Source organism: Arachis hypogaea, chromosome 19 (genome assembly GCF_003086295.3).
Source record: "Arachis hypogaea cultivar Tifrunner chromosome 19, arahy.Tifrunner.gnm2.J5K5, whole genome shotgun sequence".
In the NCBI taxonomy this organism is placed as follows: domain Eukaryota; kingdom Viridiplantae; phylum Streptophyta; class Magnoliopsida; order Fabales; family Fabaceae; genus Arachis; species Arachis hypogaea.
The window spans coordinates 146,071,186-146,143,274 of NC_092054.1; the positions used below are offsets into that span (position 1 = coordinate 146,071,186).

General features: G+C 33.9%; 3 protein-coding genes across 9 annotated transcripts; all 3 read right to left on the bottom strand.

The window, feature by feature from the left end:
• Window positions 1-1,830: 1,830 nt before the first annotated feature.
• Window positions 1,831-2,933, bottom strand: LOC112779188 (lectin). Its single transcript, XM_025823432.3, has one exon. It carries the CDS (start codon window positions 2,857-2,859, stop codon window positions 1,987-1,989), a length of 873 nt encoding a protein of 290 aa, XP_025679217.1. The 5' UTR covers window positions 2,860-2,933; the 3' UTR covers window positions 1,831-1,986.
• A 19,346-nt stretch (window positions 2,934-22,279) lies between these two features.
• On the bottom strand, window positions 22,280-33,332 carry LOC112776811 (uncharacterized). Of its 7 annotated transcripts, XM_072227283.1 has the most exons (12): window positions 31,834-32,113; window positions 31,031-31,121; window positions 30,560-30,665; window positions 25,805-25,818; window positions 25,260-25,689; window positions 24,937-25,169; window positions 24,656-24,859; window positions 24,277-24,369; window positions 24,022-24,123; window positions 23,480-23,875; window positions 23,349-23,402; window positions 22,280-22,525 (listed from the first exon to the last, which is right to left on the bottom strand). In XM_072227283.1, the coding sequence occupies exons 5-11, from the start codon at window positions 25,684-25,686 to the stop codon at window positions 23,355-23,357; spliced, it is 1,503 nt and encodes a 500-aa protein (XP_072083384.1). In that variant the 5' UTR covers window positions 25,687-25,689; window positions 25,805-25,818; window positions 30,560-30,665; window positions 31,031-31,121; window positions 31,834-32,113; the 3' UTR covers window positions 22,280-22,525; window positions 23,349-23,354. The 7 variants fall into 7 exon arrangements, with proteins under 7 accessions (XP_072083384.1, XP_025676858.1, XP_072083385.1 ...); XM_025821073.3 differs by lacking the exon at window positions 25,805-25,818 and having other exon boundaries at window positions 31,834-32,161; XM_072227284.1 differs by lacking the exon at window positions 25,805-25,818 and having other exon boundaries at window positions 31,483-32,112.
• A 7,986-nt stretch (window positions 33,333-41,318) lies between these two features.
• LOC112778978 (uncharacterized) lies at window positions 41,319-42,200 on the bottom strand. Its single transcript, XM_025823238.1, has one exon. The coding sequence runs from the start codon at window positions 42,198-42,200 to the stop codon at window positions 41,319-41,321; it is 882 nt and encodes a 293-aa protein (XP_025679023.1).
• Window positions 42,201-72,089: the final 29,889 nt, after the last annotated feature.

Consider the following 72,089-nt stretch of genomic DNA (forward strand, 5'->3'; position numbering starts at 1 on the left):
TACGTGAACCAAGCTGGCAATCGGGTGGTAGCTCATCTGATCTCACACCCGACAATAGTTCCTCCCTTCTGTATTTCATTCTTTTCACTGCATAGCATCTTCTCTCTCTCTCTCTCTCTCTCTAAGATAGTAGTGGTGTCCTCCATTATCTCCATTTACGCCTTGTCTCTTTTTCTTTCTTTTTTTTCGGTTTGGTCTTTCTCACTTTTGGATCTTTCAACAGCGGCAATGGTAACTATGGTTCCTGTAGCCATTGCCCTCCTCTCTTTTCTCTACCTCAATCTATATTTCATGAAGTTGTTGGAAAAGAGGTTTGCAATTCGCTCTCAGATGAGATAAAGGAGATTTGTGATTTATATGAGAAAGAGGATGGGCTCGTTGGTAGTGATTGGAGGAAAATAAAATAGTATGATAGTGATAGTAAAGAGAAATAGGTGGTAATGGCGGCAGTGATGGTGGTAGTTGGGGACGAGTGATTGTGAGAAAGAATTTGGATGATGGTGGAGTTTGGAATTAGTGTGGTGGAGTAAAATTTGAATTTAAGATTAGGTTAGATTAGAGGGTAGTTTACGAATTTTAAATAATTTTTTAAGGTTTGATAGTTTTGTTAGCGAAATTTCATCTTTCATGCACTACAAGAAAAATGCTGAATACTGTCAGATTTAGCGTCAGACATTAGCAGTGGATTTACTGGCGGATTTAGCAATAAATTCGTCGGATAAAAAGATTATCGTCGGATTCATTTTTTTACTGTAATAATTGGAGGAAGAAAAAAAAAAGATAAAATGGCGTGATCATTACCTTCGGATTATCCGAATTAGTGCAATGCTGCATTTTGGTCATTCGCAAAGTATTACTGCTGAACTACTCTCTCTCTCTCTCTCTCTCTCTCTCTCTCTCTCTCTCTCTCTCTCTCTCTCTCTCTCTCTCTCTCTCTCTCTCTCTCTCTCTCTCTCTCTCTCTCTCTCTCTCTCTCTCTCTCTGCCAGCTTCGGCCACCACCAACAACGTTCAAAGACTGTGTGGACACCATGTGTCGTGTCGATCGTTCTATCACCGCCGTTTTTCGTCGCCGCCGCCACTGCTGCATGAAAATTTTGATGCACAACATAAAAATATTAATGCACAACACATAAATTTGATAAGTAGCACATAAATTTTTGAAAAACCACATGCACATAACATTATTATTGTCCAACTAGCAAACAATTCATGCCTCAAAGACATTTTAAAGCACAACATAAAAATATTGGTCCACAATACGTAAATTTTTAAAAGATCATTTATTCATAATACAAAAAATTTTGGTGCACAATACATAAATTTAAAGACCATATATCCATAACATTGACTCAATCAACCAACAAAATACATATATTATATGCAAAAATTTATATACTCTATGCACAAAATTTTATGTTATATTAATAAATTATGTGCTATGTACAAAACTTTGGTATAATCAATAAATTTCTATACTCTTCAAGAAAAAAATCATCCGCCAAAGAAGAACCAAATGAAAAAGCATGTGATGCATGTGCGCATTTTTTTTTTCTTTGACATTCTGCCAACTTAATTGAATTTAGCTATAAAAAAATTTGTAGGTGTAACATCATTAAAATTTTAAATACTAAATCATAAATATTTAATTCTAAATTCAAAATCATAAATCTAAACATTAAAATTAACAAATATTAGTTAACAAAAAATTAATTCTCTAAACTTTTTTTTTTATATTTCTCCTAAAAAATCGTATATACCTCTATTTTCTTTTCTTTTCTTTTCCTTGACATGTGTCACTTTTTCTAACGAAACGAAAACAACAGAAAAGTACAAAAATCGAAATGCATCTTATTAGGAAGAGTTCATTGTTCATGGATATATTACATAGAAGGCAGAAACACCACAAGCACAGTGCAGTATTCACATACACAATGGACTACATGTACTTGTCCTTATTATTATTATGTAGCGTCATGCCCAATCATTACACAACACTTGCAATACCACCTTTCTCAACCTTGAAGCTTTTCCCTAAAATTGAACCAAAAGACCAAGATATTATGTTATTAATTTGTGAGTACTGTCCAGTGGCACCAGAGAACCCTACCCTAACTTGTTCAGGAAGAACAGTGGTCAAATCTATGTCATGAGTGAAGTCAACGTTGTAACCATTAGGGTAAGAAGCAAAAACTCTAAGAGTCTTGGCATAGGGATCATAGAATATTGTTACCGCCACCGGTTCTCCATTTTGAAAGTCCCATTCAGCGGTAACTTCCGACTTAATAGAGTTCACATCAATTCCGATGTGTTTGTAATCGGGATCCCCGAGATTGAGATTAGGGTACGTATCAAATTCAACAGCAACAACTTTGTCAGATGTGGATTTAAAACCAACGAGCTCTTTGCGCGTGTTGTTGAGCGCATTCGAGGCGCTAAAGAGGCCAAGGTAGCCACCACCGGAGTTAGGAGGGATAGTAGTATCCGGCGAAGCGAGGAAGAAGGTAAGGCCGTCACCCGGGGTATCAGAAGGTGAAGAAATGAGGAAGATAAAGGAGGTGAATATGGACGCTACTGCTCCGGTGGATTTATCGTAGAGCGAAATGGGTTCGGAGTACAAGGCTCGGCCGACGCTACCTCCTTGTGGGACGCCACTGCTGTCAACCCTAGTGAGTTGCAAGGCTCCGTTGCTTGAAACGGAAGCGTCACCTTGGATGATGAGATTCTCGTTATTTTGATCGAACCTGTCGAAGAGGAAAGTGGTGACATCCACTGAGTTCACACTGTGGAGTAGGATGAGGAAGATGGCCATGGAGGCAAGAAGGGGAAGGTATAAGGGTATTTTGGAGTTAGACGCCATGGCTGGTACGTATAAAGTGGAAATGAGTATAACACCGCAGAATAAGTTATGTTTAGTGTGGGTTAAGTTTAGTGCTAATTTATTGGGTATATATAGAGTGGGTGACGGTAGGTTCAAGGCGCATGATGCATGCAAAACTTTACTTCTGTAAATATAAAAAAGGAAAAGTAGGAGGAGAAAATGAGTTTAATGTATAATGAGTATAATAGAGCTAAAAAAATTAAAATAAGATGATAATTAATTTTAAATAATTTTGTCGTTTAAATTAAAAAAAAAAAATTTGTAAATGGTGTGCAGTTACGTATATAGACATACGACGGTAACTTTTTTTTTTTTGTATGTAATTTTCGTTCTGCATCGCCTTTTTACTTTTGCCCATTCTCTTTCTATCACTCTGGTCTGTCGCTACCAGGAACACCAGTTATCACTGTCCAGAACACCAGCCGACGCCGCCTAGTTTTTTGCCGACAACACCCAGTCTCTCTGTGTTCTGCTTGCGCGCGTAGCAATGGGAGATCGCACCGCATAACCCTGTGTGTTCTCGTTACTGTTGCCCACCCGCTGCCGGCCGTGCAGGCCCACCGTAGCCGCCGCTTCCCGTCGCGTCGTTCCAGACGCACGTTATACTCGTACTATATATTCACAATCAATGAATATACAGAATCAAAGATAGAGATGACAAAAAATTTGTTGGTCTATAGCTTTGGTTGCTATATATCTACATATCCACAATCAATGAAGATACAGAATTTTTAACTCTCTTTTCTTTTTTCTTTAACACTTCTGATTTAATTATACTCTCTTTCACAATCTAGTCGCCGTCGACTTTTTCCACCCTACAAATATGCTGGATGCTCAATTCACTAAGTATGTAGATGGTTATTTTAATTCTTAATTGGATGGTTATTTTTGTTCGATTCAATTTAAGTATATACAATTAACAAATGCTGGATGGTCATTTCATTAGGTAGCCAGATAATTATTTTAATAATTACGTGAATGGTTGTTTGATGACGATCCCGCAACGGTGACGGGAGAGGGGCTACAAGGGTGGCTGCCGGATGAAAAAGAAGAGTGATTTGGGGTAAAAACTTTTTGTAATTTAGGATTTGGGTGGTTATTTCTGAAATAATTGAATGGGAGTTTTTAGATTTAGGGTAATTTGTGGAGTGATTTTTATTTTTTATTCCTATTAGGCTAAATAACTAGTTTATTGTACACATTGTCAAGATTTTTCATTGCCTTTCTAGTTGAGTTGGAAAAAAAAATGTTCGGTGGATAGTAAAAATTAATTATTAAATTAATTATTATATATTTATATATGTAATATAATTTATTTTTAATATACATTTTATATTTTAATGTGTATTTTATATTAATAAATAATTTTAATGATTGATTTTAATGTATATTTAATATAATTGTAAATATATAATATTAAAAAATATTGTGTATTTTAGAAATTCTAATAGCCGTTAATATATGCGTGTAAGTGATTGTAGTGAATTTTAGGAATTTTAATAGTCGTTAATAAATTTATTGGTATTTATTATTTTTAAAAAATGAATATAACGTGATTCAACAATAGTTTAATCTATATAATATTCAAAGTATATAAAATATTATTATAATATAAATCAACAAAATTTATTATTAATTATATAAGTGATATATTGGTACTGTTTTGTTGCAATGCATGGTGTCCGATCACATCATATGGATAAGATTTCTTCTTAGCAAAAATTATTGTTGCTCTTGCACATACATGTCAATTAACAATTGAAATTACAAGTCACCCCAGAGCCAATGATTCACCTCTTAATTCCCACATGTTTCACGCAAGGAAGAAGACGGCGGTTGTATAATTTTTCATATGAAATTTTTTATTTTTATATTTTTGGGGGGAGGAGCGGGGGTGTTAATGACCTTCCCAAATTAATAATTTTACATGTGAAATTTTTTATTTTTGTACTTTAGTCCTCTCTTAATTTTTTTTAGCCTCTTAATTTTTATATTTTAGACTTAGATTATGAATGTTTTTATCTACGGTTCCGCTACGTTACCAACAACATATCTATCAACTTCTGCCAACTCTTATTTATAATTGTGTTTTATGGAAGTGTGTTCGTGGATGTGTCTAATAAAAATATCTTTTTTATAACTGTGTTTAATAGAAGTGTCTTTATAGATATATTTTCTAGATGTGTCTCTTTATATATATATTTAAAATATATATATTAATTATTAGACACATCGATGAACACACTTTCATAAAATACAATTATAAATAAGAATTGACAGAAGTTAACAGATAATATATTGGTACCCTATACTTTTCCTTTTATCTATTATCTTATCTTATTATTTATACTAATGTGATAGTATACTAATAAGACCCAATATATATATAATACATAATGAGATTTAAAATCTAAAGTAGATCATCCAATTACTTCATAAACATATTAAATAAATATTATAATTAGATCTAAATATTCAATCTGTATTAAAAAAGGCAAAAATTATCAATAGAATCCCAATACAAGAAATTCTTACATGTTTATCTTGTTGTTCTATGGGCAACAAGTGAGAGTGTATTGAGAATTTAGAAGTTACTCAAATTGATTGGGATGATGAACGAAATTGATTATATTAAAAGGGGCTTTTCATCGTTGATTAATATAATGGACAAATCGTTAGATATATATCATTCTTTTATTTCTATTAACGGTTTAAATTTTAGAATAAATAATTTTATAATACGATATTAAAAAATTTTATAATTAAGATGTCTAAAATTTGATCTTTGTATATAGTAATTTTTGTTAGAGATATAATTTTTTTTGTATTAGTTTAACCTTTTAAAAAAAATAATTTCATGACACGATATCAGAATTTTTATAATAAAAAAGATCTAGATTTCGATCTTTATTATTTCCCTCTAAAAAAATAGCACAAAATGAATAATAAAAAGAAAGTCTATACAAAAATTTAAATAAAACTCAAAAAAATTATTGTTTAAAGAGATATGCTAAAAAATCTAGAATTATTTTCTTATTATTATACCGACTTACATAACATTCAGGTATATTTTTTTTTTCTTTTTCTTTTTTGGACTACATTCGCTGGTATATATCTGGTCCAATTGTTAACAATCAATAATGTATGATTCGATACAATATTTCACTACGAACAATAGACACCACCAATAAAATTTATTATTTTTTTATTAACTTTTGATAAATATTAAAAAATAATTTTTAAATTTTAAATTTTAATAATATAAAAATAAAACATCAACTTAAAATATTGGTTAATATTAAAAAATATTAATTTCTAATAAATTTCTTTCACAAATTATATATAAGTAAAATAAAAAAGATGTGGTTTTTGCTTTGCACGCCACTATTATTTTTGTTTATAAAATTTGGTTTTAATTTATTCATAATTAACTAAACATTTATAATTAATACTTATTTAATCAAAATATTTACTTAATTGAAATATAATAAGCATTATACATGTATTATAATAAAAGTTTTTTATTATTATAAAATATAATTCATTCTCAAATTATTTAAATAATATATCTATTAAATAGAATTTAATAATCTAAAACGATAAAATAATATTTAAAATTTATGTAGTTTTTGTTTTATATTTTAAAAAATATAAGGTAATTTATTGTCAATTCAATTAAACACCTTCATTTAAAAAAATATCTTTTAAAGGAAAAAAAATCTCAATCCCTATTGAATTTATAATTTTCATAACGTACGAATTTGTTATTTTGATTTAAATTAAATTTAAAATTTTTTTATTTTATCATTTTGTTCATTCACTTAAAAAGAGCATAATTTCTCAAATTGTATATGCTGCTAAATAGTCATTAAAAAAAATATTCATCATTCATATAATCACAAATTTGACTCTTTATGATAATATTACTAGTAAAAAAATCTTTCAACTATAATTGTCAAAATCAAAGCGAATTTTAAAAGAAAAAACACTAACTAAACATATCCTTTCTAATTTAAAAAAAAAAAACACACACACACAAATCCAATTTAAGTTTGATTATTGATATTTAGATTGATTAAATATTTTATAAAAAGTTATCAAATTAATTATTAGGTGCCAAAAACTGCACACACAAAAAAAAAAGGAAAAGATAAAATCGAAGTAACTAAATTACCTTTTCATTATCTTGAATACTTCCAATCCGCTTCCACACTTGAAGACTCTGCTGGCTTCACTGCTGCTTTCTACTCCTCACAAAGGAGAGAGCATGATGACGCTATGTTAGACTACAGCTCACCATGCCAGTTGTTGGTGTAGCACGCCTAGCCTCCGCCATCTCCACTACAGCTCACTATGCCAGTCGTTGCCGTATTTTCTGATTCTGCTGATATCTTTGACTGTCGCTACTACTGCTACCGTGCTAAACGTCCGTCGTTCAGTTCTGCAAAGATCTCTCCTTTTCCTCTCCTCTCCTCGGATTCCTGGCTCATTCTTCTGAAGTTTTGCGTGCATAACTCTAGGTTTTTGTGTCAACCCCAACTCTCAGGTTGGTTGATTTTAAAACCCAGATTCTTCTTCTTATTTGTTCTGTTGCCTGAAGAGCGATTACCTTCCTGTAAGTTCTATTGTTAGATTACAAAAGATATATTTGCTGCTTCGCCTCGTTTCAAATTAGCATTCTTTAGGCTCCATTAAAATCAAGGAGAGGATATGTAACTTGAGAGAAGGGGTAGCAGCAACGACAATAACACGTTTTGCAATTAGGATTTGGAGAGAAAGCCTATTTTTGCGTTTATTTATTTAATTTCTTTTTTATTCAGTAATAGTTACCAACAAAGCTCTGCCATAGTGGATACTACCCTCCAGGTGTGTAACAGCATTACCAAAATATTAATCAATTTGATGGTAGGATAATATTGATACAAGTTAGAAATGTTAGAGATATAAATAGAACGTTTTAAACGTTAGGGATAATTTTGAAACTTATCCCAAATGTTGTGGATAAAAATAATACTTTAAATAAAATACCATGTTCAGTTTGGTATTGTGTTTTGGATTGTAGATGTGGAATTTTCAATTGACTCTCATTCAATTCATCCTTTCACCAAATATGCTTAAATTCAATAAGCAAATCTGAAATATTAATTTAAGACAATTATTATTAGTAAAAATTTTAATTTTAATTATTTTTGTGTGTTTTTTTTATTTGTCTTATATTGATATTTTTTTTAGAGTTCACCAAATATCAAATTCTACACTTTTTAGATATAAAATTTTTTATACCATATCATAAAATTATTTCTCTTAAAAGTTTATACTGATAGGATGAGGTATATGGTTAGTTATATTTTTAATATTATTAAATATATTAGGTGTACACTAATATTAGCCACTAGTATAAAACATATATTAAAATATAAATATACATTAAAAATAAACTAAATATGACATGTAGTTATATACAAATATATTGGTGATTGATTTCACTTTAATATATATTATAGGTTAATTGGTAATGTAACTTTTTTATCTTATATTATAGTTTCCACTACAACACTTCCGGTAGTTAGCGGCGGTTAAGTAACCGCTCCAAAATAGGTCGTGGGTAAATAGTTAGTAGCGGTTTCTGTTAATCATTGGAATAATCGCTGCGAAATTAGCGTTCAATTTTGCGTTGGTTTTACCCGTTAGCATAGTTGGTAACAAAAATGCCTTTCATTTTAGCGACGGTTTGTGACTGCTGCTAAATAACACGTACATAAAAAACTAAAAATGACATATATTTTGCGGCGGTTATAAACCGCCGCCAAATTCAATTTTCCAATTTCTTTTTTATTATTTTGCCTCTTTTATTTTGTCTATTTTTTTTACTTTAATTTATTAGAACGTAATTAAAATAAAAAACTTTTAATCAAATAGAAAAACAAAATACCATAAAGAACATAAATATATATACGCAAAAATAATATATATAATAAAATTGTCATAAGTGCATCATTCTTTATAAATTAAAATGAGGTAATGTTAGAAAAATAAACATTAAACACTAAAACAAATTAAATTCAATAGTATCTATTTTAGTTGACTTAAACTCATTATTTTTGTTGGAGATCATGATTGCCAAAAGAAGATGGCCTTGCGCGCGATGAAGTCAGTGTACTCCCCAAAGAATCCAGCTCTGCAGCAACCTCAAGTGGCAAATTGTCTCCTTGTTGTCGGATTAGATATCTCAAAAGATTGTTCATCGTTTGTCTCTTTGCCTTCTCTTCTACTATCTCAACCTTTAATTCTGCAATTGTCCTTTGATACTCTTCAATTTGCACACAAAAATCCGACTGTTGTGTAGTACTGTTACCAAAAACTTGGGTGGGACGACATGGTGCAACACCTAAGGCACGAACTCGTCCTAGGTACTCCTTTTCAAGTATTTGTACAAGCGAATTATTTTATGAAAGCTGCTTGGAGAATTCATCTTGACTCTCATTATTCGCAATTGCTTCCTACAGATATACCAGAATTTGGGTTATAATGATTTAAAATTAGCATGATAATACAGTAAGAAAAGGTGAAAATTTTAAAACATTACTTATACCAACAACACGCACATTGACATGGATATACGAGCCATTTTTTTATGAATCATGGTCCACAACTCTCCTCTACTAATGGGATTTCCTCGTACGTTCTCCTATAACATTGATGTTGACATAATCATATAAATAACAACACTATATTTACGAAAATGAAGCAAAATCTTAAAGCAAATAATTATTTATTATCTCTTCGTCTTTTCGTCTTGCCAATATTTTGGAGCTCCCAAATGTAAATTTGCTTCAAACGATTTAAAGCATTTTGTTTATACTTTTTCTATGAACAAATAAAGAAACTAACACAAGTGAGACTGGGCTGAATATTATAAAATTTAAAGAGACTTTTACGTAGACATACATATGTTTTAGGAGAAATAATACAAAATACCATTTGTTACCTTTGTTTCTTCCTTCAAGCGATATTCAAGGAACCATTTTCAGTGATTTTCTTCTATTTCTGATGGGCATTGCTTTACATTTTCCTCAAGAGTCTTTGTTTTATTGTAAAAATTATGATACAAGTTGTGTCTTGTATCCTTCCAGTTCTTTTCTATCCTTTGCATAATTTTCTGCTTTATTTTTCCTCCAGCGTCGTCCTCATAATGAAAGACCTGCTACAATTATTTGCCATTACCAGTAACCAAAACCAATCAACAAACATAAGACTATGATAATGTAAAGAATATCAACAACAAAAAAAGGGTACTTTAAAATGAAAAAGTATAAGAATATAAGATGTATGTTGTATGCATGTTCCTTATTAGCGTTGTTCACGTTCTTCCAACTCTCTTCACAGATGAAAAACTGGGAATAGTCAGCACCCAAACTCCCTAAGAAACTACTTAATAATCCAGTTGTTTGACCAATTGGTTGCAACTATTTATTAAAAAGGAGTATGATCTTTGTATTTGGAGGAAGTGCTATAGCCTCCTTGATGCTCAGTTTAGACCCTTTTGTGATGCCATCCTCTAAGAAATATATAAAAAAAATTGTAAGATAATCGTTGCACAAAAGAAAAATAGAAATAAAGGACTTTAAAAATAAATATTAACAAAAATAGCAGGAAAAAAGTTTGCCAATGACAATAACTTTCCATCTGTATCTTTGTTTGTTGTCGTTGTTTCGACCTTCGACTTCTTGGGCAGCAAACAAGTCGTCAATGTGGTCATCAAACGACTCAACTTCATCCGCCTCCGGGTCGTAATCTTCAACCTCTGAAGGTTATCGGCCACTTCATCGCGATGTCAAGTCTCTGTGTGTTTTGTGCGAGTTTGAGGGTCATCACTTGTACTTGACAGCGCAAGGCGTCTATCATTGCGCGGTGCACGAATTGGTTCATTAATACGAGATGTTGGAGCACTATATTAGCTGAGGACGAAAATGGAGGAGCTCTATCACGTGGTTGCTCACGTGATATCTGAGCTCTTTTAGGTATTATTCCAACCTTAAGGCAAGATAAAATAATTTAGAATGATATTGAACAAAAAGAACTAATTTAGAATTATAATTGAATTCACAAACTAATAATTTTCCACGAAAAAGTTACAAAATGGCTCAATGATATAATTAAAGGCTACATAATTTTAACATAAGCTTATGTGGAAAAATGTTAACAACGATCACTCACCATAATATTCTCTTCGGCATTAATTCTGACATCTTTTTGGGGTTCTTGTATAATGTTATACCATGATCTTTTAGACATTTTTACAAATCTTGACAGAAAATAATATTATAAGACAAATATTAACAAAACAACAATTAAAAAAATATTAAAATAAATAGAAAATAAAAATTACAAATCAATATAAGGAAGAAAAAACATTCAAAAGCTTAATAATTAGACCCAATGGTTATAAGGAGTGCACATTGCCAACCACATTCTTTTTTTTAGCTTTTACCCTTGGTTCCATTGAGTACAAATTTGTTAATAATATGTATATATATATATATATATATATACCTCATATCAGATCACTTCCTATATACACAAAGACAAGAATCGAGAAGAAACTAAAACATAATTAGTCGTTATTGAGTTTCGTTAAACTAATTCTGTAACAACTCTGAGTATATCTACTGTGTGAACTTTATATTTTTTCGGATGGGACTTGATATACGATTTTATTTCAAATTGTCCCATATACTTATGTTTGTTATTTCTAAGATTTGAAGCTGAAGTTTTTTTGAATAATATATTGACCATCTTAAGTAGTTTTTATGTTTAAATATTATTACTATTATTATTATTTAATAAAAAATGAATAAAAAATTAAAAAGTCTATCAATATATTCATTTCTATAATGTGTTTTTAGATGTTATAAAATATTATTGTGTTTGAGTAATGTTTGATCTAAGTAAGTGTAAATTGTTTTGGGTCCAAAATGTATATAATTTTGGTGTAGGCAAAATCAGTCAATTCATACAGCATCTTTTATTATCTCGTTGGAAAGTTATAAAACATATTGTTAAATACTTGCAAGAAACTAAGAATTTTGGTTGACTCTTCAATAAGTGTGATGATTATAGCTTTATGGATTTTTTAGTGTGGACTAGGCTGCTAATTTTAAAGATTGAAACCTTTTATCTGGTTTTTGTATATTCTTTGACACTAATCTAATTTTTTGGTGCTACAGCAAACAAATCACAATCTTTAGATTCTCTACAGAAGTAGAATTCAGAAGTTTGGCTATGTATGAAGCTAAGTTTGTGTAACTGCAGAATTTTCTCCAAGAACTAAAGATTAATCTGCATATAGCACCTATAATCTTGTTTGATACTATGAATACTATAATATTGATAACAAATTCAGTATTGTATGGAAAGACCAAACAATCTCAATTAGACATGCAGTCAAAACAAAATATAAAAAAAAAACAGCTCAATAGAGTACATATACTAGGAATAGATCCTGATATTCTAACAAAATCATTGAATATAGCTTCTTTTAAAAGATTGGGATGCAAACTCAAAGTGGTTCCAAAACCTCTCTTATGTTTGAGGGGGATAGATATAATGGAAAACAAACTATCACTTTAGTTAGTTGTGTTATAAGTGTACAATTTCTGTTATAGGTAGTTAGAGGGGTTGAAAATTTATCCTTCATCTTTCTTGAGCTTCTCTTGTTTATTCACTACCTATAAATATTGCTCTTTCTTTAGTTGTGAATGGCACTTACTTTGCAGTCTCAAATTCTATATTTTCATTTTTCATTTATTGTCTTCTTTTTTAAGAAACTACAACTTTAGCATTCTATTTTCTCTATAACTTTTAAGATTGTTTCAAACTTAAATTTTTGGTGAAATGTGATTTTGTGATATAATATCAAAATTTCAATAATAGAAAAGTTCAAAATTTGGTTTTTATTAAAACCTTTCAAAATAATAAGATAAAATCAGCACAAATTAAATTAAAAAAGAAAAGAAAGTCAATATATAAATACAAATTCAAAGAAAATTTATTTTCTAATTTTAAAATAGATTAATCTTATCTATTTATAAGTCCCATAAATCTTAACCTTCAAAATTACATAACTTTTTAAATCAAATTCTTATATTCTTACTTATAAATAATAATTATCATGATTAGTAATTAAATTATGTTCTAACTTTAAGTTTAATGTATATATTAAATAAAAAATATTTGAATTTTTATTTACATCAATTTTTGGCTAAATAATTTTAATATGGAATTTAGAGGTGAGCTTTACCTGGAAATGGAGATTTTTGGTGTATATACAGGTGGGTGGATGTTGTACTAGTGCAAGCACAACACGCAAGTAACGTGTTGACTCAGCACGCAGGCAACGAGTTGGACACATGTCCAAATCTTATGCAACACGGATGGTGCGTGTTGCCACGTGTCGCCAATCCCTTCAACACGCATGATGCATGATTCATACGTGTCACCAATGGTATGCAACATGCAACCTGCGTGCTGTACACGTGGCAGACGCTAGTTGGATGGCATTGCAACATGTGACATGCGAGCTGTGTCCTCTGCCTATAAAAATCAAAGCTCGTAACCATTTTGCTTCATTGTGAGAGAAGTTTTTTCCTCCAAGGTCACTACGATGGAGGGCACCGCAAATATAGCGGTTTACCACAACGGTGAGGTCATACGAAATACGTATAAAGGAGTGAGCTTTGCGTGCGAGAATATGTTTTCTTTTGTGGTTCCGTGCACTATAACGTTCGTGGAACTACAGTACGGGTTCTGTCAAAGCATAGAGGATGATACTTTAAAGAGGGTGAACATTCTTTACAGGAGTCTGGTTGTCATATTTGGCGGCCTAATACAGTTTGAGGTTATGCCAATCGTCAACGAAACAAGTATTCAACGGATGTTTCATATTCACCATCAAACTCAGGTGCAACACTCGAGGATTGAGTTATACGTTGAGTTTGAGCATATAGCTGCAGATGAGGTTCAACATGATACAGATGTGCAAGATGACAGAGTTGAGGCATACTTGGGAATGAACAATGATAGCGATGAGGAGTTCAAAGCTACTTACGAAGCCGGTGATGAGGACAAGGACTGCGATGGGGGAGTTGAGGCAGTGCCAGAAACTTTAGTGGCTCTAGCCACAGTTTGTCAACTGATGGACATTCCACCTTTTATGCGTAGCTTAGATCTTGACGCCATGCATACACCAGAATTTCCCGAATATGCAAACATAGGTACGTGAGCAGTGGGTAGTATGTTTACTTGATTTTCTTTTAGCGGATCGATGAGCGACAAATTTGTTTTCTTGTAGGTGTTGCTGATTCTGAGGTTGGAGAGTTTAGAATCAGAATGGAATACGCTTCAAGAAAATCAGTCGTTGCGGCAATTCAGAGTTATACTATCTCCAGAGGAATCGATAACGTTGTTTATGAATCCGAGTCACAGACATTCTATGCAAAGTGCAAGACTTATGGACGTCGGTGCGACTAGCTTATCCAAACCAGCTTGATACAAAAGAAAGCATGTTGAGAGATTCGGAGATACAACAGGAGGCACATGTGTTCCATGGGAACGATCTCACAGGATCACTCCAAGTTAGACCCGGACACAATTGCTGAGGCTATGAAGCCATTGGTTGAATCTAACCCATCTATAAAGGTCAAATCTATAATTGCGGAGGTCCAGGCAAGATTCAACTACACTATTAGTTACTGGAAGGCTTGGCTAGCAAAGCAGAAGTCGATAACTGATATGGCTTATGATGCCAGAGGGGGGACTGTGCATATCCGTACTGGCGCACCACTCGGTCTGCAGAAAGCCATTCGACACACTCAAATGACACTAATGGCCCCACCGTGTCACAGACATTAAGGTGTACGTGTAGTTCGGCAGGAATGATGATGCCGACATACGGCCTCCAGACAAACTGCAAAATATTTCGAGGGGCATTAGATTATTAATAATATCGTAAATTATAACAGAAAATCTCAAAACCCATACTCACCCCTTCCATAAAGCCAATTGCGTGCCTAATAGACTCCTGAGTCATAGCCATCCGTTTTCGGGTCCATGGATGATGACTCCATCTGCAACACAGAACATTATTCACATAGTTTGAATTACATCTTGATTGTAAACCATAAATAACATATAAGTCAAATTCCAATAAAATAATTACGGTTACCTGCATGCCACTAGTATCTCAGCTGACCCAAGCTGGTGTCGGGGAATGGGCGCTAGCCACGGCATACGCTCCCACGCCCAAGCAAACAACAAATCAAGTGGGCCATCTATCTCCTTAAAATCATACCATGATGCACGATACAGTGACCTGTAAAGGTGCGCAAGAGAAGTTGACCCCCAACTGTAACTGCCGATCTGATCAAAATTCTGTAGCAATGGTAGATACTTTGCATGGGCATATGTCGTCGACTTATCCACGAAGGGGGTGGTACCAGCAGACAGAAGATGTGATACCTAACATAGCTTATAACAGACTCCCATGTGTCCAAAGGGTGTGTGTCTCTAATATGGCGGACCCATGAAAGATTTATATAGCTCTTGGAGGAACTGCTCACTTGGGGTTCGCTGCCGAATATCGCGAGGCTCTTGGTGACCAAGAAGTCGTGACTGCTATCGGTCCAACCAGTCACAATCTCTCTGTCAATCGGTAGGCTGAATATGTATAACACGTCCTCAAGTGTCACTGTAACCTCACCTACTGGCATTACAAATGTATGTGTCTCCGGCCGCCACCTTTCAACAAGAGTAGCTAGCATCGCGGAATGCCCTCTGATCACTCCAACTCTCGAGAGCTGGTAGAATCTGGTGGTTCGTAAGGCTTGTTTAATATCCGGATGCCACGTCTCTGGCTGATTAAGCTTACGGAGCAGAAGATTCTTATTAGCCTAGTAAAGTTCAACCACAAAAGAAATTAATTTAATAAATAGCAAAAAAATAAATTAAAAACAGAAAATAAAATAAATAATACTTACAGAAAAATTATTATACTCACATTCATCTTGTTTATTAATTTCATTAATAAAGTCATTTTATTAATTCAAACATAACATAAAGTAAAAATAACATTAATTAAATAAATAATAAAATAATAACAACATACTAAGAACACAAAAATAGAAAAAAAAATAGCCTAACATTAATTTCGAAAAAAAATAACTTAACATTGATTTCGAAAATACCTTATCAATTCACTACAACTGCTCATAATAATATTTATGCAAATAATTACACTAATAATAATACAATTTAAATACAAAATTCTAAATTATTTCGGATTAACAATAGAATTTTCGATTAATAATAACATCATAATAGAATATCCAATAAAAAAATTGACAAATTTATCTTATTAAATAACTTCAATAAAAAAATTTTCTAAATTTATTAAATTACTTCAAATGCTAATAATAATATTAATCAAATAATTACACTAATAATAATACAATTTAAATACAAAATTCTATATTATTTTCGATTAATCATATTATTTTTTATTAATAATAACATCATAATAAAACGGCTAATAACAATATTAATCCAAAATAATTACACTAATAATAATACAACTTAAATACAAAATTTTAAATTAACAAAAATATTAAACTTACATAATTAGGCTGTCCCAAATAACTAACAATGTGATCTTCTGGAGACGTATAATCACGTACCATTTTTTCAATTAACACAATAATTAATCTCGCTCTCAATCTCAGAAAATATCACTCTCTTTCCTCTCAATAACTATCAAAATCCTCCACCCATAAACCCTCTCAACCCTCTCACCAAATCCTCCTTTCATGCAGAGAATGAACACCCCACCACCTTTTTAAAGCCTTCAACGAACCCAATTTTTTGCCTTCCCGAAGTATGATGTCGCGTGCATGGAGACCGCTCTGCCAAGTGGGCAACACGCAACTTCTGTGGTGCTAGGGAAGCGACACGTGGCGTGACGCATGGCTCTGGAATCTCTGCTACTGCAACACGCGGGTTTCGTGTTGGCTACATGCTCGAAACGTGGCTTGGAATTTCTACGACGGGGACATGGGAAACAAGCAAGGAATCCTTGCACAGTCAACACACTGGTTGCCTGGTGCATGGTGGCTCGACAAGTGGCGAATCTCTGCGCATCTTTGTTTCGAATTTCTGCAAAAGCTGAAGCAATTTTTTAAAAAGTTAACACGTTTATTGTGTGTTAAAACTGTGTTTTCTGATACTCCACATTTTTGCAAAGCACCTCCAACCCCAATGTTAAAGAAAAATGCTCATTTCCTTTCCATATATAAAATATTTTTTGTCAATTTTTTTATTTTTTTTAACTTTTTTATAGATACGATGTTATTAAAAATATCAATGCAACACTTTAGAAATTAAAGTATTGGTTGTTTACTTGTTTACAAATGAAATGTGCACTTGTATTTTTTATAAATAAAGTTAAAATATTTATTTATTGTACTATATTTTTTAAAAAAAATTTAAATACCTTGTGAATTTTTTTATTTTATATCATTATTTAATATTCATATAAATACCAAAAAAACATACAAACTTGTGTTATATAAATTAAATATATTCGTAAAAAATATTTAAAAGCATTTTAGACATAAATATTTAAAAATAGTATTTTTTTTTTGTTACACGGTACATAACCCTAATAATAAACATGTAACATGTTTATAGAAGATACTAAAATAGTCTATGATACGGGTGTCACGGTGTCCATGGTACATGCATCATTCACCATCTATGAATTCGCAGTGCAGTTTGGTTCGGTTTTATAGAGAAAAGTCATCCGATCCGATCGTTCAATTAAACTGCGGTTCGATTTGGTTCGATTTTTTTACCAAAACCATATGAATTGTTTGGTTCGGTTCGGTTTGTTCGGTTTTTCAAACATTAGAAAAATGTAAAAAATTATATCCATCTTTACCTAACAAAATTAAGCCATAATACAAACATATGAATCATAGTATGCAAAACTTAAGCTGTAAAGAAATTGACTAAATCATAGCAATAAGAATAAGGGTGGTGGAAAGCAACAACTATTATCAATCAATCACTACTTCTATACGATATTACCATGTATATATATCAGGTGATTTAAAACTCTGTCTTTCAAAAATTAAAACAACATAAATTAGAACACCAAATCACATTCAAATTAGATAATTAACCTGACTTAGAAAAATCAAGAAGCAAAAAGAAAAGCAAAAAGGGACTGAATCAGAAATAGAACCAAAATGAATAAAAAATACAACCAAACTAATTTCAAAAATTTTCATGTGGTGCACCAATTTCACAAATTCTTCCTCTTTCACCTTCTCCTTTCCTGTATTATCATTGAGTAAACAAAAAGTTCAGAATCAACCCTAAGTCAAATTACCCTAAATCAAAACAGAACAAAAAGTTCTAAATTAAAAAACAAAATCAAAATCAACAACTCAACCACAGAATCAAAAACAAGCCAACCAAGTGTTCACTACAAATTAGAATCAATAAGACTGAACTAGGATAAAAACAAATAGAATCAGAAAAAAAAAAACAAAACATGAGGCTTAGGGAAGAGCTTTCTATGTTAAGGACATCATCTAAGCTTGAACACTGAACAATACATTGAATAATGAATAGTTAACAACAGAACAACAATCAAAGCAATTTCAGTAAATCAACAACAAATAAAATAAACAATGAACAATAATCAGAAGTAATTTCAGTAAATCAACAAGAAATAAATTAAACAACGAAGAACAATCAGTAACAAATATACACTAAAATTATACATTGAACAACAAAACAAAATTAATAGCAATTACAAATACTTTGAAGTTAGAACAGAAATTATTCAAACAAAAGCATAAATTCAAACAAAATAAAATTATTAACCATTACCAGAAATTCAAACAAAAATACACTGAACATAAAAGTTAGAATAGAAATTATTCAAACAAAAATACACGTTGCTTCTGGGTGGCTAGTGAGGAGTTGGGTTTGCTGGTTCGCGGTGCTGGGAGGGGCTGAATGTCGCTGTTGGGTGGCTGATTCGGCGCTGCTGGGAGACGCTGATGGGAGGAGCTGGGAGGCGCTGGTTCGGCGGGATTGGGTGGGGCTGCAAGGCATTGGGAGGCAGGGTTGGGAGGAGTTGGGAGGGGCTGGGAGGAGGGATTAGGAGGGGCTGCGAGGTGTTGGGAGGCGGGGTTGGGGGAGGGTTGGGGTAATGGGGCTTCTTTCCTTTGAGAGTGTGGCTGCACTAGGTTAGGAGTTAGGAATGTTAGGGGATTAGGTTATCTGATGGGGGTGGGGTGGGGTAATGGTCTAATAGTTTTTTAAGGTTTTTTATTTGATCGGTTCGGTTCGGTTCAAGTTGTTAGTAGAAAAATCGAAAACCGAACCAAACCACAAAAAAATAGCAAAACATAATTTTTTCGATTTTTTTAATTTTTGATTTTTTCGATTCGGTTGATCGGTTTTGTTCAGTTCGGATTGATTTTGAACACCCCTATACACGGATACATAACCCTAATAATAAACATGTAACATGTTTATAGAAGATGCTAAAATAGTCTATGATACGGGTGTCATGGTGTCCTTGGTACATGCACCAGTCACCATCTACGAATTAAAGAGTCGTATTATTATTATTTACTAGTTTATTTTTTCATGCTTTATAAGGAGAGATTAAATTTAATTTAAATTATAAATATTATTAAATATTTTTATAAATTATATATACAATTATAAAAGTAGATTATATTTTATAATTTTATAATATTTATTTTCACAAATTTTTTGTCATTTTTATTTATAAATTAACTTATTTATTTTAATTATCTAAAATTACTAAAAATTTAGCTATTAAATTTTTTAATTACATAAAAATTACTTAATTTTGATTTTTTTTATATTCACAATAAAATGAATTTTTTTTGGTGACACAATAAAATGAATTAGTTCATATAACTAATTATTTTGAATAAATTATTTTTTTAATTTAAAAAAAATTATTTTAGATATTTAATTTTTCAAAATAAAAATTATAAATATATTTAATTATTTTAAATTAAAATTTAATTTTAGTATTTATTTATTATATTTATTAAAATTAGATCTTTTATATTTTACTTTAAGCTTTTAATTTTATCAAAAGAATTTTATGATTTAAAAAATATAATTATTAAATAAATTAACAAATTATCAATGTGGATACATTAAATTGAGTAGATTTTTCTTTCAAATAAAATATGTTAGTATTATTTATTATTTCAACCCATAATATAACATGTGGTGGTGAATTCAAGTAGAAAAGAAATAGCATATTAACAACTCTTTCATGTGTGTAAAATTTTTAGTTAAAATAAAATGGCAATGTAGTTTGTAACAAAATAAATAAAGTAACCATACATTTTATATCAAAAGTTAGATCCGATGTCAACAGAACAGGAGTAGAGATCGAGGTGAAGATGTCTCCGAACTCTTTGATCCTGAACCTTGACCTTCTTCCTTTCCTCGTCATCAATTTTCGCCATAAAAAATATTATCCTCATTTTTATTCTCTTGTGTTTCTCACAAAACCCTATTCTCTATCTTTTTTTGATCATTTCTATAAAAATTCTAATAAATTAAAAAAAAAATCATAAAAATATTGAAACAACTTACAAATACATATTTTTCAAAATTATAAATTAAGTAAAGTTTAATATCATGTTCAGAAAGGTAAAATAACACATCATAACATTTTAAGGATAATTAAATAAATTCACCTAATAATCCGAAGATGACGGGGATCCTCACTCAAGTCTACAGTTGTCTTTGGAAAAATTTATCTCCATTTCTATCTCTGCGAAAAAAATTCCGTCTTTAAAAATCAATTCCGAGCAATCCCTACAATGATTTTCGTGTCTCGAAAAATTTTGCCACACCTAATAAAAAAGAATAATATATTTTTTGTTTAAATTTTACAAATAATAGATGTTACATAAATCTACAATGCAAATGAATAATAATTAAAATAACCAAAAAATATACTAATAACGATCAATAAAAACATAAAATTTAAGTAAGAGTTGAAGTAAATCATTATGATAAAAGTAAAATAAAAAAAATACTATGTGTACACAAATAATTGGTTATCATGTATTTATGCATAAATACATACATATATTGTTAAATTCATTTTTAATATGTATTTTATATTCTCACATGTATGTATTCTATATGGATGACATAATTTGGTGACTGATTTTTTTATACACATAGCATAGTTGAATAAACAATTATAGAATGGATTTACTTAATTCAAGCAATTTGAATTATAAAAAATTCAATAAATAATAATTTAATTAATATTTTATAATTTTAATTGAACGTAAAAGAAATTATTTAAAAAGAAAATTATTATTATAAAGCTATCAAATATTTAACAATAAAAATATGTAACAAATCAGTTTCATATCAAATAAAAAAATTGAGATTGATGAACAATAAAAATAATAATTCTATTTTTTTAATAATCACATTAAAATATTACATATAATATAATTAGAAATAATTTGTATTCCTATTAATATAATATCTTTTATATTAAATTAAATAATTGTTAGAATTTATTGCTAGAATTAATTATTCAAAATTTGTTAAATTGGATTAATAAAAAAATATTACCAAAAACATGTTATTTTAGTATAAATTAATGGTAAAAATAATCCAATTTTAAGTATATTTAAAATTAATGGTTATTAAACTTGACACAAAATAACATTAGGTTTTATCTACATATAAAAATTATAAACAGAATCTAACTATTTGTAACTATTGCATTCAATTTTAATAACAACAAATTATTCTACACTACAAAAATAATCACTTTTAGCGGCCATTTATTTTGCTTTTAGCGGCAATAAAAATAGCCGCTAATACATTTACCGGCAATTTGACATTAGCCGTCTTATGCTTCGTCGCTAAAAGGTTTTAGTAGCCATTATAACATTTGCCGGTAAAGACTATTTTAATGGCCGCAAAAAGTATATAACTTTTAGCGGCCATTTTCTTGGCAATTTATATGGCCACTAAAAATAATTCTAAGATTGCAACATTGTTCACTTTTAGTTGCCATTACTATTGCCGCTAAAATCCATGTTACCGGCAATTTATATGGCCGCTAAAAAAATTCTAAAATTATAATATTATTCACTTTTAGCTGCCATTACTATTGCCGCTAAAATCTTAAAGACTTTTTTTTTAATTATACTCACTTTATTAGAACTAACAACCTATAATTTTTTTATAATAATAATAATAATAATGATAATGATAATGATAATGATAATGATAATTTGCATTTGAATTTTGATCAAGAAAATTTAAAACAAGCTTTCTATTAAAATGCTCTTTTTAACAAACTAGAGTATTAAAAACAGTATTTATCAATACATAATAGAGGTTTCTTCGTCATTTTATTGACTTTTAATACATTTTGCAAAAAATAAAAAAAAAGCCAAAATATGCTAATTCTTCTAGGCTAACAGTGCAACAAAGCCACCAACTATGAGTCCCACAGCAGTTATAGTGATGCCAATTCCTATAACACCATCTGCATATATAACATTGAAATTTCAGTTCAGTTAATGTTCCAATACTTATTTTAAAATTCATAAAACTATAAATACCATCCAAATATAAATTAAATTTGAAAAACAAGTCATACAATGTCAAAAGAAATATATATATATATATAGGAAGAGGGCGCACACTCAAAACTGAAGCAATGATTGAATTATATCTGAGTGAAGTAAACTAATAGTTAGATCTACTCGACTTTCAAAAGTGAAAACAGTAAACATTCTCTTGAGTATAGTAAGTATATCAACAGCACTCGAAAACAGGGTAGCACTAGAGAAATTGAATGAAATCCACTCATACAAAAACACACTAAAACATGCACTCTTAAACCAAAACTAAGTCACGTATCAATAAATATATAAAACCAAGCTTCACACCCAAATATAAACAGTGATAAAAAAAGCATCCTGTCCAAATTTCATCAATTCGCACCTACTACATAACCTTTAACGCATGGAAATCCTTAGAAAATGTGATACTTATTCTCAACAACATATCCACTTCAAATGGATAACTATGAAGATCTTCCTTGCATCAAACGAACTCATGTTCGGTAAAATACAACATATGTTTGCTAGGAACTAATATTATAAGTAAGCTACTGTTTTAACTAGGAAGTAATCAACTAAGCTATGTTTTAAAAATTAAAAAATCATTGACCCCTTTTTTATGTGTTGCCAAAATACTGAAACAGCATATCTTAATAAGCAGTTGGTATTAGTTAATTAGTGCTAGATTCAAACAATAATAGATAAAGATATAATCTTTTAAAAAAATAACTATTAGCATCGAACCTGATTTTAAGTGCTGGATGGTGCTAACTCATGACCACTATTAGCATCAGGAACCTAATAAATGCAGTAATGTCAAATTAAAAAAAAAAAAAACAGCTCACAAAAAAAAAAGTTCAAATTTCAAAAATTACCTGCATAAAAGAATTTTCATTGAAATTTTGAGTCATAGATGAACCTGTTGAAACAAGCTTACACAAAACTTGTCTCATAAAAGATAATTCAGCAAACATTTTATTTTGATTTTCTTTCATCAACTTCATTTCTTCTTCATGTTTCTCCTTTAGCACCTTTATTTCTTGTTGTAATTTTTGAGCAACCTCATTGGCTAAAGCATCTGAAACAAATTTACCATAAGATGATTTATTACCCCACAATATAGAAGGTGTTGGACCAAGTCCTAAACCACGTACGTAACCACTTCTATCACTTCCCAATACTTGAGAATAAATATCTCCTTCCCAAGCAACACCATTAATAGATTCTTCATTAGATAGCTCGCCATTATTCAACTTCTCTTCAATTAGTTCCTATATAGAAAAAACTAAATGTTACAATTGAGTGAAGCTAAAAAGGAGGATACATGTATGTTTCTATTTTAGAACTAAATTCATGATTTAGTTCCTTTATACTTTTCAATCACAGCAACAAGAAGATACAAATTCATAAATTTTACCACTGCTTTTGCAGACTCCTCATCCAATGGTCTACCATCCTTACGCCTTTTATGAATTTTGAGAAAAATCTCTGCTCGTGAAGGTTCGATTCCATCCTTGGCCTAACAAAATAACAAAGTCAAAAGAGAAGTGCAAAAAAGAAAAATTTTCAGTGTTCTCATATAATATATACTGTGCTGCGTTGCTAATGGTTATAGAAAAAAAAAACAGTGCAGTTTTATAAAATATCTGAAATAAAAATTACGCATAAGTACCAGTTCATCCATCAAAGTTGCAATGCTTTTGGATCCTCCCGTGTGAGGCATTTTTTGCTTTGCCCTATTAATCCTATTTGCTTGGGTACGTTTCTATCATAACACATTATGGATTAGTAAAATACACTACTACACACACGTGCCATTATTTCTCTATTTTTCTATTTTCTATATCTATATAGTTTCAGTAAAATAGTAAGTTCTATTTCTCCATGCATGTTCACGGAATCTACTTTGGCCTAATTAATTTGCTGCAGTTATGGCAGAATTAGAATTAAAAAATAAGGAAATGCTAATAAAACAAAGGAAGACAACCCTTATTAGATTCAGTAATAATATTTATCTTATATTTACATGTTAGTTAAGGCTTTCAAAGTACCTTTGCTTTATCAGAGAACCAATATGAGACAAGACCAATCCATTGATCTCTTGGGATTCGTTCCGGTCTATTCTTCAATAAAACATCTTTGGTTTTGTACTGTCCCAAATATATACCCTTTAAGTCACATTTATAATCTTTCCATTTCTTCCCAATTGATCTTTTTACAAATTCCTCACCACGTACTGGGATTGAAAACTTCTTCTACAAAATGTTCAAGCAATATCTTAATGAATTAAATTAAATTAAATTAGAATCCATTAAGAATAATAAATTCTTACCCTCACAATTTTCAGCAACTTGTTTTTCTCCTCTTTATCATAACATCTCCAGTCATCTATGTTTAAAGGCATTATTGAAGGAGTTCTAGCTAGAATACCAAGAAAACTAGCAAGCTTTCTGCCTTCTTTTCTTATAGCTTGGTTGCGGTTATTAAACTGCACATCAATTGTCTTTCCACGAGGCATGTTCCAAATTTTTTTCAACAATGTAGGTCCTCTAACCCTCTTTGCCTCTAGATGACATAACAAAAAAAATGCAATTATTCAGTGAAAAGAAATATGAAAATATAACAATATCATATTTGAAGCAATAATAATATCACCTAATTCTTCATCTTGCTCAGAATTTATACTATCAGAAATATTGGGAGTTTGAGACAAATCCTCATCATTCAATAGTTGCTCCATAAAAGGCAGCACTTCATCAGCATAATTTTCCTCTTCAACAAATCTGACACGACTCTTTTTAGGCACTCTTAAATCTGTACTTGAGACAGCACTCTCAAGATCATTATCCTTAGTAAATTTGTGTCTTTTGCTTGCCATTGAAGCACTGATTTCTTGCAATCTCTTTCTCTTCTTTTTTCTACTGGTGAAGCCCTCTTCTTCTGAATTCCTTGTAGCTTCTCCATCAATTTCATGCCTTCTCTTTCTCTTCTTATGTTTCTCCTTTTTATTTGACTCTAAATTATTTCCCAAACTGTTTCCTTCAATATTTGACTTTTTATAGTTCTTCTTTGATGCATCCATATCCTACAAAGTCAATAGAAATTAAAGTATAAAACCTTTACATTTAACAAAACAAAATAAAAAACAGATTACAAAAAATAGAAAATATTATCAAAAAACAGAACCCAAGGATTCTAACCTGAGTTTCCAAAGCTTCCATGTAATAGCAGGACAAGGGTAAAGTGAATCAAATTATATTATACCAGCTTTATCAGAGAAATCAGATTCTTACTAACATGAATGTCATTTCACGATGGAGAAAAGAAAAAGATAAAATAACATATAAACTCCCTAGGTCAACATTAATGAACAGAATAAGTAACCAATCTTAAGACATAAAAGATCCTTCAAACTCAAAGGTCAAAATTCAAAACATCAAAGTAAGAGCTATATATCAAAGTAAGGGCTGCATCTGCTTCTCCATGCGTGTACCAACACCTCCCCAAACGAGCATGTGCAGAAAAATGCAAATCACTTGGTACACCTCTCTAAATAAAAAAAATATAAAATTAATAAATAAAAATAAGAAAAATACAGAAAATGAGAATGCAAAATGTAAGAGTTCTCAAAATATTACCTAACTTACTCAGAATTGTCATCAGTTTGATTTGGTGAATGTCCATGATCAATTACTATACCATTAACCCCACTTCTAACCCAATCAGTATTCTCATCCTCAAAGTGACGAATTTCCTCTAACAAAGTTAAGTCACCATTATCATTTTGCATTAATTTCTCAAACTGCATGATTTTCTTTTCTCCCATATTATATATGTCTCGAGGACTAATTAGCCTAGGGATAAACCATTCATGATCATGAGGATCTTTCACAAATATCACTTGTTGAGCTTGGTTTGCAAATACAAAAGGTTCATCACTCTCTTGATCACCGGTATGTATTAAGCGTGAAAAGTTCACTAGTGTGAAACCCAAGTCATCTTTCTTAACTCCTCTACCTTTGGTTATGTCAACCCATTCACATTTAAACAAGACAACCTTAAATTCTTCAAAGTAATTTAACTCTATAATATCAGTCAATCTTCCATAATAATTGATATTTCCCGACTTGGGAGCATTGTCACTTGCACTTGCATAGCTAATCACCTTTGAGACAACCATGACACCAGAATTTTGTGTTGCCTTGGACTCTTCATGCTTTTTTGTTCGAAATCGATACCCATTGTTCAAATCAAAACCTTTGAATCGTCTTGCAATGTAACTTGGACCTCGTGAAAGGGTTCTTATATCACTTTGGGTACCAAATGTGATATCCAACTTGTTAATCTAATCAGAAAATAATATAGAAGCTATAAACTTTTGAGAACGTAACATGATATTAACCAAAAACTAATAATTAAATCCTTTACTTACTTCATCCTTGAACCATTCATGAAATGAATTAAAATGCAAGCGATCAAGTTGATGTGAAGAAAGGCGACGCTTGCGATGTGTTCTCTTGATCTCACTAATATGTTCACTGTACATGTGATCCATATATATGTCACTAATAATGTTATATATGGTAAACAATAAAGAGAGCTAGATGATCACTTACTTTCTATAATCTTCAACCACTTTAGAAGCACAATTGAAGAGCACATATCGATGGGTTTGCAACCATGTTTTATCATCCATTAGAAATGCTTCTTCTTTGCCAAATGGCTTCCCAATAGAAGGAAAAAGGCATCCTTCTTGATCAGCCTCATGCTCAATCTCCATTTTATTTTTTGTTGACCAATAAGATCTTGAATCCCCACCTTCCATATATAGTGAGCAAAATGCCAAACACTCATTTGAAATATATCCCTCTGCTATAGAACCTTCTGGACATGCTTGATTTCGAACATATGATTTTAAAGTGCATAAATACCTATAACATAAGTTAATATTATTCTACTATATATGAAAATGGACTGAACCTGCAATTTAAATCTAATATATATAATTATCCGTACCTTTCTATTGGATACATCCAGCGATATTGGACCGGACCTGCAATTTTAGCTTCAGTTGCTAAATGAATAACCAAATGTACCATAATTGTAAAAAATGATGGGAGGAACAGCTTCTCCATGTCACACAATATTAAGGCAATCTTCTCCTCAAGTAGTGTTAATTTTTCCACTTCAAGATTTTTACTGCATATCCCTCGAAAGAATGTGCACAATTCGATCAAAACAAAGCTCATCTTTTTATCTACTGTTCCTCGTAAAGCAAGTGGAAGAAGTTCTTGCATTATAACATGGCAATCATGAGATTTTAGCCCTGATATTTTCTGTTTCCGAATGCAACGAGAGACATTAGATGCATAGCCATGTGGAAGCTTAACATTTTCTAGTACTTCATAAAATAACTTCTTTTCAGCAGAAGACATTGAGAAATAAGAAGGAGGGAGAAATATCTTTCCATTAGCTCGTTGTTGAGGCCATAAGCTAGGTCTTATATTCATCTCTTTCAAGTCCAACCGAGCCTTCAAGTTATCTTTCGACTTTTTACCCAGACCTAACAGTGTATATATCAAGTTATCACACACATTTTTTTCTATGTGCATCACATCAAGGTTATGTCGCACCAAATTTGTTTTCCAATAAGGGAGATTGAAAAAAATGCTCCTCTTTCTCCATGTATTTTTTATCACCCCACTAACATCTTCACCAAGCTTACCAAGGAAAAAATTTATGCCTCTAGTTTGATTCAAAACTGATGACCCTGATATTGGACAAGGCGCAACTCTTGATTCTTTAGTCCCATCGAAAGACCTTGCGTCATTTCGATATTTATGATTAGACTTCAAGAAGCGTCGATGACCCATGTAGCAATACTTTTGACTTTTTGTGAGCCTTATAGAATGAGTGTTTATATTGCAAGAAGGGCAAGCAAATTCACCATAAGTACACCAACCAGATAAGTTACCATATGCTGGAAAATCATTTATTGTCCACATGAGCGCTGCTTTCATATTAAATGTCTTCTTATCAAAGGCATCATAGGTTTCCACCCCAACATCCCATAATTCCTTTAACTCTTCTATCAAAGGTTGCAAGAAAACATCAATATTATTTCCAGGCGCTGTTGGTCCAGGAATGAGTAACGACAAAATAAAAAACTCTTGCTTCATACACAGCCATGGTGGAAGATTATATGGCATTAAAATCACTGGCCATGTGCTATGTTTACTTTGCATTTTACTATATGGATTAAATCCATCAGCAGCTAATCCTAAACGAACATTGCGAGGATCTTTAGAAAATTCTTCATGAGAATTGTCAAAACTTTTCCACGCTTCAGAATCTGCAGGATGTCGCAAAGTCCCATCTTTATTGCGTTCGTCATGATGCCATCTCATCAATTTAGAAGTTCTTGAAGACATAAACAGCCTCTGCAACCTTGGCTTAAGGGGAAAATACCTTAGAACCTTAGCAGGAATTTTTTTCTTATTGTTTTTCCACCTAGAAGCTCCACAAACTGAGCATTCGTTGATGTTCTTATTAGCCAATTCATTCCTAAAAAGCATACAATCATTGGGACAAGCATGGATCCTTTCATACTTCAAGCGCAATCCCTTAACCATCTTTTTAGTATTATAATAAGAACTAGGTAACTTCTCACCATCGGGTAATACTTCCTTTAATAATCCTAGCAACGCATTAAAAGACTCGTTGCTCCATTTGAATAATTGCTTTAGATGGTAAAGTTGCAATAGAAAAGAAAGCTTGCTGAATTTCTTGCATCCAGGATATAATTCTTCATCTGCATCTTTTAGTAACTTGTCAAACATTTCCACTTCTGGATGAGATTCATTTATTGACGCATGTTTGGCTCCAAAGTTTGGCTCCTCCAAGTTTGGCTCCTCATCACCACTTTCTGAAGGGTCATTATCTATGCTCTGGGTAAAGCCATTATAAACATCCTCTATCATTCCTACCATATCATCACCCCTAAAAGTTTCTTCTATACAATTAGTTTCTCCAATAGGAGTAGGTGATTTTAATAATTCCCCATGACAAAACCAAGTGTCATATGATGGCATAATACCATTAACCACAAGGTGATCATAAGCTATTGTCCGATCCACTAAATAGTGTAACACACATTTCTTACAGGGACAAGCAATTGATTCTCCATTACTATGATGAAAGGCATGGTCTAAAAACTTTTCTAATCCCTCTAGATACTCTTCACTAATTCTATCACATTGCATCCATCTTCTATTTCTAGAATTGTCCATGATCCTTCTATAGATATTTTATATCCTAATTAAAATGAATAAATTAAAAATATATAAGCATAAAAAATTATTATTATAAAATAAATTAGTCTTCTTTATAAAAAAAAATAATCCATTTCAGTTCATCTCAAAAAATTGTAAAATAATAAAATTTATTAAAAATTAAAGTGTCTAGTCTAAGAGTTCAAGATCAATTTATTATTTACTCTACATTATTTAATATTGGGCCTAAGTTTAATATACATGGTGACTTACAAACCCATAATGGATGCGGAAAATCAAGCTTAGATTATCCATTCAACTCAATTTGTTAAATATAGAATTCACTGATTAATGGAAGTCCAAACCCAAAAAGTAATAAGACAATCAAATAGTACATTATATATAGTCGAAAATTAATTTTACTCACCTTATATTTTTTTAAAAAAAAGTCACAACACCAAATCACATGGTTAGGACAAAAGTAAAGGTTCCAATTGGCTCATTAATTCTCAAGCTTACTTCTTATTTTATAGAAAATAAAAACTCAATAGAAACTTATTTAATTTTTATTTATCGTATTAAGGATCATTATCACTAAATATGAACATTATTAAAAGAGATTTGTTTGAAAAATAGTTAAACAAAGAGACTAAATTAGCTTGCTTGGTGAGACAACCAACTAACCTTGTTCAGGGACCGCACACCACTTGTGTTTTCTTTTTTGGTTCGGAAATGGCAGCTAACTAACTTTGTAGGCTGTGGTTGAGATGTTGAGATGTTGTTTATTATTCTGTGACAATTACAACTAAATTAAAAGAAAACAAATACCATTAACAAATAGCTTCTTAAAGACATAAGGTATCTTCTTTTTGCCACGAATAACATTAACAAATTAAAAGATACATATATTCAACCAGGATAATCCCAAGAAGTGGAAAATGCACAAAGCTCTGTGAAGAAAGTTTACCAAATAACCATATGGATAATACAAGATATCAAAATGAGAGGTTCTACATTGTTATTTTTAGTACTGACAATGCTATATATGCAAGAACACAATTTATAAAAATTAGACATGCACCCATTACAAAAGTAGTGCTTATCACAAACTCTACTAATTGAACGGAATCTCATCAGTATTAATTCCAGCCTCACCAATGTTTGGCAGCGTGTCAATATTCTCCAAGACTGTGAGACTATTTAATTCATATATGTATATGCCTTGTCTTGTAAAATGAGAACGAGTCTGCAATGAAAAGAAACAGAAGTGAGATGGGAGTATTCTTCACAAGGAAAGAATTATGCTTATTGGCCCATTCATTATCTAGTACGAATGGTGCTCTTACCATTCCAATTATCTAATATAGTAAATTAGTAATTGGAAAAAATGGAATCATTTTATTTGATGATTGATGTGCAGTTCATACATATACACACGCCAAAGGATAGGAGTGCAACTATTAAGTATAGCTACTATACAGTGACATACAAAATTGCAAAATACACAAGAAACAAAAATAGTGTGATAGTGAATATTGAGAAAATGGCATGATGGTGTAATCAAATATTCATAAAATAGATCGGAGTCCAAGCAACTTCACTAGTACCCAACTTCGTTGAAAACCACCGGCAACCATCTTTGATGAGCACTCCATACCCAAGAATTGTCCAATAACATTTTAGCAACAGTAAATCATGAGCGCACACAAAACAAATCATCACAAAATAGGAGAAAAGTTGGAAAAGTTGAGATTTTTAGCTTTCTGTATTCATACAAACAGCAAGTATTGAAGTTAGAAAGTTTAATTCCCAAAGAGCAACAGAAGTGATTGAATTAAACAAACAGAGGCGTTTTGGGAAAAGAAGATAGCTGTATCACTCGGAACAATGAAGACAATCAGATCATAGAGAAAGCCCAATCAAAACTCACACACAACACAACGAAAAAAAGCAACTACCTTATCACCAACTCCAACAATAGCAAGAAGACTTGAGCTGAACAACATCTCAACAATAATAAACCCAAGTTAATTTAGTTGTAATTGTCACAGAATAATAAACAACACATTTTAAAAGAAAAAATGGCAAGCGACAAATACTCAAATATCAATATGCAAAAAAATACACAGAACGATTCCTAGTCAATGCATAAGAATAAATAAATATAAACTATAAAACAGCAGTAAGAGAAAGCTTGAAAACAACAAGGGAGCAGTTTCTATTTTTCTAAGGTAGAGACAGAGAAAGGAAAGAAAGAGGGGTATTCCAATAAACATAAATAATAGTGTTGTAATAGGGAAAAGGACATGACAAGAACAAGTAATTTACAAAACAAGTGGGTAAATAGCTACAAAATTATAACAAAAAAAAATGAACCACGCCTTCCAATAAAATAGCAAAATAAAACCCCCAACCATTAGCAGTTTCCAGAAAATGGGACCATGCTCCCACTGCCACCGTAACAGAAAACCAACCCAACATCTTCATAACAGTACCTCGGACGAAAGCGAACAACTCTAAACCCAAAATTTAAGAAAACAAAAGCCTAGAACCTAAGATCTTAGTTTACGCGACAATGACAAAAATTAAATTAAAAACAAAGAAGAAAACACAGTTCTTAAGTTCAAGACTAAATTAAAAATAAAGACTAAAACCTGAATCTGGCTTTGGAGTTGACCCAGCTTGAATTCCTGGTAACCAAACTAAATTAGAATGACATATTACAGGACAGTCACTTGAACAAAACCCATTTCTAGATGTTCAGACTTCAGATCCCCTGTTTCTATGAGACAGTCACTTGAACAAAACCCATTTGATCCCAAACGATTGTCTAATTTTAGTTACACACATAAATTTGAAAAATAATAACAAATCAAAGGCACATAAATCAGGCATCATCCAAATTCCAGATTCCTTTATCATCTCACATCTTAAATTGAAAATAAAAATAAACCAAACACAGTTCATTTGACTACACATAGCTTCAGTTGCACGATAACATTAATAGCAGAAAACTAAATTCAAAGTTTAAGAACTGGAACCACAAGATCTAAATCAGTGAAAATAATGCGTAACGCAAACGCGAAGATCTGATTTAGAAGAGAATGAAATGAAGGAGTTGTAAGAGAGAGCACAGTAAATCGAAGCTGCGAATGAGTCAACTCGGCGATACCTGAAGGAGCAGATCGGAGCTGCAAGAAGGATCTGAGTCAGAGCGAGTTCGTGAGCCCTAAATCGAAAATGAGAGAGAAAGATAGAAAGCTATAGGCATGAGTCTTTCTCTTCTCTGAACAACATAGAAAGGGATAGAAGGATCTGAGTCAAAGAGTACAGTTGCTTGATCTGAACTGTAGCAGCGACGGCGGCAGCGACGGCGGCAGCGACGGCGGCAGCGACGGCGGCAGCGACCGCTACGGTGAGCTTGGCGGTGAGGTTAGGCTCTCTTCTCTAACACGTCTTTCTTTGGTTTTTCTGAATCCCTTATTTGAGTCATTTCTTTAGTTTAGATACAAGATTATTTTACTAAAACTAATACTAGCCATAATTTTATGGCCACTAAAAATATTTTATTAAAAAGGTAATGATAGTAATAATAATAATTGTTATTACACTATAATTTTAATAAGAATAATACTGGCCATAATTTTATAGCCACTAAAATTTTTTTACCAAAAAATATTTTAATGATAATAATATTAGTCATAGAATATATTAGTGGCAATAAAGATAATTACCGCAATAAGATATAGTAACAACGGCAAATATATAATTGCCACAAAAGCATAACTTAAATAAAAAAAATAACAGCCATTGTATTATTGCCGCTAAAAGTTTGTCGCTAAAACTAATTATTCTTGTAGTGCTATATTAATTCAATTGATTCATATTATCTATATCTGAATTTTTAAAAAATACATAAATAAACCTAATATAATATGCAAAAAAACCTAAGAATAACTTAATGTAAGATATTGTTTCATCAATATATCTGCAATGTAACATAGTGAGCACCTTATTTCTAATAATTTTTGTGAACATACGAAGCGATCATAACAAGCAAATAAAGTGACAAACTAAAAGACGAGCACAAGATTGTGAACGATATAGTACCAGTTTTTCCATGTCTGCAAGGTGATTTCCGGTAACAGACCAAAAGTTAGGAAGTTTCCAACGCTGATTGGGAATGCAGACAAATATAACTAAAAGATACAATTCAATACAAGCGTTCAATTAATACCAAATAAAACACACATTACCGCTCAAAATACAACATTCCACATCTAATTTGAATAAAACACGTAATTCATTACTCAAAATTCAACCGAATGCACAGTAAGAGGAGAGAAAATTTTTTTGCAATAATTTAGACCATTGCAGCTTTAAATCACTAAATCATAAACCAAGACCAATTAAGAAAAAATTAGTTCCAAGTATCAACTTTTCTTTTTTTTTTCTAACTCAACTAAGTCAGAGGTATAAGAATAGGAAGAAATAAAGTAATTCAACAACAACTTCTATTAATCAAATAGACATCAAAGAACACTGAACGAAACTAAATAAATTCAGTTAGTGATAGCCATACATATAATTTCAACCATGGAACGGTGCATAAAAATTAACTTTGATCAGAAGACATGTAACACCCTACTTTTAGCACCTCATGATCGTACTAAAAGTTCGAGCGATACTTACCTCTATTCCTTTAATTATACACTATATTTATTTAATATTGAGCCTTCGCGAATACGAACCGAAAATCTTATTAAGAAAACGAAAAAAGACTTTATTTTAAATCACTTAATCACAAAAGTATATATATTCACATAGCTTTATATATTTAGACTTATTTCAAAGAATCTCAATTACAAGTCCTACCCCTCTAAAAACCAAAATAATAAACGACGAGGGAAAAATAAATTTTAACAACTCAACTCATAAAAATAATCTTCTATGCTCCTGTAGCTCCGCACTAAACCCTCGCACCTGTAGCTGAAAGGGGTGGAGATAGGGGGTAAGAGCTGGGGAGTTCTTAGTAGGGTCGGAGTTAGAAGTTGAGTTCGTTTTATGATGTTCTTAGTCAATAACAACAGTCAATAAAGTATAATTCAACTCAGCAATTACAGAACATAGAATCCAATCACAAGCACACACAATCATAGAAAACACAATCACAAACAAATATGTGCAATCAAGTATGATGCATGTCTATACAGGCCATGAGCTTATGTGTCGGTTTGTTGTCTGATTCCCAACACTGATCCTGACATAAGCGGTTCGTATCGCCATCCTTATCTCAGCCAACGTCCCCCTCCATGAGCATTACGCATCGCCGTCCTTATGCTTGCTTTCGGTCTCCAATGAGCGTTATGCATAGTCGTCCTCACTAGACACTTTGCACTAAAGCCCAAACAGCACTCAATTTCTTTTCAATCTTCGCTCTCTACTCTACTGCGGTAGAGATCCCTTTAATTAATACCCTCTTTTCTATCTGCTCTACTGGGGCAGACATTCATTAAAATCTTTTCATTCACTGCAGAGATCCTTTTACCTAATACATCCTTCTCTTTTTGTTCTTTTTCTTTTCTTCTCTTTCTCATCTTTCCCTTTTATTTTCTTACTTCTTTTCTTTCTCTTTTCTTTTCTTCAATCCTTTAATTCTTTATCATAATTCAACTTCACATTTTTCCCTCGCCTTTCCCTAATATCTTATCAAAAAAGAATCATAAGATTCTTAAATTAATTGCGTCCTCTAAAGCTTTTAAGAGTTTTTCTATTTGCTCTTCTCTTACTTAAATATTCTTAATAAAATGATAATAATAATAATAATAATAATAATAATAATAATAATAATAATAATAATAATAATAATAATAATAATAATTTGTTATCTATGTTTTAAACCTCAAACTTTTAAATATTTTATTTTTAACTCAATATTTTTACAAAATTATACTTAAAACCCCACTTATCTTAGTATTTACAAAAGTAACCTTGAACTTGTATAAAATACCCATTTTTACCCAAGTACTTTATTTATTACCCAAAATACTCAAAAACTTATATAATTACAAATTGTACCTCGACTTTTATATACAAATACAATATTATCCTTCAAAAATAAATTTTAAGTACTACTCTTCCTCTTATACCAAAACCGAAACCCTTAGCCCTTTCCTTTCAAAATATTACTTGTATTTTAATCAATTTTCGAGTTTTTCGATTACCGATTTTTCACAACTTTTAATTTAATCTTTCAACCACCCAATCTCATCAATATTTTTCAGTATTTTCACATAAACCAGCCCCAAAATTCACTTAAAACAGTTTGGTTCTGGGCTGAATCCACAAAAGCCAAACCATAATCTCAAAAATAACAATAATTCAACCAAATTCAACATAAAACTCAATCAAACTCAACAATAATCAATCAAACTAATATTCACTTATCAAATTCACACTTAATTATTATAAAATGATCAAACCCTATCTCCGTACAAAATCAAAACAACGAAAACGCTGGAGAAGCTTTTTGATCAAGCTACTGAAGAAGAAAACATCAGAAATCGTCTGTGCCTCTTAGAACTCCAATTGGCCGAACTCAAGGGAAAAGAGAACTACGTCACCGTCAACTTCTATCGAACAAAAGTGACATTATCGTGTAGAGGAGGAAGATACGAACACTTTTATCGGATTAGATTTTTTATTAGAGTTACGGAGCTCAAGAAATCAACGCTAAAAGATTTATGTTTCCATGAACACTACAAGAAAACCGGCAGATAGCGGCGGATATTTAGTGGCAGTTTTTTCAACCGCTGCTAAATATTATCTGCCAGCGGCTCTTCTGGCGGATTTGGGAGAGACTACCAAAAGCTCTCATTTTGCAGCGGTTTTGCTGTAACCGCCGCAAAATGTCGACTTGGTGAATATGCTTAGATACTTTTTTGCAGCGGTTTTCTTCCGAACGCTGCAATATTATTTTTAATTTCATTTTTTTGTTTAAACATTGCCTTGTTAAATCTATTCTAGTCCTCGCTATTTTTTTTACGAAAAATATGTTTCAAAACTGCAACTTAATGCATTAAATAAATTTTTGATTTTGTGTTACGTAAAAAATAATTCATTAATTAAAAAAATATTTATAAATTAATAATGTGCACAAATTTACGAATCAGGTTTTCTCTTGTACTATCAGCGCATTTTGAGTTTGTATTCAAGCATAAATGGTAAAGAAAAAATCAAGTGAACGTCTGTATTCATAAAGTCAAAACAAAGTTCAATAGAGCATAAAAATCAAAATTACTAAAGTAGAGAAACAAGTATTGAGTCAAAATTTCTCATCAACATCGTATTGATCTGGCCAAAAATACTCTGTCAAAAATCTACTGCAGTGACGTAATAAAAGATCTGATAAGTCATCTCAACCCCATGGCAACTTGTTCAGATCGAAGCCCCTTTTTGCAGCATGTACGTCATCTTCTCTATGTTGGGTGTATAAAGTTTCATTGTCTTCTTCTGGAACCTTTTGAGTTCAACATTCCTGGAGATGTCATATCTATCGGAGGAGATAGCATCTAAATCGTCTTCTGAATCAGTGTCTGACCCATCTAGAGTGTCATCAACTATTTTGCCTGAATATTCAGCTGACACTGAAAATATGAACATGCAACCAACAACATAAATCTACTTAAACGAAAATGATAACTTCCAGGTCATTACGTAGTAATTAAGAAAAAAATTGCGGAATTATGGGAAGAGGACTTTAAACATTAACAAATACAAAATTAACGATTACCATCTCCTTCGTCGGTAGTTTGGACAGATTTCTAGGAAAGAAGCTCTCTAATAGAACGTTCTATATACTTTAATTCCTCTTTTGAAGCAATCTCCAACTCAACAACATGTGTGTTACTAAAGCGCATCTACATCATAATAAAATGTATAGTTCATGGTCTTTTTTGTAAGGCATATTGTGTCTCCGTGATTCACTTTCTATGCTAGAAATTTATTTCTAACCTTTAATTCAGCAAGTATGTCTTCAGGTGTCCTACCAGCTACAAATATAACAAAAACATACCCAAATTTCTCCTCGTACATTGATCCCCATTCATGAAGTTCTTACAAATTTTAGCATGAACGTAACAACTATCATTGGTTAAATGTTGTAAGCATATATCAACTTAAACTACTTATTATTCAAAGATAGTTTAACTCAAGTTTTTAAGGGTATGGCTAATGAACAAACCTGCACAGTAGCTTTGTTTGTCGTTTCCAAGTATTCATTAGAACAAGATCGTCCTGATATAGCCTCCAACCAAGACCTAACATTCAACTAACAGGACCATATGTCTCTAGCAACCGTAATTGCATGTTCCAATGAAGAGAATGGAGAGGCCATAGCCATTTCATTAGCAAATGTTGTGCCTGCACAGCATTATGAGAAATCCTCCGTTTTCATTTCTCCTGTTACAACACCAAATTATGTTGACTATTTGTGTCAATGATAACAATATTGTAATTCAACGCAATCTACTCGATACCATAATTTTTTTCATTGGAGACTAAGAACAACAACAATGATGGTGACAACAACAAAGCCTTGAAAACTGACTGTTGCTAGCAACAATCGTTGGAAGAAATGAGAAACTGGTGGTATTCATGAAAGTCAACAATAAATGAAAACTTAATTCAAATACGAAAACACAGATAGTAATGTAACCAGCAAACTGCGTACATCATAAACAATGTTAAACTTATTAAACACACACAGATCCTCTATACATGATGTACACGTTTTCCTATTTTCACAATGCCACATCATCGATGTTATCAGAAACATCTTCTATTAAGTCCTCTATATCATCATCCCTTGTAAACTGTAAATCACTGATGTCACCTGCCGCTGACATGTTCAACCTGGGCTGTGGAGAAAAGGCAGCTTCAACTTCTTCATTCTGTCCTCCCATGTCATACAAGTCTCGTGGTTTTACATGAACCACTACACTTCATTCTTGATCTACTTCATCACATACATAGTACACGAAATGAGCTTTTGATGCCAATATGTATGGTTCATCCTCTTCTCGATCACCGGTGTGAATCGGATGAGTGAAATTAACGATGGTAAGGCCTAGATGGTCTTGTTTGATGCCTCTGCTCGTAGTTGTATCAGCCCAAATACATCTGAACAAAACCACTGTGAAATGGCAGCTGTAGTTCAATTCGATTATGTCCACAATTTTTCCATAATATGGAACACTACCAACAACCACTCTATTGTCACGCATGCTTGCATAACTTCTTGTATTGGATGAGATATAAACTCCACTATTTTGGGTTTTCAGCCTATTTTCTTTTGTGATAGTTTTAAACTTGTACCCATTGACGTTGTACACCCCAAAATATCTTGCCTGAAGCATGGGACCACATGCCAGCAACTTCATTTCTTTCGAATGTATAGTACTGTCCATTGGAACCTGGCACCATAAATTAGAGTTCATTCGTATAAACCATTGGAATTTGTAAATTATAATTCTAGGGCACAAATAAGTTGTTCAGGTTAAATTTCTACCAACCTCATGGTTGAACTAGCAAGGAAATTCTGCATGCACAACACGGTCTATCTTAGATTGTGACCTTGTTTGATGCCGTAATTTTTGCTTCGTTTCTGTCCTAAATGTACTTTATGACACAATAAGAAATTAGTCCAACGACTGATTGTTTGAAATGGGTTATAATCGTGCTTAAAAAGTACATCTGCATACTTACTCAATAAATAGAACGATGGCTTCGCAATTGACTAGCACATGACGATGTGCCTGATCTTTTTCCATCGGGGTTAGTCCAAAATGTGAAACAGCCCCTGAAGCTTTTTCAATTTCTGGGAACATAGTTTTTCCTGTATTGTTTGTAATATCAACAGGTTGATCATCAACTCGCGCTGGTCGGTTGATTCTGGTCTCAAAATTATCCAAATATCTGGAACAGAATGTTAAAATCTCCTCGGATAAATAGCCCTCTGCAATTGAGTCTTCTGCTTGTGCCTTGTTACGCATGTATTGTTTCAATCGTCCTAGATACCTTTTACATAAATACGACATAACGCTTATTATATATGTAATGAGACAAAATAAATGTATTAAAGGCGTTTAGTAGCAAGCTAACTTTTCTATTGGATACATCCACCGATAATGTACTGGGCCACCAAGTTTTAGTTCATCAACGAGATGCACTGTAAGGTGAACCATGACAGTGAAGAAGGATGGAGGAAAAATCATTTTCATTTGACACAGAGTTTGCACAACATGATTTAGAAGGCCACCAAGCTGCATAAGGTTTATAGCTTCCCCACAGAGTTCTCGGAAAAATGAAGACAAATTCGCAATCACAGTCGACACCAGACTCGGCAATGCATTCTTTACCAAAATCGGAAGTAATTGTTCCATTAGAATGTGGCAGTCATGACTTTTCAACCCATACAACTTACACTATCAAATGTCAACACAACGAGCAATATTGCTTGAGTAACCATCTGGAAAGACCATGTTCTGTAGAGTCTTCAGGAATACATCCTTCTGTGGATTCGACATTGTGAAAATTGCTGAAGGATATTTACCACCTTTGTCCGGCCACAATTCAGGCCTTATGCCCATGCTTTGTAAATCTTTGCGAGCTTTAAGATTGTCTTTTGATTTGACGCTATCGTTTAAGATAGTGAAGACCACATTCTCACAAATATTTTTCTCTATATGCATCACGTCAAGGTTATGACGCAACATGTGATCCTTCAAGTACGGGAGTTCAAAGAACACACTCCTCTTTTTCCAATACGAGTCATCTTCATCAGCATCTTCACCAATGCGTCTTCTTTTGGCTGTCAAAGTTGAGTTCTTCCCAAATGAAAATTGCATGTTAGACTGTTGTCTTAAGACATCTGTTCCAGAATATTTCTTCAGTGGATCTCTGCTTTCAGCTTGTCCGTCAAATCTATTCCGGTCTAGTCTATATTTATGGCCCTAATTCAAGAAGCAGCGATGGCCCATGTAACACCATTTTTGACTGAATGTTAGTTGCTGAGCCTTAGCGTCCACGTTACAAGTGGGACATGCTAACCCACTGTACGTGTTCTACCCAGATAAATTTCCTAACCCTCGAAAATCACTAATAGTCCACATTAGCGCTGCACGCATCTTGAAAGTGGTCCCCTTATTAGCATCATAAGTTTCAACGCCATCCCAGAGTTGCTTCAACTCACCCACCAAGGGATCCAAATAAACATCTATGTCATTACCCAGCATTTTAGGACCGGGAATAATCATAGATAGTATAAAAGATGCCTGTTTCATGAAAAGCCATGGAGGAAGATTGTACAGAATAAGAATCACAGGCCAAATGGAATACTTCGTACTCATATTGTCGAAAGGATTAAATCCGTCACTAGCTAAAGCTAAACGAACACTGCGCAGATCGTTAGAAAAAATGGATACTTTGCATCAAATTCTTTCCATGCTTCAGCATCCTTTGGATGCCTCAAGTACCCATAATTATAATCAGCCTCTTTATGCCAGAACATCTCAGTTGAAGTTTTGCTACACATGAATAATCGTTGCAGTCGTGGTATAAGAGGAAAGTAACAGAGAGTCTTTGTTGGGAGAGGCTTTCCGTTTTTCTTGACAGGTATTTTAAGTTTTGTAACGGAACCCTTTTGCGTCTTTTGCTTCCATCGTGAAGTCCCACACTGCTTGCATTTGGTCGCGTCCTCATCATCACCCCGATATAACATGCAATCATTTGGGCATGCATTTATCTTTTTGTATCCAATCCCTAACTTTCGGATAGTTTTTTTGGCTTCATACAATGTGGACGGGAGTTTGGCTTGCTCAAATGCATCCTGTAATAAGTCCAGAATCATCGACATAGCCTTGTCACTCATACCGCACATACACTTAATATGATAAAGCTTCACTAGGAAAGACAACTTTGAGTATTTCGAGCAGCCGGGATATAATTCCTCCACTCCATCCGCAAGAAGATCGGTAAAATCCTGTGCCTCGCGACTTGGACCATCGTACAAGTACGACAACTCCAAATCATCGTCTTCTACAGGTTTGCCTGTTGTGGCCTCGTCACTTCCATGAGGCATTGTGAAGTTAAATGCCTCGCGCACCATTTGAAAAGTAGGATTCACCTCGGTTGTAGGTTTCTCAATTATCGGTGTGCAAATAGAGCTCTCCTCAGCTGGTTTCTCACCATGACGCAACCACAAAGTATATCCAGGGGAAAAGGGCTTTATCAACAGGTGTTCACACGCATCCTCTCTTGTTTTCATAAATTGATACCCACATTGAGGACATTGACACTTTATCATGTCATCCGACTATGCATTCGCAAATGCAAAGTTTAGGAACTTATTAAGTCCTCGTCTATATTCTATGCTATCTCGTGGCTTAAGAATCCACGTATTGTCCATATCTATTATACACCAAAGATATAGTTTAATAATTAATATGATATAACTTGTTCAACACTAAAATAATGTTAAGTATCTTAGGGTATTTTATCCGCATAATATAACAAATACAAATCTACTTGGGCTTAAAATGTATGGTTATAATATTAAATTATATTTAATACAAGGAGCTAACTATGTTTCAAATGTGTCAATTAAATTAAAACTAATTGTGTTTCATATGCATCTAATAACTAGTTTGAGTTTAAAACAACAGACATATTAAATTTTTGGTTTTTGTTGCTGCTAAAAAATAACTATAAACAAGAAATGTAGTAAAACGTAAGATGTATGGTAAAATACGTGTGCAACTAAAAATATTAAAATTTATAATAAAATGTATAGTAAAACATAGAATATAAACTAATATTAAAAAAAAAGACGCCACATAATTTCAGTTATAATATCACTCTAAAATTTACACAAAATAATTTTTGTTACAATATATCAGGATTCATTTTACATATAATAGTCATTCATCTAAATTCATTCATGGAGTACCTTACAAAAATTATATTTACGTAATTTTTTTTCTTATAACCTTTTTATAATTTGGGATTCAAAATTTATGTATTTTTATGTTTATTCAATGTTTATTTTTATGTTTTATTTTAGTTATGTTAATAAAAAAGTATTAACATTAGTTTTAATTTTTTTACTTTTAGGTAGGCAACCAATAAATATTGAGACTTTTTTTATAAATTATAAGATTAAAAAACTATTTATTATAGAAGAAATTAAGTCTATTTCTTGACCATAGGAAAACATATAATTCACTCTTGAATGTAATCAAAATAAATATAAATTTATTTAATTTTTTAAATTTTACATTAATTATTAGAATCATGATATAATGGATGTACTCATGTTAAAAAAATTGAAAATGACTTCATAATAATTTTTTTGTTGGACGAAAACATGACTCAATAACTATAAAGTCTAATTTAAACAACTGTTTGTAAGTAAAATAAGTAATAAAAATTGGACATAAGATTTAACCTTCTTGTTATTTGGTACAAAAATAAATATAATAAAAAATAAATAATTGTTCCCAAATATAATAACACAAAATTCAACATTTTTCTTTTCTAGAGCTATCTATTTTTTTAGTTTTCATCTTTATTTTGTTACTTTTTTTTAATTTTGTTAAGCAAAAAAGTACTAATATCATCGAACTTTAATTTTCAACTTCTGTTTTTCACTCGGTTCGAAGGTGCTCCACCACTACTCCTTACCTTGGTCACTCGGTGGCTCTGTCTCCCTTCCATCTCTGTTGACGGCATCTTCGAGTTTCCAGGTAATTTTTTTTAGATATGAAGGTTTGATTAACTTATTGAATAACTGTTGTAGTGTTTCATGTCTCTGTATCCCTAATGAGCTTTATTGAAAAGTTTTTTTATTCTGTAAAGCTCTATGCTGTGAAGTCACTGAAGCTCTGTTGCATGTCTCTGATATACTGATATGTGATTTACTGATATGTTAATTTTCTGAGCTGTGAAGTGTGAACTGATCGAACTGAAATTACTGAACTGAACTGTGAACTTTGTTTACTAATGCTTGTTTACTGAGATGATTTTTTATTGTTTACTGAATTGAATTTTGTTGTTTGTTGAATAATTGGGATTAATTTTGAATAATTTTGGATAAGCATGTGATTCATTGTTATGACAAACTAACAAAAGAGACTAAAAATGTAATAATAACTCATTACTCACCTAATTCATGTAGGTGAAAGATATAAAAAATGAGCAAAAGAGTTAATAAATTAAAAAGAAAAAATAATCTTATAAAAATTTACAGCTTCAAGGAAACATTTTCAAAAATTTTACATTAAAATATAATTTTAAAATATTGTATTCATTACAATAATGGAGGAAAATAATAATAATAATAAAATATATCGTAAACAACACTCAAAATCCAAAAAGAAAAACTCAAAAAGATCAATGATATAAAATCGTTTTAACCTCAATTAATAGTCTCTCCTTAAATAGAACAGAAATAATAAAGAAAAAACAATGACGGAAAATATAGAATAAAACAACCAAAATGGTCATAAAAATGGAAAAAAATCAGTTTACAAATTCTATTAAGAAAATTTTTACTTTGTAGAAAAATTGTGAACAATGAATATTTGAGTGTACACATTGGAGAAAAGATTAGCATCTACCACTGAAAATGGTGGTACCTGGATGAATGTGGAGTTGGAAAATGCTATAAACGAAAATCACAGAAGACTGTTGTTGGTTCCTAACATTTGAAAAGAAGAAGAGTTGCTATTAAGTTTATGATTATACGGGATGAAATAAGTTATTATATAGACTACCAAAAACCTTTAAAATATAACTAATAATCGAGTATGTTTTGAAGATAAGATAAAAAAAACCAATTTGCCATCTATCATCGCATTTACAGTCACTTTTTTAACAGAAGGAATTTCTTCATTTACTATTAATTAAATAAAAGGATAAATTAATTATATAAAAGGATAAACTAATTAGAATGAGAAACGGGCTTCTCAAAACTGATAACTTAAATTCTTAAATTTGAAATCCATAAGCTAGTTAACTAAATGGCGGAAAATCTTATTGAGATGAAATTATTAGGACGGAGTTCAAAAAATCACCCAATATTTTAGCAGTCACTTTTTCTCGTCTTCTTAACCTACTCCGCGCCTCCTTCATCCCAAACGAAAAAACCCTAAGGCAGCTTAAACCCCAGATCACAAACCCTTCTAATTGTAACGTATAGCCTCCAGTTAGCTTCATCCTCCAGAGCACCACCACTCATTAACGCCGGACTGCCTTCTGTTGCCGTCGCTGCACATCGGGCGTGTCGTCAGCCCTTGCTCCTTGGAAGGTCGCCACATCTTTGTCATTTGGAATTCCTGGAGAGATCGGCGTAGCAGCCTCCGTCGTAATATTCATGGCTTCATTTTCTTTTAATTTTCGTCTTCTGTTCAGCTTTTTTTTTTCTCAGAACAATTTTTTTGCTCAAAACAATTTTCGTTCTGGAAACCCTGTACTCTCTCACCAAATCATGTATTCTTCTCTCCTTTGGTTTAAATCACTGAATTGAATTATTATGCAATTTTTGTTTCCTGGTGAAAGTCTTTTAAAATTGTGCTAAAAATTATGTTAACCTGGTCATTTTTTTAATTTTCGCTCTCTGTTCATTTTTTAGCTAGGAACAAATTGTTTGCTCGGAACAGTTTCCTCTCTCCAAACCATGTTCCCTCTCATGAAATGCTGTATTGTTCTCTGCTTTGGATTCAATGAATGACTTGAATGATTAGGTGATTTTAGTTCCCTGGTGAATGGCTGTTAAAATTATGATGAAATTTTTGTTAATGGGTTCATTTTATTATTTATTGTTCTCTATTCATTTTTTTGGATTGAATAATTGATTTCAATGTATGGTTGATTTTCGTTCACTTGATCAATATTGATTAAAATTGAGCTGAAATTTTGTTAATTTTTAAAAATTGTGCTGAAAATTTGGTAAAGGTTTATTAGGGAAGAAGGAAATTATGCTGTAAATTTATTAGAATGACGATCAACCTTTGTTAATAAAGAAGTAAAATTGATCATGACCAGCCTTGTAGTTCAATGAGGAAATATATGAATTGAAGTAGCTCAATTAAAATTAACCAGTCTTTTAGTTTAATGAGTTTCTATTTAAATTGACTGGCTTACAGATTTTTAAAATATTTTATGATTTAAAACAATCGACTCAGTTATAATAATGAATATGTGAATAATAATTTAATTGATGTTCTTAAATTTAATATTTTAAATTTTGAAGAGATTTAAAATTTTATATTAGATAATAATTATATTGTATGGTGTGTTTATTTATAATTTTTTTTTATTTTAAGCCCGTTTTTTTTGTCATTGAACCTTGGTATAATCGGTTAAACCAGTAAACTAGTGACTAACACGGTTCAACGACCGGATTGATTTTCAGAACCAATTTTGATAATTTTTTAAATACTATTTTGGTTACAGAATTCTATTGGTGAGGGTGTTAGTTTTGCGTACTATTGATTTTTACATCGTCGTTCTCTTGCTAATTGTCCAATGATCTTATGTTGTGTAAAGGATTAATCCAATGCCTAGAAAACCTCGCTACACCGTTAGTACTGCAGCCGGAACTTTTGTTGCCCCTGATAGTCAAACCCACGCTACTCTGTTTGATATACTAACTGCTTTGTTTTTAGCACACGGATGGAACGAAGGATACGGGAGCAAATACTTCAAGTGCACAGCGACGTGCTAGAGCGCCTCCACCTCCGCATTCCGGCAACGGTGCTCGACAATCTCGTGTTAACGCTGTACCATTTCGACCACCGTGCAATTCAACACGGCTGGCTTCGTCAAGTGACATGGGGACACTCGAGCTCCTACAACACGCACAGAGCATCCGAATTTACATGAAGTTGTAAGTGACCATTCAGAAAATGAATACTATGACCCGGAGGCGGATGAGGTCGAGTCGTTCGAAGACCATGTCGACGACTTGTTTGCCGCGCATGAAGTTGAACGTCAAGGCAATGCCAACAGCAAAAAAAGGACACTGATTTTTGGGTTATTGATGTCATAGGTTTTTTTTGCTTGTTTCGTAGAAAGTGTAATTACTCTTCTCCGTGCATTCTAATTCTCTTAGTAAACTAACTATTAAAGCTTTTTTCCTCTGTTAGAAAATGGCGTGACTTCTTGTATGGAGCTGACTGTTATGGAGGCATTAGCACTTCCTCCTGGAAAGAAGATCGTACTCTGACATAAAAATTAGTTGCAACAAGTTGGTCAGGCAGCCGGCCTATTGAACGGGTTCCTGGGGACATTGGGGGATGATTTTCAACAGTTACCAATTTGTGAAAAAAGTTGGAAGACAATGAACAAGGCTTTCAAGGAGCATGCGTTTGACCAGGTTAAGGTAATGTTTAAGTTTGTTGATAAAGTAAGGCGTTACCAATGCTTGGTGTAAAAAGCTTTTTTTTTATCTATTAAATAAACAGTACAAGGGAAAGATAAAGACGCACACACATGATATCGACCATACAAATTTTTAGAGAATATCGATAAATATATAAGGACTTTTTTGTTTAATGTAAATTGCACTACGTTATTATATAGTGTAGTCCCCAATTAATCCGGTCCTTCGTGTTTAGCAATGTAACTAATAATTATAGTAATAATAATAACAATAATAATAATAAAACTTATAAACCTAATTAGAATGTTAAAGCTGCTCTGATAGTAAACAATTAGAGAGTGACTAGCTATTATTTATGACTTTTGGTTAAATGAAAATGTCAGAAGAAAATAAATATGGAACACATTTGCACAAGTTAAATCTGTTACCCTCCTAACTTTGAAAATTTGAATGTTTTGTGGTTTTAATTTTTTATTGAGAGATTATTTGATTATTGACTAGCTCTAGTTATGCTGTTTTTCTATGCTGCTATTCTCCATTAGTAGGTGGATTTCTTTGGTTTTCTATTTTTTTGTTTTAGTCTGGTAAATTAGAGAAGGATAGTGCATGTTGGGTTTCTTTTTGTTCACTGCTTTGAATTTTGTTGCCGAGAATTGTTCATGTCCAATGATGTGTCTTTTGATAATATGTAAGTCTGTTTCAGGTGGTTAATTATTATATGTTTTCTTTATGTTAATTTTTAGTCTGCTCCTCCTCAACCCTCCCGACCAAAAACCGCTTCACCTTTCAACTTTGTTATTGTTGTCCCTGCCTGTAGAAAGCTATTGTAGAAGAGATTCAGCCTGATTCCTTTAATAGGATTTGATGGGTTCCTTTACCAAAAAGTTTTAACAGATTTTATTAGTAACTAAAATCATTATTTAATGAAGTGATATATACTTGATCACTACTAAGCTAGTCCAACAAGGGGGATTCTTCTCATATTTTGAAGGTGAATTTTCCATTATCATTATTGGGAACCTTCTGTGGCATGTATGATTTTTGTGGCATGTATGATCAGGTGAGCGGTCCATCAAGATTTGATTTGATCCTGTTACTGATAAGGTGTATGTTAGGAGGGAATATAGACGGTAAGAGTGTCTTTCATGTGCTTGTTCCCAGCTAACTTTGATTATTGAAAAACAAATACTCAATATTGAGCCATCTTTGTCAAGGGTCTCTTTATTCTTGAAGTTCATGATCAAGGTCCACCTCATATGATTTTTTGTCTATATGATAAGCTCTTGTTAATCTTTATGTGGACCAAGTTATGTGGCCTTATGTGATTAGGCATGCTTATATTGGATGTTATTCTTGCTCTTTATATGGTTATATTGGTTGTGAAACTTTCATTTTGAACTTAGCCTTTAGGATAAAGTTTTCATGGTGGAAAGTTCTCAATCATATTTTGCTTGTGTGTTGATTTGATCACTTGTGTATAAAGTTCTGTGATGTAGAATGGACGTGGAGTTAAAGTTAAGTGGTTACAATGACGGTGTGAAAGCACTGATAGAAGATCTTTATCATCTTCATTGTGTTATCTTATGATCTGAATTATTTGTAGCGAGCCTTTCACTATGAGGACGATGGAAGAGGGAGAATAAAGTGGGGAATTGTACAAAGAATAGAAAGATCCTGGAGGAATGCAAGAAATCATTTGTTCCATAAGGTTTATGACAAAGAACTGACTTTTGAGGAAAACCTCAAGCGTAAGCCATCAGGAATAAAAGCAAATCACTGGAAATGGTTTATTGAATATCGGTTAAAGGAGGACACACAGGTAACAAATATTGAGTTGGTATTTCATTGTATTCGATTTTAAACCGTCATGAATTACTACTAAATATGTTGAATTTATTGTGATAGTGGAAAAACTACTACCCAAAATATCTTCCCCTTATCCTTTTTTGTGTTTCCTGAAGTTGTAAATGGCTGACTTATAGACATTAACATTGTAGTAATTTATCCCGATAACATTTATGTTTGTCTTTTTGTTTGTAGGAGAAGTGTAGACAAAATGCCATTAATCGTTCAAAGCAACTGTACACACATACCGGAGGTTCTAAAACAATGGCAAGAAAGAGACACAAAGAAGTAATTAATTTAAATTCAGTTCCAAAATTTTGACTTGTTTTTGGTAATATAGTATTGTCTGTTATATGATTGTGTCTTGATGAATGTTATAGGAGCAACGACAGGGAAGGCCTATTGGTAGAGGAGAGATATGTACCATGAGTCATAAAAAAAAGAATGGTTCGTATATGAACGAAGATGCGCGTGTTGTTGGGGTAAATCATGTTCTTTACTTTTTCAATTTTCTTTTTGCAATTATTACCATTGAATTTAAATTAGTGTAAATCCGAATTTCACATGTCTGCAGGAAGCAATTGAACATATTGAGAGCCAAGACCCCTCCAGTAAGGAATTTTCACAAAATGATTCCCTTGCACAAGTGCTTGGAAAGGAGCACCCAGGAAGAGTTCGTGGACTCGGTTTCGGTCCATGTCCCACTCAGTATTTTCGTAACATTCCACAGCAGTCTGACTTTGGTGTGCAGATTGAGGAGTATCAGATGGAGATTGTAAAACTTAAGGCGGAGGTAGCAGAACTCAAGGCAGCGGCAGCAGAGGAAAAGGCAAAGAGAATAGAGGCAGAGGCAGCAGAGAAGAAGGCAAAAATGCAAACAATGAGAAATTTGTTAATATACATAATCCAGCAACAAGGAGGTAATTTGCCACCTGATATAGCTGCAGATCTGGATTCTTTGAGAAGTGCACCGACCTCATCCCATGCAAGATGATGTGCTGGAACTAATGATCTAAATGATCAATCTTGGAATCTGAATACTTTTTAATTGTTCATTGTCCTAATGACTTTTGAGATATTTATTTGTAGTTTTTTTTGTGGCTATTTATTTGTAGTTTACAGACATCGATGCACTGAAATCAAATTACTATTATAATGATTCACTTTTGCATATATATATTTTTGTTCTGTCTTGTGTGTTTTAGTTTGATTGGCTGTTGGTTGTTTTAATAAATTAAAGTAACTTAGTGGAAGAACGTATAAGGAATAAAAGAATTGACATATATTATTATAAATTTGGATTTTTTTTAAAAAAAAGTGCAACTCTACATTTGGCAGCAGTTTTTAATCTGCCGCTATATCTTAACAGAATTTCTCAACAGATGGCATTTTGCAGCAGTTAACAACCACTGCGATCTCCAAGCCATCCTATTTACGATTTCGTAGCGGATAGAACCACCGCAAAACTATGCCGCTGCAAAATACTATTTAGCAGCGGTTATACCAGCGGTTACTATTAACCGCTGCTAAAGATTTAGCCGCACGCTGTCTTTCAGTGGGTTATGAACCGCTGCTAATTGACTGCATAACCGCTGCTATTTGCCGGATGTGGTGTAGTGAAAATTCACGTTCTCTCTCGATTTTCATTCTTTTTCTTCTCATGGTTCCTTCTCTCTTTTTCCTTTGCTTAGTTCGGTAATGGGGAGAAAGAGAAATAAGTGATGATGATGTGGTGGCAAAGGAAGGGGCATGTGTCACGAAACCAAGCTGCTGAGTCAGCGATTCAGGTTATAAATATCCTAAACGGATAATTATGAAAACTGGATATATTAAAATACAAGTAATAATATATATGAGTTACTAATATAAATGACATTAGTAACATAAAGATAAAAGATATATGATGAAGCGTTAGCAAAGCTAAGTTCACCGAAAAGTACCGATATTACTCATATCGGTAGATATTGAGCTCGATAATAATATTATTAACTAAACTCTTTTTAAATTAAAAATATCAATTACTCAAATTAAAATATACATATAATTTTTATTACTTATAAATTACTAGAATTATAGTTTTAATTATATAAAATATTTCATCATAACAAAAATATATATAAGAATATGAATTTGATTGAATTCAAACAATTATAAAATTAATTCAATTACTTATAATAAAATAATTTATAAAAATAAGGAACTCTAATTTATAAAATAAATTATAACTTATTTATATTTATATTTTCAAAAATGTGAATCATTACAAGACACGCCCATTTTTAGAAAAGTTAAACCATTACACCTGCTAATCGCTAAATTATGAACCAAAATTCAATTTAGCCAAAAAAAATTCCAAGATTCACCTTTTGGTTTTTCTAGAACAACTAAGTCACAGGTACAAGACTCAGAAGACATAAAGTAATTTAATAGCAACCTCTATTAATCAAATGAGCATCAAAGAACACTGCACGTCCTCAAATAAATTTATTTTTTGATAACCATACAAATAATTTGAAACATGGCATGGTGCACGAAGAGTAACTTTGATCAGAAGACACACTAATTTTTAAGAGAATTTAAACCATTGCACCTGTTAATTGTAAGACCCGGTTAATTAATGGTTAATTAACCCATAAATGAGAATTTATTCTAGAAAGCCAAAAATGTTATTTTTATAGCTAAATGTGATAGAGGAAATTGAGACGAGAATTTCGGTACCAATTTTATAGAAATCGGACCAAGATTGGACCGAATGGGCCAAACCGGACCAACCGGACCCAAAGTGGGCCCTTGGCCCAACATAACTAAACCAAAACCCTAGTTTTCAGCACTCTCTCTCCTCACACAACACCAAAACACGCTGAAAATTGAGATGGAAGGGGGAAGAACACTCTCTCAACTTCCTTCTCTCACTTGATCTTCAAACCACCATAACTTTTGATCTAGAGCTCCGATTGCCGCTTCGTTTGCGGCCACGCGTTCACCGCGGAGAGCTCTACAAAACCCATACAATCAATCTTGAGGTAATCCACGTTTTACTGTTCGAAATTCCAGCCCTTGATTTCGAGTTTCATGAGCAAAAATGTTGAGATTTTGGGTTCTTTGATGTTATAGGACCCAACTCTCTTGAAGGAGAAGGTTAATCTTGTCTCCTTGGACCTTGGGTGTGGTAAGATTCTCAACCCTAGTATAATTTGTTGTTCTATGATGTTTGGGTATTGAGATGTTGTGTATGGGTATGATGATTGTGGCTTAGGTTGTGTATATGTGAATATTGGAGCTTGATTGGTGATTTTGGAAAGCTTGGAAGAGGGTTTTGTGTGATAAAATCTGTTCTTGGAGGTGTTGATACCTTGAGAGCTTGTAGACAAGTGGTTTGGAAGTGCTCCGGTTGAGCTTGGGGAATCGGCTAAGGTATGGTTTTGGTTTCCCGTATCTAATATGTAATGTGGTAGGAAATACTTAGGCTAGAGGCCCTAAGATAGGCATTGAATTGTTGGTGTTGTTGAATGGTTGAAATATATGATGTGTTCATATATGTGATTATGAATATTGATGCCTTGATTGTGTGAAATATGAGAAATGCATGTTGTGATATATGCTTGATGGATGATTGAGGTTGAATTGATGGGTGGTACCATGTTGATGGTGAGTATGATATTGATTATGTATAATGATGGTTAATTGGAAATGGTATTATTGGAAATTGGGATGAGGAAGGATGTATGACATGATATTGTGTTTGTCCTTTAGCCATTTGATTGAGAAGTGTTAAAATGGTTGGATGTGGTTTTGGAAACCTTGGTAAAGTGTCAATGTGTGAGTTGAGGATGGCTTGTTGTTGATTTTTGGTACATTTTGAATGATTTCAAAGAGAAGGGTTGAAATTGGCATGTTTGATTGATTTTGAAAAGAGTTGAAAGTGGCTTGTTTTGAAAATGGCACCTTGTGGTTTTGTATGAAAACATGGTTTTTGGGCATACTTTGACGGGACATAACTTGGACTACGGATCTCTGATTTGTGCCAAATCTGTTTAGAAATGAAATTGGATCCGGGATGTCCATGCCGTTCGAAGAACGGGTGAAAAACGATTTAAAATGAGGAAGTTATGTCCGTCGGAAGATTGGGGTTTGAATCTGTAAATTCTGCAGCTTTTAACTTAGAAAATTTTTAGCAGAATGACCCCTCGCGCGTAGGCGCACTTGGTGCGTACGCGCCGTTCTTCGAGAAAGCGCCATCCACGCGTGCGCGTACGCGTGGACCTGTTTTCATCCCAAAGTTGATTTTTGAGTTTTAAAAGCCAAATTTCATACTTCTAAGCCTCCGATCTCACCACTTATGTCTTAAATCATTATGATATGCCTAGCATGAGAAAAAGGGCTAGTGAATGTGGTAACTTGCGAGTGAAGCAAGGGAAAAATGAATGATCATTGAGGATCAAAGATGATTATGTGAGATGCGGAGAATGGCGGTGGAAGTGCTTGTTGTGCCATGGGCCGAAGGGCCGTAAGTGTTAATGAATTGGCTGGTTATGGATTTAACCGTGAGCCGGATGGCTAGATTATTGCCGTGTTACGGCGGAGCCATGTTTATGGCCAAGTATAAATGCATATATGATGTTGATTGAATTGTGAAGGTTTGCACTTCTACCATTGGAGATGAGGGTTTCCCTGGGTAGTAGCAATGGCTAGCCACCATGTGCTCCAGGTTGAGACTCGAAGCTCTTTTGACCCTATGTCGTAAGTGTGGCCGGGCACTGTGAAAGGCCCGGATGAGCTCGCCCCCATAAATATTCACCAGTGATGGTGATGGATAAATATTCACCAGTGAGGGTGATGGATATGGATCATGATTATGATCAAGTTTATGATGAGTATAATTCGAGTTGGGGATGCACGACAGAGGGACAGTCCAATGGCTAGCTACCAGGACTTGTCGGGTTGGCTCTATAACCGACAGATGTTATCATCAGCCACTAGGGACAGGCATGCATCATAAGCATACTACATGAATTGTTTGAGATTGCCTATTTGACTGCATATTACTTGCTAATTGCCTAAATGCCTTATTTGTTCCTATTTGTAAATCTCTTGTCTGATATAACTGTGTTTGCTATATTATACTCCTGCTGGTTGTTGGGAGGTCTGAAGGAAGTAGAAAGGGAAGTATTAGTTAGACTGAAGGATCTTTAGTTAGTTGCCGCTTACGGTTTAGCTTGTTTATAAGCTTTGATATTTTCTGGAGGAAGTTCTAGGATTGCCTTCGGCTTTCCTCTATTATTATGTATTATATATGTGGAAGCTGTTACCGTACTGGGGACCTCTGGTTCTCACCCATGCGGATTTTGTGGTTTTCAGATGCAGGACGCGAGGCTTCTCGTTGAGGCATGCTGGGGACTTCTGGATTAGCGAAGATTCTTGTTCTCGGGACTCTATCTTGATTTATATATCTTGTTTAGATACTTTTATCTCCATTAAATAATACAAACTGTGATGACTCCTTCTAGAGGGGATTTTGGAGATTAGGTTTTCGGTATTTGTGTCCCTTTGGGTTTTCCTTGGGGTTTTCCTTATTTTATTATATGTATATATTGCTATGCTCGAACCGGTTACCTTCGCAGCCGGATTTTGAGTCTTGATATTCCTGTTTTTGATACTCTTTATATATATGATCTTGCGTTAGCTTATCCTTTGCTCGTTGTGTTAGTGATCGGAGTGTTGCGCTTTCGAGTTGCGGTTTTTGTTTACCCCTTTTTTTTACAAGGCTCCTAGTTATAATCAATCATTCATACTACTATACGTACTAAATTTTTGTTTTAGAGGTCGTAATACCTTGCCATCTCTGAATTATGACTTAAGCATAAGTCTCCGTATGGTAGGGTGTTACATTATGGTATCAGAGCAGTTCGTTCCTGTAGAGCCTGAGGAATGGACTGACTATGCTTCTGTGCATTCTCTGTATGTGTGTTATGTGCTGTTAGTATATCTACTTGATATAGTTGGCATAAACGTTCATGAGCATGCATTTGGGACTTTAAAGTACTAAACTTCCGATATTGAGACTGATCAACTTAATATCGATTGTTTGGTGTGTATAGGAACCAGATGGCGCCTCGTGGACGCGGTAGAGGCCGTGGGAGAGGTCGTACTAATGCTCGTGCGCCGGAGACTAACCCTAATGACCCGGTGAACTTTATGATTGCGTTGGAGAATATGGCTGCTGCTATGCAAGCCACTGCTGAGGCTCTTGGTCAACAGATGAACAACCATGGTAATGACGGAGGTGGAGTTCAGGGCCCGATGACACTGGCAAACTTTTTGAAGGTTAATCCACCTAAGTTCAAGGGAACTACTAGCCCGACTGAGGCCGATACATGGTTTCAGGCTATAGAGCGAGCACTGCAAGCACAAGTGGTACCTGAAGGACAGCGTGTCGAGTTCGCTACCTATATGCTCACAGGTGAAGCGTCGCATTGGTGGCAAGGTATCCGTCGTCTTCTGCAGCACGGTGATGATTATATCACCTAGGATGTCTTCCAAGAGGAGTTCTATAAGAAGTACTTTCCGACTTCTGCTAGGACGGCCAAGGAGCTTGAATTGTTGCAGCTGAAGCAGGGTACTATGTCCGTATCTGAGTATACTGACAAGTTTGAGGAGCTGTTTAGATTCTCTCGTATGTGTCAAGGGACTCCGGTGGAATATGAGGAATGGAAGTGTGTTAAGTACGAGGGAGGACTCCGGAGTGATATTTTCGGTTCGGTGGGGCCAATGGAGATTAGGACTTTCTCCGAATTGGTGAACAAGTGTAGGGTTGCTGAAGAGTGTGTGAAGAGGGCAGCCGCTGAGAAAGGAAGTCACAAAGGATCATTTCCACAGAACCGAGGGAAGAGCTTTGCACCTAGAGGTCTGTCTTTTAAGAGGGGAGGTTCTTTTAGGAGGCCCAACAACAACTACTCCCAAGGGAAAAGGTTTGGGAAGCAGCCTCAGAATGATCAAGCTTGTACTAGGTGTGGGAGTCACCATCCGGGAGTACCATGCAAGGCCGGATGGGGTTTGTGCTACAATTGTGGAAAGGCGGGGCATAAAGCCGCAAGTTGTCCAGAGAAGCAAAAGCAAGGTGCTGGGAAAGCACAACAGACTGGTCGGGTGTTCACCACCTCAGCTGTGGGTGCAGAAGGATCTGAGACACTCATTCGAGGTAACTGTGAAATGGCTGGTCAAACTTTAAATGCTTTATTTGATTCGGGAGCATCGCATTCATTTATTGCATTTGAGAAAGCCCATGAGTTAGGATTGAAGATCGTAACCTTAGGTTATGACCTAAAGGTACATAATGCTACCCATGAAGCCATGGTAACTAGGCTAGGATGCCCGAAAGTTTCGTTCAGGTTCAAGCAGCGTGATTTTGTCCATAATTTAATCTGCTTACCGATGATCGGTCTTGATCTTATCTTGGGATTGGACTGGTTATCTGAGAACCATGTCCTGCTTGATTGTTCTACAAAGTCGGTGTACTTTATGCCGGAAGATACAGAAGGGCCGGTCGTGGTGAATAATTATTACTTGAATTCGATGATGGTGAACTGTTCTGGAATCGAATGCAGGGTATCCTGTTGTTAACCGCTGGTGTTTCGGGTGATGATCAAAAGTTGGATCAGATTCCGGTAGTGTGTGAGTTTCCGGAAGTGTTTCCCGATGATATTGAGGAATTTCCACCTAACCGAGAGGTCGAGTTTGCTATTGAGTTGGTGCCTGGGGCGGGACCAATCTCAAGTGCTCCTTATAGGATGTCACCGTTAGAGATGGCCGAGCTAAAGTCTCAGTTAGAGGAATTGTTGGGTAAGAACTTTATCCGACCAAGTGTTTCCCCGTGGGGTGCTCCAGTATTACTGGTAAAGAAGAAAGATGGAAGTATGCGGCTCTGTGTGGATTACAGGCAGCTGAACAAGGTCACCATAAAGAATAAATACCCATTGCCGAGGATTGATGATCTCATGGATCAATTACAAGGAGCTGGGGTTTTCTCCAAGATCGATTTGTGATCCGGTTATCACCAGATAAGGGTGAGGGGTGAGGATATCCCTAAGACTACTTTTAGGACTCGTTATGGTCATTATGAGTATACTGTAATGTCTTTTGGGTTGACGAACGCTCCTGCGGTGTTTATGGATTACATGAATAGAGTGTTCCGTCCGTTTCTGGATAAATTCGTTGTTGTCTTCATTGACGACATACTAATTTACTCCAAGACCAAAGAAGAGCATGCGGAACACTTGCGGACCGTGTTGCAAATTTTAAAGGAGAAGAAACTCTATGCGAAATTGTCTAAGTGTGAGTTTTGGAAGGATGAGGTAAAGTTTTTGGGTCACGTGGTGAGTAAGAGGGGAATAGCCGTAGATCCAACTAAGGTGGAAGCTGTAATGGAATGGAAGCAACCAACCACAGTAACTGAGATAAGGAGTTTTCTGGGTTTAGCTGGCTATTACCGAAGGTTCATCAAAGGCTTTTCGCAATTAGCTTTGCCGTTGACAAAGTTAACTCGCAAAGACACTCTGTTTGTTTGGACTCCTGAGTGCGAGGAGAGCTTTCAGGCATTGAAGAAAAAGTTGACCACTGCACCTGTGTTAGTGTTACCTGAGCCGAACGAGCCTTTTGAGGTGTACTGTGATGCATCGTTGAAGGGTCTAGGGTGCGTGCTGATGCAGCATCATAATGTGGTGGCGTATGCCTCACGACAGTTGAGACCTCATGAAGTTAGTTACCCTACGCACGATCTGGAACTCGCTGCGGTCGTATTTGCCTTGAAGGTGTGGAGGCATTATCTCTATGGGGTTAAGTTCCAAGTCTTTTCCGATCACAAGAGTTTGAAATACCTCTTTGATCAGAAAGAGCTTAATATGAGGCAAAGGAGGTGGATGGAATTATTGAAGGACTACGACTTTGAGTTGAATTACCATCCGGGAAAAGCGAATATAGTGGCGGATGCGTTAAGTCGGAAGTCGTTATATGCGTCTTGGATGATGCTTCAAGAGGAGAAGTTGCTCAAGGGATTCGAGAGTCTAAAAATTGGTGCTCGAGAAGTATCTGGAAACTTGTGTTTGAGCCGATTAGAAATCTCAAGTGACTTTAAGTCCAAACTCCTAAAGGCTCATGAAAATGATGAAGCATTATGGAAGGTGTTACCGGCTATCGAGCAAGGAAAACAGTGGAGAGTGTCGGAAGAAAAAGATGGGTTATGGAGATTCAAGGGTAGGATCATTGTGCCGGATGTTGGTACTTTGAGACAAGATATCTTAAGGGAGGCACACAAAAGTGGATTCTCCATTCACCCGGGAAGTACTAAGATGTACCATGATTTAAAGGTGATGTTTTGGTGGCCGGGTATGAAGAATGATGTGGCGGAATATGTTTCAAAGTGCTTAACTTGTCAAAAGGTAAAGATTGAACATCAAAGACCTTCCGGGATGTTGCAACCTTTAGAGGTTCCGCAATGGAAGTGGGAAAGTATTGCAATGGACTTTGTGTCGGGATTGCCAAGGACTAGGACTGGTTTTGATGCTATCTGGGTGATTGTGGACCGACTGACGAAGTCAGCTCACTTTTTGCCCATTCGGATGACTTACACCCTTGAGGAGCTAGCTCGGTTATACATAAAGGAGATTGTGAGACTCCATGGTGTACCTGCTATTATAATCTCTGATAGAGATCCTCGTTTCACTTCGAGGTTCTGGGGTGCATTTCAGAAAGCTTTTGGAACCCGATTAAGCTTGAGTACAGCTTACCATCCTCAAACAGATGGTCAATCTGAGAGGACGATCCAAACACTAGAGGATATGTTGAGAGCTTGTGTTTTGGACCAACCGACGAGTTGGGATCGGTATATGCCGTTAGTGGAGTTTGCATACAATAATAGTTACCATGCGAGCATCGGAATGGCTCCGTATGAGGCATTGTATGGGAGGAAATGTCAATCTCCACTATGTTGGTATGAAGCTGGAGAGAAAGGCTTGTTGGGGCCAGAAATGATAGCTGAAACCACTGAACAAGTCAAGAAAATCCGAGACAGGATGCTTACGTCGCAGAGTCGCCAAAAGAGTTACGCCGATCAGAGGCGGAAGCCCTTGGAATTTGAGGAAGGAGATCATGTTTTCCTGAAGGTTACTCCGACCACAGGAGTAGGTAGAGCGATTAAAGCAAAGAAGTTGAATCCTCGATACATTGGTCCATTTCAGATCCTGGAGAGGATTGGGCCGGTGGCGTATCGGATGGCTCTACCACCTCATCTTTCGAACCTGCACGATGTGTTTCACGTGTCACAGCTTCGGAAGTACACTCCTGATGCTAGCCATGTGTTAGAACCTGAATCAGTTCAGTTAAGAGAAGATTTGACGCTTCCAGTGGCTCCAGTTAGAATTGACGATACTAGTATCAAACGATTGCGTGGAAAAGAGGTTTCATTAGTCAAAGTGGCTTGGAGTCGAGGCGGTGTTGAAGAACACACTTGGGAACTTGAGTCGGAGATACGAACGGATTATCCGCACTTATTCTCAGGTAATTGAATTTGAATTTTGTGGGCAAAATTCCCAATTAGGTGGGTAGAATGTAAGACCCGGTTAATTAATGGTTAATTAACCCATAAATGAGAATTTATTCTAGAAAGCCAAAAATGTTATTTTTATAGCTAAATGTGATAGAGGAAATTGAGACGAGAATTTCGGTACCAATTTTATAGAAATCGGACCAAGATTGGACCGAATGGGCCAAACCGGACCAACCAGACCCAAAGTGGGCCCTTGGCCCAACATAACTAAACCAAAACCCTAGTTTTCAGCACTCTCTCTCCTCACACAACACCAAAACACGCTGAAAATTGAGATGGAAGGGGGAAGAACACTCTCTCAACTTCCTTCTCTCACTTGATCTTCAAACCACCATAACTTTTGATCTAGAGCTCCAATTGCCGCTTCGTTTGCGGCCACGCGTTCACCGCGGAGAGCTCTACAAAACCCATACAATCAATCTTGAGGTAATCCACGTTTTACTGTTCGAAATTCCAGCCCTTGATTTCGAGTTTCATGAGCAAAAATGTTGAGATTTTGGGTTCTTTGATGTTATAGGACCCAACTCTCTTGAAGGAGAAGGTTAATCTTGTCTCCTTGGACCTTGGGTGTGGTAAGATTCTCAACCCTAGTATAATTTGTTGTTCTATGATGTTTGGGTATTGAGATGTTGTGTATGGGTATGATGATTGTGGCTTAGGTTGTGTATATGTGAATATTGGAGCTTGATTGGTGATTTTGGAAAGCTTGGAAGAGGGTTTTGTGTGATAAAATCTGTTCTTGGAGGTGTTGATACCTTGAGAGCTTGTAGACAAGTGGTTTGGAAGTGCTCCGGTTGAGCTTGGGGAATCGGCTAAGGTATGGTTTTGGTTTCCCGTATCTAATATGTAATGTGGTAGGAAATACTTAGGCTAGAGGCCCTAAGATAGGCATTGAATTGTTGGTGTTGTTGAATGGTTGAAATATATGATGTGTTCATATATGTGATTATGAATATTGATGCCTTGATTGTGTGAAATATGAGAAATGCATGTTGTGATATATGCTTGATGGATGATTGAGGTTGAATTGATGGGTGGTACCATGTTGATGGTGAGTATGATATTGATTATGTATAATGATGGTTAATTGGAAATGGTATTATTGGAAATTGGGATGAGGAAGGATGTATGACATGATATTGTGTTTGTCCTTTAGCCATTTGATTGAGAAGTGTTAAAATGGTTGGATGTGGTTTTGGAAACCTTGGTAAAGTGTCAATGTGTGAGTTGAGGATGGCTTGTTGTTGATTTTTGGTACATTTTGAATGATTTCAAAGAGAAGGGTTGAAATTGGCATGTTTGATTGATTTTGAAAAGAGTTGAAAGTGGCTTGTTTTGAAAATGGCACCTTGTGGTTTTGTATGAAAACATGGTTTTTGGGCATACTTTGACGGGACATAACTTGGACTACGGATCTCTGATTTGTGCCAAATCTGTTTAGAAATGAAATTGGATCCGGGATGTCCATGCCGTTCGAAGAACGGGTGAAAAACGATTTAAAATGAGGAAGTTATGTCCGTCGGAAGATTGGGGTTTGAATCTGTAAATTCTGCAGCTTTTAACTTAGAAAATTTTTAGCAGAATGACCCCTCGCGCGTAGGCGCACTTGGTGCGTACGCGCCGTTCTTCGAGAAAGCGCCATCCACGCGTGCGCGTACGCGTGGACCTGTTTTCATCCCAAAGTTGATTTTTGAGTTTTAAAAGCCAAATTTCATACTTCTAAGCCTCCGATCTCACCACTTATGTCTTAAATCATTATGATATGCCTAGCATGAGAAAAAGGGCTAGTGAATGTGGTAACTTGCGAGTGAAGCAAGGGAAAAATGAATGATCATTGAGGATCAAAGATGATTATGTGAGATGCGGAGAATGGCGGTGGAAGTGCTTGTTGTGCCATGGGCCGAAGGGCCGTAAGTGTTAATGAATTGGCTGGTTATGGATTTAACCGTGAGCCGGATGGCTAGATTATTGCCGTGTTACGGCGGAGCCATGTTTATGGCCAAGTATAAATGCATATATGATGTTGATTGAATTGTGAAGGTTTGCACTTCTACCATTGGAGATGAGGGTTTCCCTGGGTAGTAGCAATGGCTAGCCACCATGTGCTCCAGGTTGAGACTCGAAGCTCTTTTGACCCTATGTCGTAAGTGTGGCCGGGCACTGTGAAAGGCCCGGATGAGCTCGCCCCCATAAATATTCACCAGTGATGGTGATGGATAAATATTCACCAGTGAGGGTGATGGATATGGATCATGATTATGATCAAGTTTATGATGAGTATAATTCGAGTTGGGGATGCACGACAGAGGGACAGTCCAATGGCTAGCTACCAGGACTTGTCGGGTTGGCTCTATAACCGACAGATGATATCATCAGCCACTAGGGACAGGCATGCATCATAAGCATACTACATGAATTGTTTGAGATTGCCTATTTGACTGCATATTACTTGCTAATTGCCTAAATGCCTTATTTGTTCCTATTTGTAAATCTCTTGTCTGATATAACTGTGTTTGCTATATTATACTCCTGCTGGTTGTTGGGAGGTCTGAAGGAAGTAGAAAGGGAAGTATTAGTTAGACTGAAGGATCTTTAGTTAGTTGCCGCTTACGGTTTAGCTTGTTTATAAGCTTTGATATTTTCTGGAGGAAGTTCTAGGATTGCCTTCGGCTTTCCTCTATTATTATGTATTATATATGTGGAAGCTGTTACCGTACTGGGGACCTCTGGTTCTCACCCATGCGGATTTTGTGGTTTTCAGATGCAGGACGCGAGGCTTCTCGTTGAGGCATGCTGGGGACTTCTGGATTAGCGAAGATTCTTGTTCTCGGGACTCTATCTTGATTTATATATCTTGTTTAGATACTTTTATCTCCATTAAATAATACAAACTGTGATGACTCCTTCTAGAGGGGATTTTGGAGATTAGGTTTTCGGTATTTGTGTCCCTTTGGGTTTTCCTTGGGGTTTTCCTTATTTTATTATATGTATATATTGCTATGCTCGAACCGGTTACCTTCGCAGCCGGATTTTGAGTCTTGATATTCCTGTTTTTGATACTCTTTATATATATGATCTTGCGTTAGCTTATCCTTTGCTCGTTGTGTTAGTGATCGGAGTGTTGCGCTTTCGAGTTGCGGTTTTTGTTTACCCCTTTTTTTTACAAGGCTCCTAGTTATAATCAATCATTCATACTACTATACGTACTAAATTTTTGTTTTAGAGGTCGTAATACCTTGCCATCTCTGAATTATGACTTAAGCATAAGTCTCCGTATGGTAGGGTGTTACATTAATCGCTAGATTATGAACCGAAAATAAAATCAGGAAAAAAACTCTAACATTCAACTGCTGGTTTTTCTAAATCAACTAAATCAGAGGTACAAGAATAACAACACATAAAGTAGTTCAAGAGCAACCTCTATTAATCAAATGGACATCAAACAACAATGAACGAAACCAAAAAAAATCAGTTAGCGATAACGATCCATATAATTTGAACTATGGAACGGTACATGAAACGTAACTTTGATCAAAAGACACACCTATTTTTGGAGAATTTAAACCATTACACCTGTTAATTGCTAATCCATAAACCAAAAAGCAACTCAGCAAGAAAAAATTCAACATTCAACTACTGGTTTTTTCTTAATCAACAAAATCAAAGGTCCAAAAATAACAACACATAGAGTGATTCGATAGCAACATCTATTAATCATATTTAAATCAAGGAACACCTAACGTAACAAAAAAAAATCTAGTCAGTGACAACCATACATATAAGGTGAACCATGAAACGGTGCATGAAAATTAACTTTGATCGGAAGATACATCCGGAATAATAGTCAGTTAACGGGATTACAGCTACTATTTATTGCTCAACACTCTGAAACATCACTCCGTATTTATAGGGATAACAACTAGATATTTTTCAAACCCAATTATACGTTGACCACATTCAAACCCAATTTAAATCTGGAAAGATAAACAAAAATGAACTAATAATCCTATTTCAATCCCGTAGTTCTGAATTCTCTTATCCATTATGATTACCAATGCATACAACAGCTCTCCAGCAAAGCATGATGAACCAATATCATACAAAAATTAAGTTCAACTCATATATCAATTCCGCTAACATTACTTAAAAGTAGCATCCACAAATTAAAAAAAATCATCTTGTATGAATGCCAAACCCTATAACATGCACCCAAAACAGATCATCAACAACCTTTGTTTACTAAAACCGTGAATTACTACTAACCTATTATCGCAACGACTCCGACGGAGGAGGATGACCCTGCGCGACGCGTCTTAGAGGCGATGCTGGGAGCGGCCAGGCTAAGGTTGATAACGAAGAACAGAAGAAGTGGGATGGTGGTGCTTCGACGAGGCAGGGAAACATCCACCGCCGCATGCGTGGAGGCAGAGTAACAGGAGGCGCCGTCGGGTTGTACCTCGGAGAAGTGGATGCATCTTCAATGGAGCGTCGACTGTGACATACAGCAGTAGTGGTAGCGCTGAGTTGAATTCCAAAAGCCACGCGGTTGATCGCTGATGGACGTAGCGGCGGCGTTGACTAGGGTTGACGCTGGCAACGGAAGAATAGATCGAAGACGTGGGTTCAGCGGCGCTGCAACAGGGTCTTGGTGGATGAGGCTGAACAGTGAAAATTATTGTAAATTAGGTTTACTATAGTAATTAGGAGAAATTAGATTTAACTTTGGGTAGTTGAGAATATGGCCTTTTTAATTAAATGAGTTTTGGGGTCTAGCCCAATGGAAGTTGGCAGGAGTTGGCTGGAGTCCTCTTGATTACTTAGCGGATTTAATTAATTTTCGTTAAACTAAAAAATCAATTTGTGAAAATTTTAAATTGCTACAAAAGTGATTTAAAATTGTCATAAAAGATCAATATAAAACTTTCACTAAACACACACAAAATCTTCACTGAATAGATTATGGGGTTTCAAAAAACCTCCACAAAAAAAACTCGTGACACCTCAAATTTTTGGAGTTTCAAAAACTCCGAAAAACTATTTGGTGGGATTTATAAATCTCCACAAATTAATATAAAAACTGTCACAAATACTAAATTTTTTATAGTGTCTACTTATCAGTTTAAATTTTTGAAAAAAAAAATTATAATAATCTCAAGAAAAAATTTCAATCTACAACAAATAAAAGAGAGAGAAAAACATATACAAAATAAACTACTCGTATCACTAATGTATTTTTATTTAATAGTTAAAAATTTTAAAATAAATAATTTCATGGTATAACTATATATCTCATAAAAGTTTCTAGTTAATGGAAAAAAATCTTACCGAATATTTTAAGGTTTTCACTTTTTTAAAAAATTTGATGTCTATCTAAGTTTATTTTATTGATTATAAATAATATATAAGATATTTTTTCCTTTTTAAATTACGTTTACAAAACCTCACATCACCAAAGCCAACTTCGTAATTTTCCGAGGACATAGAGATTATTGACGGTCTTATATTATTCATACAAACTACAGCTATCGATTTTTCGCCATTTTCTATTATAATATTCAAATGTAGTACAATAATTGAAGACACCCAAGGAATCTATATAATAGATTAGAATGTCATTTGTTTTATCAAAGCCAACATGTGATTAATAATAATTGATTTAACTTATCTACAACGATTTATGAGACTATGTTTGTCATAAAATTACTTTTTCAAAAAACTACTTGAATTCCTTTTGTCTTTGTCTGTTGAGTTAATTTAATAGCCTTTTTATTGTTTTACGAAACAAAACTCTATTTTTTAATTATTCGATTATAAATTTTACAAGAATATTAGGATGTTTATAAGAATTTGTAATTCTTAATATAAAAAATAATATAAATAATTATATTTTTAATATTTTTTTAAACAAAAATTCTTTTAAATTTATTTAATTTTTGTATAAGTTTTTTTTATTTTATCTTATATTCTTTTTAAAATTTACCAAATTCTAATATTATATCATAAAATTACTTCTCTTAAATATTTAAACTAACAGAAATAAATGAGAGAAAGAATTCTTTTTTACAAAAAAATTTAAAAAAATCAAAATATTGTTTCGGAAAACAAATAAAAAGTGTTCAATATACTCAAATTGTTTTTTAGGGGAAAAAATTGGGTGAGCTCCATCCAAATCTATTATATAGTTGTTTTTGTGTATCAAATATTAATATGGGTAAAGTATACTTTTTTTTCTTCTGAAATTTGATAAAAGTTTTAAAAATATTTTTAAGTTTTATTTTGTTTCAATTTTGTTCCAAAAGTTTTCGATTTGCATCAAATATATCCCTGACGGCTAATTTTTCAAAAAAATTAAGACTGATTCAACAACAATTTTTTTAGAACAACCTCTCAACACAAGCAAATCAAAGCATAATTTTCATACATTATTGTTAGATTGGTTTTAAATTTTTTGTAAATTTAACCGTCGAAGGTATATTTGATGCAAATTAAAAACTTTTAGGACAAAATTAAAACAAAATAAGACTTAGGAGTATTTTTGAAACTTTTGCCAAATTTAAGGGGCAAAAAATATACTTTACCCTATTATTATTTATTAGAAATATGTTATGATATTATTTTTACAAAAAATTTAAGTCAATGGAAAAATATTTTTTTTTCATGAAAACGGCCCTATACACCCAAATTACAGACTAGAAGTCACATAACTAGTTATATCTCTTAGGTTTCGTTTGGTTTGTGTATGTACTAAGACATAGACATTTGAGACATAGATATAAAGTATTTGTGTTTATGTATGATGTTTGGATATAATAGATATGATATTAGTGTAGTGTCTAATATTATGTTTGGTTATAAAAAATAAGAACACTACATAATTAAAATGACAATTTTACCCTCATAATTTAAATTGAAAATCCAATAATTTTAAGGGAAAAGAAGGGGACCAAACACCCGAAATTGACTCGAGGGTTTCTCCCCCTCACCCCAACCCCCTAAAAATCTCCCTTCTCCCTAGTTGGCCTCCTCCTTCTTCGCTATTATGTGCGGTTCCATTCTTCTTGTTGCGAGTGTCTTTGCAGGTTCAGTTAATCAAAGAGTGTTCATAGAGAATTGTTTATCGATGAAAAGCACCGTGTGTTGAATTAGCGTCAACGAAGAAACCAATGCCGAGAAGCGTCTCCTCTACGTTTGGCAGGTATCTACCATACCTATTCCTAATATTTACAGCTTAAACTATATCTCTTATTGTTTAAGAGGTAGGATTTAAAATTTAAGATTTAAGATTTACCGCATTTTGAGAATACGGTGCTTAATATGTGTAGCTACTGCAAACCAAATTCCTAACTTTAACGGTTTACATAGTGTAGTTATATCCCCGATTTCATAACTTTAACGGTTTACCCAAGTATTAATGAATGAAATTGAAAACTGCATGTGTTATAGAAGTGTGGATTAGGAAGAATTAAAAGAGTAATAATTGAAAAGATGAAAATAAGCCATGCTCTTCCATCGATTTGCGATTAAGAAGACCATATATATTCATATCAATGTTTCTTGGTTACTTTGTATAGAGCATATGATAATTTCTTAGTGCCATGGAAGTGAATTAGTTACAAGGAAAAGTATAAGGAAACAACTTTTCTACAAGTTAATATAAGCCAACTCTATTATAATTTAAATTTTATAAATAAATAAAAATTTAAAAATTAAAATTCAAAATTCAGAAAAGATTTTATCTATATTTATCCTAATTATTACATTTATAGTACACAATAAAAATAATCCATAAAAAACATAATCCATTTTCATTCACTTGGAAACAGTCAAATCTCTCCCTCCACAAACTCACCGTCTCCATGCAGTTTTCGGCATTGCCACCCATCGACCACCGCCGCGTCTTTCATCGCGCTGCGCGGCCTTTTCCTCACATCCTGCCACTGTCCTTTTTCATTGGACATAGTCGCCTCCACCGTTGCAGATCATAATCCCGACGCATTTGCACCGCTAATAAACACCATCGCAGCCTCCATCCATCGCGGTAGACAGTGCAGAATCTACACCCCACGGCTCTCCATCCTTTGCGATGTAGCCACCGACAGGCCCCATTTGCGACGCGCAATCAACTACTCTGATCCATGGCGACTCTTCCACTCGCGATGCGTGGCCTCCATGGGTTCTTCCTCGCAACTCGCCACCGCGAGTCCCTCACCGTCCACACAACGCCGTTAAGACGTCGTCACCGGCCACCCTGCGGCTCTTCTTCTCCTCCTCCTATTTGGTTTTGAATTATTCTTTTAACTAGTTTTTTTATGTTTTTCCCCTAAATTTTGGAGGATTCTTTTTATTAGTTTTGGATGATTCTTTTTCCTATGTTTTATAAGTTTTTTTTCTCAGGATTTGGATGATTCTTTTTATTAGTTTGGGATGATTCTTTTTCCTATATTTTATATGTTTCTTTTCTTAGGATTTAGATGATTCTTTATCTTATGTTTTGGTTTTTTTTTTGGAGTTTCAAAGTTTTTTTTGGAAAGAGGAATTAGGGTTTGTGTAATAAATGGTAAAAGGTGAATTAGAGTAAGAAGAGGTAATTAATAATCATTAATTTTGTATCTTTTAAAAAATAAAATTTAAATAATCACTAATTAATGACAATTAATTAGTATAGAGTGCAGTTCAAAAATGCTTGTTAGCTTGTTGTTGGCTAGACTTATGTTGGTTCCCTAGCAGGATTGTTAGTTACAAAGGTAATAATTTCACATTGGTTCTCATAGTTGATTCATTATAATTGTATGTTCTTGGAACATGTTCTAAATTATTTTAGCCATCTTCACATATATGCATTCAATGTGTTTGATGATTTGTTTGTGTGTAGACAATGAATATGCTTACTTTGAATCTGTTTCAACGACTTTTGTTATAGTGTGTGTTTCAATTTAGTTCTTTTTTGTATTTTTATCAATATTTTCAAGCAAATAGAACTTTTTTGGAATATACACTGACCAAATGTGATGGTAAAAACTAGAAATCAAAGACTAATAAAACTTCAATAATCTTTTAAATTCAGTGAATTCATAATCTTTGCAGCAAAGATATTGCTTTATCTTTATAAAGTACTAAAGAGAATCAAACTTCATCTTTTTCTTTTGTTATTAGATTCTTTAGTTATCAACATCTCAACTTATCTCCGTGCCTTCTTTGTCTTTTCTCTGAACCATGTGAACTAATCTAGTGTGAAAATTTTCTTTCTTCATTCACAGTAAAACTAGAAAAAGTGCACCTTAGTCTTAGTCCCCTTTTAACTAAAGTTCATAAGAGGCCAGTTGCTTTTTCCAATTTTGGAGAACTTGTGAATCAAATTATTTTATTCTTATATTATATTTATCCCATTTCAGATAAGCATGACTCCAAGAATGCATAAGGAGCAAGCTTGGGAAAGAAAAACAAAGAATAAAGCTACAAGAGGAGAGGAGAGGACAAAGTGGTAGTATCTTGTGATGACTCTTGGAATATTCATAGACTTTTAAAGTTGTATTTTTTTTTTCTTATTTGGCATTGTATTTGTACAATGAATCATGACAAACAATAGCATAAGAATTTCATCGGTATAGTTTTAGGGAATACACAATTGTTTGTTGGATCCTTTACTTGTAATGAAATCGTATGAATTAAAAATTGAATGGAAAGTGGTTTCTTTGAAATTTATTTTGGCTTGCTATTTGTTTTTAACTAATAGTATCTAGAATATATTTTGTTTGCTTTGCACAAATATATAAGTGCAGAAATTAAGAACTCAGGCTGTAAATATCATGTAGGAAATCAACATAGGAAGTGCATTATTTTAGAAAGAAAAATTTGATTCGAATTTCGCAGAAGTGCACAGTTTTGTTGTGCAAAATTACACTATACAATTAAAATTCAATTGTACTTATGTGCAGAAAATTAACATAGATTATGAAGAATTCAATAGAATTTTGCAGGAATGCACAATTTTAAGTGTAAAATTGCACAATACAACTAAAACTCACTTGATGGATAACTTAGTTGCATAATAGCAGAAAATTAGCACATAAATAGTTGAAATGTAGCACGTGCACTTTACTTGCATAGCATAACAAGAAAACAACATAACACTGAGAAGTCTAATAAGTTTATCAAAAGATCTTAGTAAGTTTAGCAATATATCCTAATAAGTTAACAACTAAGACCAACTACACCAACAATAGCTAAAAGTTGTCCATAATATCTCGTGTGAATGCTGCCTTTTTCTCGTCCAAACTCCAAAAGGTTGCCTTCAATTCTGGATTCGGCACAAATTTCTTTGCAATTTGCACGATATCCATTGCGTCAAAGTTAAGACTCTTCAACGTTCGGCCAAGATTCACTTGCTCATTAACCCCAAACGTTGCATTGGCTTATACTTGCACATGATTTCCTTGATCCTAAACTGCAGCCTTAAAAGTTTCAGGCAAGTTTGATAGGATTGCAGCATCGTTGCTTTTTTAGTTGTAGTTTGACATCCTTGATTTCTCTCACTTGATGAAGAAAAAGAGGTCGAAAAGGTATTGGGTAATTCGCTCTCAGTAGTTGCTATATCCTCCATGTCAACATCCTCTCCGTCTAAACCCAGGCCACTAGCTGTGTGGCGCACGGAATTGTAATTCACACTTTTCACATCTCCGCACAACTAACCAGCAAGTGCACTGGGTCGTCCAAGTAATAAACCTTACGTGAGTAAGGGTCGATCCCACGGAGATTGTCGGCTTGAAGCAAGCTATGGTCATCTTGTAAATCTCGGTCATGCAGATTTAAATGGTTATGAGGTTTTGATAATTAAAATATAAATAAAACATAAAATAAGATAAAGTTACTTATGTAATTCATTGGTGGGAATTTCATATAAGCGTATGGAGATGCTTTGTTGCTTCTGAATCTCTGCTTTCCTATTGCCTTCTTCCAACCATGCGTGCTCCCTTCCATGGCAAGCTGTAGGATCCTCTCAGTGAAAATGGTCCTCTACAGTTTCTGCACGGCTAATCAACTGTCGAATTTCTCGTCTCGGATGAAAAATACCAGGTACAGCTACCGCATGGCTAATCATCTGTCGGTTCCCGCTAGCGTCGGAATAGGATCCATTGATCCTTTTGCACACTGTCACTGCGCCCAACATTCGCAGGTTTGAAGCTCGTCACAGTCATTCCTTCTCGGATCCTACTCGGAATACCACAGACAAGGTTTAGACTTTCCGGATCCCATAAATGGCTGCCAATTGGTTCTAGCCTATACCACGAAGATACTAATCTCACGGACTCGGTCCGTGTATTAGATATCCAAGAGAATATACTTCAGCTGTCGTCCAATGACTATGTTGAACATCATGTAGACCGCTTTGTGGTTGTCAGGCACGCAGATCTTGGCTAAGCGAGTAACGAAGATTGGGTGATTGTCACGGGTCACTCCTTCATTCTGACTTAACTGAATTAAGTACGAGAGTATATCTTGGAGAAGAAGTAGGCGTGAATTGAATAAAAAACAGTAGTAACTACATTAATTCATGAAGAACAGCAGAGCTCCACACCTTAATCTTTGGGGTGTAGAAACTCCACCGTAGAAAATACATAAGTGAAAAAGGTCTAGGCATGGCCGAATGGCCAGCCCCTCCAAACGTGAAAATAGTCTATGATAAAAGTGTTCCAAAACTTCTTAGATCCGAATACAATAGTAAAAAGTGCTATTTATACTAAAGTAGTAATTTAGGTTTACAGAAAATGAGTAACTAAATGCAGATAGTGCAGAAATCCACTTCTGGGGCCCACTTGGTGTGTTCTTGGGCTGAGCATTGAAGCTTTCATGTGCATAGACTGTTCCTGGAGTTAAACGCCGGCTTGGGTGCCAGTTTGGGTGTTTAACTCCAATTCTGGTGCCAGTTTGGGCGTTTTATGCCAAGATATTTTAGGCTGGCTTTGGATGCCAATTTGGGCCATCAAATCTCGTGAAAAGTATGGACTATTATATATTACTGGAAAACCCAAGATGTCTACTTTCCAACGCAATTGAGAGCGTGCCAATTAAGCTTCTGTAGCTCCAGAAATTCCTCTTCGAGTGCAGGACGGTTAGAATCCAACAGCATCTGCAGTCCTTTTTCAGCCTCTGAATCAGATTTTTGCTCAGGTCCCTCAATTTTAGCCAGAAAATACCTGAAATCACAAAAAAACACACAAACTCATATTAAAGTCCAGAAATGTGATTTTTGCATAAAAACTAATAAAAATATAATAAAAAGTAACTAAAACATACTAAAAACTATGTAAAAACAATGCCAAAATGGTATA

Coding starts and splice junctions, on each gene's coding strand:
- LOC112778978 (XM_025823238.1), bottom strand. CDS start 42,200: ATGAAAACAAGAGAGGATGCGTGTGAACACCTGTTGATAAAGCCCTTT.
- LOC112776811 (XM_025821068.3), bottom strand. CDS start 29,893: ATGGACAATTCTAGAAATAGAAGATGGATGCAATGTGATAGAATTAGT. Junction 27,143..27,220: donor GTGGTTGAAGATTATAGAAA/GTAAGTGATCAT, acceptor TCACATGTACAG/TGAACATATTAGTGAGATCA. Junction 26,950..27,036: donor ATGAATGGTTCAAGGATGAA/GTAAGTAAAGGA, acceptor TTTTCTGATTAG/ATTAACAAGTTGGATATCAC.
- LOC112779188 (XM_025823432.3), bottom strand. CDS start 2,859: ATGGCGTCTAACTCCAAAATACCCTTATACCTTCCCCTTCTTGCCTCC.